General features: G+C 45.8%; 1 protein-coding gene across 4 annotated transcripts; it reads right to left on the bottom strand.

Annotated features, from left to right (window-relative positions):
* Positions 1-45,791: 45,791 nt before the first annotated feature.
* LOC127295073 (uncharacterized) lies at positions 45,792-59,477 on the bottom strand. 4 transcript variants are annotated; one of them, XM_051324983.2, is made up of 18 exons: positions 51,735-52,843; positions 51,532-51,561; positions 50,997-51,132; positions 50,415-50,493; positions 50,232-50,273; positions 50,058-50,120; positions 48,691-48,740; positions 48,585-48,612; positions 48,170-48,244; positions 47,962-48,072; positions 47,806-47,866; positions 47,429-47,545; positions 47,222-47,343; positions 47,066-47,135; positions 46,858-46,899; positions 46,653-46,693; positions 46,410-46,536; positions 45,792-46,222 (listed from the first exon to the last, which is right to left on the bottom strand). In XM_051324983.2, exons 1-18 carry the CDS (start codon positions 52,708-52,710, stop codon positions 46,080-46,082), a joined length of 2,313 nt encoding a protein of 770 aa, XP_051180943.1. In that variant the 5' UTR covers positions 52,711-52,843; the 3' UTR covers positions 45,792-46,079. The 4 variants fall into 4 exon arrangements, with proteins under 4 accessions (XP_051180943.1, XP_051180947.1, XP_051180945.1 ...); XM_051324987.2 differs by lacking the exons at positions 51,532-51,561; positions 51,735-52,843 and adding an exon at positions 58,960-59,477 and having other exon boundaries at positions 50,997-51,136; XM_051324985.2 differs by lacking the exon at positions 48,170-48,244 and having other exon boundaries at positions 51,735-52,846.
* Positions 59,478-72,089: the final 12,612 nt, after the last annotated feature.

Below are 72,089 nucleotides of genomic sequence, written 5' to 3' on the forward strand. Positions count from 1 at the left end.
TGCTAGTAGAGGCTCTGGCCAAGTCGTTACTTGTAACTCCAAGAGGGAGTATTTATGCTCGATAGTGGGTTCATGCCTCCATTAAATCTGGGACAGTGACAGAAAGTTCTAAGGTTGTGGATGTGTTGTTGCCACTAGGGATAAAACAACAATGCTTTGTCTAAGGACATTTGTGTTGATTACATTACGCACCATACTTAATGCAATTGTCTGTTGTTTGCAACTTAATACTGGAAGGGGTGCGGATGCTAACCTGAAGGTGGACTTTTTAGGCATAGATGCATGCTGGATAGCGGTCTATGTAGTTTGTCGTAATGCCCAATTGAATTTCACACTACTCATCATAACATGTATGTGCATTGTCATGCCATCTTTATTTGTCAATTGACCAACTGTAATTTGTTCACCCAACATGCTTATTCTTATCGGAGAGACACCACTAGTGAACTGTGGACCCCGGTCCATTCTTTACATCGAATACAATCTACTGCAATACTCGTTCTTACTGTTCTCTGCAAACATCATCATCCACACTATACATCTAATCCTTTATTACAGCAAGCCGGTGAGATTGACAACCTCACTGTTAAGTTGGGGCAAAGTATTTTGGTTGTGTTGTGCAGGTTCCACGTTGGTGTTGCGCCGCACTACACTCCGCCACCATCAACCTTCAACATGCTTCTTGATTCCTACTGGTTCGATAACCTTGGTTTCTTACTGAGGGAAAACTTGCTGATGTACGCATCACACCTTCCTCTTGGGGTTCCCAATGGGCGCGTGATGTACGCGTATCAAGCTCTTTTTCTGGCGCCGTTGCCGGGGAGATCAAGACACGCTGCAAGGGGAGTCTCCACTTCCAATCTCTTTACTTTGTTTTTGTCTTGCTTTATTTTATTTACTGCTTTATTTGCTTTCTTATATCAAAATACAAAAAAAATAGTTACTTGTTTTACTTTACTTAATTCCATGCATGTTTTTATTTCACTAGTTAGGCTTAATGGAAAACAACAAAAATATTAGAGATCTTTATAGTATTTATCTTGAGTTAGGACATGAGGTGTTTGAAGAGAAAATTAAAAAACCTATGGAACTTTATATGCGTCCTAATGGCAATGTTATTAGTATGAATGCTTTGAACACTATTATTGCTAATGCTATGGAAGAATTTATGCTTGGGGAAGTTGGTTTTGATAAGCATGATATTTTTAGTCCCCCAAGCATGGAGGAGAAAATTTACTTTGATGATACTTTGCCTCCCATTTATGATGATAGTAGCATTTTGGTGCCACCTACTATGGAGGATAAAGTTTATTATGATTATACTATGCCTCCTATATTTGATGATTATGGTGATGAGAATAATAATGATAGCTACTTTGTTGAATTTGCTCCCACTACAATTAATAAGAATGACTATGCTTATGTTGGGAGTAGTAATTATTTTATGCATGAGACTCATGATAAGAATGCTTTATGTGATAGTTATATTGTTGAGTTTGTTCATGATGCTACTGAAAGTTATTATGAGACAGGGAAACATGTTTATATGCATCTTAATAATATTAAGTTTCCCCTCTTTATGTTATTATTGAGTTTGTTCATGATGCTACTGGAAATTATTATGAGAGAGGAAAATATGGTTGTAGAAATTTGTATGGTACTAAAACACCTCTCTATATGCTTAAAATTTTGAAGTTACTCTTGTTTTATCTTCCTATGCTTGTCACTTTGTTCTTCATGAATTTATTTGTGTACAAGATTCTTATGCATAGGAAGTGGGTTAGACTTAAATGTGTTTTGAATTTGCTTCTTGATGCTCCTTTTGCTTCAACTCTTACCTCTTGCGAGAGCATCATTAAAATTGTTGAGCCCATCTTAATGGCTATAAAGAAACCGCTTCTTGGGAGATAACCCATGTTTTTATTTTGCTACTGTTTTGTTGTGTCTTGGAAGTTGTTACTACTGTAGCAACCTCTCCTTATCTTTATTTTATTGCATTGTTGTGCCAAGTAAAGTCTTTGATAGTAAGGTTCATACTAGATTTGGATTACTGCGCAGAAATAGATTTCTTGCTGTCACGAATTTGGGCAGTGTTCTCTGTAGGTAACTCAGAAAAATCTGCCAATTTACGTGAGTGATCCTCAGATATATACGCAACTTTCATTCTATTTGAGCATTTTCATTTGAGCAAGTCTGGTGCCCCAGAAAAATTCTTCTTTACAGACTGTTCTGTTTTTAACAGATTCTGCCTTTTATTTCGCATTGCCTGTTTTGCTATGTTTGATGGATTTCTTTATTCCATTAACTTTCAGTAGCTTTGTGCAATGTCCAGAAGTGTTAAGAATGATTATGTCACCTCTGAACATGTGAATTTTTGATTATGCACTAACCCTCTAATGAGTTTGTTTTGAGTTTGGTGTGGAGGAAGTTTTCAAGGATCAAGAGAGGAGGATGATACAATATGATCAAGGAGAGTGAAAGCTCTAAGCTTGGGGATGCCCCCGTGGTTCATCCCTGCATATTTCAAGAAGACTCAAGCATCTAAGCTTGGGGATGCCCAAGGCATCCCCTTCTTCATCGACAAATTATCAGGTTCCTCTAGTGAAACTATATTTTTATTCTGTCACATCTTATGTGCTTTACTTGGAACATCTGTTTGCTTTTGTTTTTTGTTTTGTTTCAATAAAATTGGATCCTAGCATTCATTGTGTGGGAGAGAGACACGCTCCGCTGTTGCATATGAACACATATGTTCTTAGCGTTATTCTTAATGTTCATGGCGAAGGTTGAGACTGCTTCGTTAATTGTTATATGGTTGAAAACAGAAAATGCTACATGTGGTAAATGGTATAATGTCTTGAATAATTTGATACTTGGCAATTGTTGTGCTCATGTTTAAGCTCTTGCATCATATACTTTGCACCTATTAGTGAAGAAATACTGTAGAGCTTGTTGAAATTTGGTTTGCATGATTGGTCTCTCTAAAGTCTAGATATTTTCTAGTAAGGGTTTGAGCAACAAGGATGACAGTGTAGAGTCTTATAATGCTTGCAATATGTTCTTATGTGAGTTTTGTTGTACCGGTTCATACTTGTGTTTGCTTCAAATAACCTTGCTAGCCTAAGCCTTGTATTGAGAGGGAATACTTCTCGTGGATCCAAATCCTTGAGCCAAAAACTATGCCATTTGTGTCCACCATACCTACCTACTACATGGTATTTCTCTGCCATTCCAAAGTAAATTGCTTGAGTGCTATCTTTAAACAATTCAAAAGTTATTACCTCTTATTTGTGTCAATGTTTTATAGCTCATGAGGAAGTATGTGGTGTTTATCTTTCAATCTTGTTGGGCAACTTTCACAAATGGACTAGTGGCTTCATCCGCTTATCCAATAATTTTGCAAAAAGAGCTGGCAATGGGGTTCCCAGCCCCAATTAATTAACCTTCATAATTTTACAAAAAAAAGACACTCCTCCATGGTATGTGATTGTTGGAAGGCACCCGAGGATTCGGTTAGCCATGGCTTGAGAAAGCAAAGGTGGGGAGGAGTGTCATATAAATAAAACTAAAATAAAAAGAGACTCCTTCATGGTATGAGATTGTTGGCAGGCACCCGAGGATTCGGTTAGCCATGGTTTGTGAAAGCAAAGGTTGGAAGGAGTGTCACCCAAAAATAAAAATAAATTCATGGGAGCCGCTCTTGAAAGTCTGTCTGGCAAGGGGGTTAGAGTGCCCACTACCATTCGTTGACAACAACAAACACCTCTCAAAACTTTACTTTTATGCTCTCTCTCTATGTTTTCAAAATAGAAGCTCTAGCACAAATATAGCAATCCATGCTTCCCTCTGCGAAGGGCCATTCTTCTACTTTTATGTTGAGTCAGTTTACATATTTCCTTCCACCTTAGAAGCAAACACTTGTGTTAACTGTGCATTGATTCTTACATACTTGCATATTTGCATTCATCATATTACTTTATGTTGACAGCTATCCATGAGTGATACGTCTCCGTCGTATCGATAATTTCTTATGTTCCATGCCACATTATTGATGATTCCTACATGTTTTATGCATACTTTATGTCATATTTATACATTTTCCGGCACTAACCTATTAATGAGATGCCGAAGAGCCAGTTGCTGTTTTCAGCTGTTTTTGGTTTCAGAAATCCTAGTAAGGAAATATTCTCGGAATTGGACGAAATCAACGCCCAGGGGCCTATTTTTGCCACGAAGCTTCCAGAAGACCGAAGGAGTCATGAAGTGGGGCCACGAGGTGGTGACACACTAGGGCGGCGCGGCCTGGCCCTTGGCTACGCCGGCATGTCGTGTGGGGCCCTCGTGTGGCCCCCTTACCTATCTCCTCCGCCTACTTATAGCCTTCGTCGCGAGACCCCCAGTACCGAGAGCCACGATACGGAAAACCTTCCAGAGACACCGCCGCCGCCAATCCCATCTCGGGGGATTCAGGAGATCGCCTCCGGCACCCTGCCGGAGAGGGGAATCATCTCCCGGAGGACTCTTCATCGCCATGGTCGCCTCCGGAGTGATGAGTGAGTAGTTCACCCCTGGACTATGGGTCCATAGCAGTAGCTAGATGGTCGTCTTCTCCTAATTGTGCTTCATTGTCGGGTCTTGTGAGCTGCCTAACATGATCAAGATCATCTATCTGTAATGCTACATGTTGTGTTTGTTGGGATCCGATGGATAGAGAATACTATGTTATGTTGATTATCAATTTATATCTATGTGTTGTTTATGATCTTGCATGCTCTCCATTGTTGGTAGAGGCTCTGGCCAAGTTTTTGCTAGTAACTCCAAGAGGGAGTATTTATGCTCGATAGTGGGTTCATGCCTCCATTAAATCTGGGACAGTGACAGAAAGTTCTAAGGTTGTGGATGTGTTGTTGCCACTAGGGATAAAACATCGATGCTATGTCCGAGGATGTAGTTGTTGATTACATTACGCACCATACTTAATGCAATTGTCTGTTGTTTGCAACTTAATACTGGAAGGGGTTCGGATGATAACCTGAAGGTGGACTTTTTAGGCATAGATGCATGCTGGATAGCGGTCTATATACTTTGTCGTAATGCCCAATTAAATCTCACTATACTGATCATATCATGTATGTGCATGGTCATGCCCTCTCTATTTGTCAATTGCCCAACTGTAATTTGTTCACCCAACATGCTTATTCTTATGGGAGAGACACCTCTAGTGAACTGTGGACCCCGGTCCATTCTTTTAATCGAATACAATCTACTGCAATACTTGTTCTACTGTTTTCTGCAAACAATCATCATCCACACTATACATCTAATCCTTTGTTACAGCAAGCCGGTGAGATTGACAACCTCACTGTGACGTTGGGGCAAAGTACTTTGTTGTGTTGTGCAGGTTCCATGTTGGCGCCGGAATCCCTTGTGTTGCGCCGCACTACACTTCGCCGCCATCAACCTTCGACGTGCTTCTTGACTCCTACTGGTTCGATAAACCTTAGTTTCTTACTGAGGGAAAACTTGCCGCTGTACGCATCACACCTTCCTCTTGGGGTTCCCAACGGACGCGTGTTGAACGGAAAGACAATACGTCATCTACGCGCAGCAATGAGATATACATGTTACAAGTTGAAAGCAACCGCTGAAACTTAAATCTTCCTTTGTGTTGCTTCAATGCCTTTACTAAGAATTTATTGCTTTATGAGTTAACTCTTATGCAAGACTTATTGATGCTTGTCTTGAAAGTACTATTCATGAAAAGTCTTTGCTATATGATTCAGTTGTTTAATCATTGTATTTACCATTGCTTTGGATCGCTGCATTCATTACATATGCTTACAAATAGTATGATCAAGATTATGATAGCATGTCACTTAAGAAATTATCTTTGTTATCGTTTACCTACTCGAGGACGAGCAGGAACTAAGCTTGGGGATGCTTGATACGTCTCAAACGTATCTATAATTTCTTATGTTCCATGCTACTTTATTGATGATACTCACATGTTTTATACACACTTTATGTCATATTTATGCATTTTCCGGCACTAACCTATTGACAAGATGCCGAAGAGCCAGTTGCTGTTTTCTGCTGTTTTTGGTTTTAGAAATCCTAGTAAGGAAATATTCTCGGAATTGGACGAAATCAACGCCCAGGGTCTTATTTTTCCACAAAGCTTCTAGAAGTCCGAAAGGGAAACGAAGTGGGGCGACGAGGCGGTGACACGCCAGGGCGGCGCGGCCCAGGCCCTGGCCGCGCGGCCCTAGTGTGTGGGCCCCTCGTGACGCCCCCTGACCTACCCTTCCGCCTACAAATAGCCTTCGTCGAGAAAACCCCAGTACCGAGAGCCACGATACGGAAAACCTTCCAGAGACGCCGCCGCCGCCAATCCCATCTCGGGGGATTCAGGAGATCGCCTCCGGCACCCTGCAGGAGAGGGGAATCATCTCCCGGAGGACTCTTCATCGCCATGATCGCCTCCGGATTGATGTGTGAGTAGTTCACCCCTGGACAATGGGTCCATAGCAGTAGCTAGATGGCCGTCTTCTCCTCATTGTGCTATCATTGTTGGATCTTGTGAGCTGCCTAACATGATCAAGATCATCTATCTGTAATGCTACATGTTGCGTTTGTTGGGATCCGATGAATATAGAATGCTATGTTATGTTGATTATCAATCTATCATATATGTGTTGTTTAAGATCTTTCATGCTCTCCGTTGCTAGTAGAGGCTCTGGCCAAGTCGTTACTTGTAACTCCAAGAGGGAGTATTTATGCTCGATAGTGGGTTCATGCCTCCATTAAATCTAGGACAGTGACAGAAAGTTCTAAGGTTGTGGATGTGCTGTTGCCACTAGGGATAAAACATCAATGCTTTGTCTAAGGACATTTGTGTTGATTACATTACGCACCATACTTAATGCAATTGTCTGTTGTTTGCAATTTAATACTGGAAGGGGTGTGGATGCTAACCTGAAGGTGGACTTTTTAGGCATAGATGCATGCTGGATAGCGGTCTATGTACTTTGTCGTATTGCCCAATTGAATTTCACACTACTCATCATAACATGTATGTGCATTGTCATGCCATCTTTATTTGTCAATTGCCCAACTATAATTTGTTCACCCAACATGCTTATTCTTATCGGAGAGACACCACTAGTGAACTGTGGACCCTGGTCCATTCTTTACATCGAATACAATCTACTGCAATACTCGTTCTTACTGTTCTCTGCAAACATCATCATCCACACTATACATCTAATCCTTTGTTACAGCAAGCCGGTGAGATTGACAACCTCACTGTTAAGTTGGGGCAAAGTATTTTGGTTGTGTTGTGCAGGTTCCACGTTGGCGCCGGAATCCCTGGTGTTGCGCCGCACTACACTCCGCCACCATCAACCTTCAACGTGCTTCTTGACTCCTACTGGTTCGATAACCTTGGTTTCTTACTGAGGGAAAACTTGTTGTTGTACGCATCACACCTTCCTCTTGGGGTTCCCAACGGGTGTGTGCTTGAAGCGTCATCAAGACTGTTTTCTGGCGCCGTTGCCGGGGATCTGAAGAAAAGTTACACCACAGAGATCTCTAAATCCCACGTCAATTGTACGCCAGCAATGCCTTAGTAGCAACACGGAGTTCACGTTGTAAATGATCACGAAGGACCTCATATTCCATCCAAGTAACCTGTGAGGATGGATCCTTTTTGTGCATCACATCAAACTCAGAAGAAGACATGATTAGTAGGTTAGTGCACTAAACAAAATCTTTGGTGGTACTCTCACAACTCACTCAAATCTGATAAGAAAGGTAAATCTTACCGCTCCAAAGTGAATTAGTATTGCTTACCAACTTGGATTGACGGACTAGTTCACGGATGTAGCGAAGCGAATATCAAGGGTATAAGAACAATCACACGACAAAGCAGGATATATGTGGGGTTGTAGGTAGGCTGCCTATTTGCACCAATAACAAGCTCTAGCGCTGACCGTAGACAACCAAAGATACTCACACAAGGCGATAAAAGTGGCAATGCAACTATGTGGATGAAAGGTTGCAATGCACTGGAGAGACACTAGCAAAGCACAACGAAACAGGCACAAGATTGCTACACTACGGGTGCAGAAAAATAAACTAGGCCTTCACTTGATCTTACTAGCAGTTCACACTATTTCTCTTCACTCTTTTCTTTTTTTTTTGATTTTACGACTCTTCTCCATGTAACACGGCCAACAGAAATTGCAAAGCACCGAAAACCTAACGAGCAGCCTGTCGAGCGGTAAAACTTGTCGCTTCTGGGGAAGTTCCTAGTCACTTTATATCGAAAGGTTGTGGCTATGGTTGGGAACAAGCACACTGTACGCTATGTGGACTCAGAGAAACAAAACTGACAACTAGATGATAGCGGAAACACAAACCCTAACAATACTAGATGGAAGAAAAAGATACGCAAAAACAACTACGAAAAGCAACTAAAACTCAAAATTAGTGCAATCTAAAGCTATGGCAAACCCTAACCCTAACTTTTTATGGCTTTTTCTGGATTGGAAACACTCACAACTCAACTATGGGGTGGATTGTGGATGGCTTACCGAGGAAACCAGAGAATCTGATACCAAGATGATAAGGGGTTGCCCGATCTTCTCAGTAAGCGGCGGGTGGTGATGAACACGTGATGAATTGCAGCGGATGGATTCGATGTTATGAGGTAGATAACTTGTATGACGCCGACGAAGTCTCTCGATTGATTCCTGTCGCCAATGCAACAACTCTCAACCCTGCAAGATATTCGCAACTGCACACACTTGCGCACGTACCGCCGACCACGAAGCGGTAGATTGCAATCTTCTAATCCCCAATGGAACAGCAGATCACACAAACTTTCAGTAGCATAAAACTCCAGATCAATGCGAATTGGAGAGTTGGTATCAATAGTTTTGCGTAGCAAACAACTATGAACTAGGGTTTATCTTAAACGTGGTCTAAAGCTAGTTTGGGTGCATCCTGGGCACCTATATAGGGGTTCAGGACGACCTCATGTCGAAAAGATACAAAAATACCCGACCCAGAATAGATCTGGTAGAGACAGACTCGGACTCGACCAGTGTAGGGCCCGGTCGACCGAGTCTGGGATAAGGCCAGCCGGTTTCAACCGGGTCTGGCGCCGGGTGGCAGCCGGGCGAGGCGTCAAGGCTTACTGGATAGTTGCCCGGTTGGCACAAGCGTGGCGTCCGGTTTGGACCGGACGGATCCGGCGTGGAAGCCGGTCAAACCGAAGCTAGGACTGGGTGGACCGGCGGTACGGCCGGTTTGACCGGGCCTGGCGCCGGCCTGAGCTGCATCTTCCCTTCTCGCGCATTCCTCCCGCTCCTCCCTCGCGCGTCCATGTGATGTCTTCATGTCCAGCTCCATGTCCAGCTTCATGTCCATCTTCTGGTCCAGCTGCTCCTCTCCTCCTCGTGCGATGCTTGCTCCCTCTTCATTCCTGATCATACATAAGTAACAGGACTTAGGCAGTATAAAGTTCTCATAAATCAAAGTATCGTTTAGGAACAAGATCACCTATTGTTTAAGTAGCTTCGCACGAGCCCTTGTAATCGGTCCAATCCTAACTTCATTGGACTTGAGCTTCACAGCAGCTTCATCTTCATATTGCAATGACGGAGGTATTAGTGTGGAAGGGATGTCCTCATCAGATCCTCACGGAGACGAGCACTTGGAAATGACGACAATGACTCACATACACGATGAAGCTGACTCGGCATGCCAATTTGCATGCCCAAGACTCCTTGATTCATCGGACTCCTCCGAATACGACCTTGACAAAACTCCTGGACAACGATCTTGACGGGACTTCCTGATAAGGGCTAAACCCAAGGGTGTGCCCGATCTTCACGGATTTCGGTGGAATTCGTGGGGGAGGTGGAAGAACGCGATGAACACGAAGAACGCGGAGCAGAATCATGGGATACAACACACACACACACAAATCGGTTTTCCCTCGTTGGCCCGAACCACCAACTCGATAGAGGTTGCAGGAAAAGACCTTCCGGTAGAAGTCCCGCAAAGAGATCGACGAATCGAATCCCGAGAGATCTAGAAGGGTGACAAGACCGGAAGGTTGATAGAAGTGCAAGCAAAAGACCAAATAGGTAGAAGTGCAAGCAAAAGACCAACAAACGGTAGAAGTCACCAAAGAGATCTTCACGAGTCGATAAGGAGCCCTGGTGGTTACAAGATCCAAGATCTAGGTAGGGTTCCCACAAGGGTGAGCAAAGCTCAGGTTTAATTTCACATCAAGTCTAATCTCAGATCTGAGCCAACAAGGCTATTTATAGTTGGTGGGGCGAAGGGGTAAGTTACACGCTGAAAAGTGTTGTTTGTGCTGAAGTTCGATATGGCGGAAGTTCCGGCCGTCCTGGGCGGAAGTTCCGGTCGTCTGGGGCGGAAGTTCCGGCCGGGCCGGAAGTTCCGGCCAACTTCCGGCCTAGTTCCGGAAATGGCCAATTTCCTTGCAGTATGTTCCCGGGATGTTTTGGCGTGTTTCCAGAACAAGGGCGGAACTTGGGCGGAAGTTCCGGTGGGCGGAAGTTCCGTTCTCTCGGGGCGGAAGTTCTGGCTGGTTCCTTTTTCCTGGGCGCTGGAAGGCATCTGGACGGAAGTTCCGGTCCTGGGGGCGGAAGTTCCGGCTGGGGCGCTGTAGCTCCATTTTCTTCATTTCCAGCTTCCACTTCATTGGCTTGGTCTCCATGGCTAGTATCTTGACCGATGTACCTGATTGAACACAAGGTATTTGCATGAAGTAGCATGCCATCCAAAGAGGTATCAAATGCATACGTGGAAAGGAGCGAATTCACCTTTTGGTGTAGTGCTTGGGCTCGAGCTCGTGTCATTGGGCCACGAGGAGGGCTTGTTGGTCTTGAGGAGGCGGTGTCCAAAGGCCACCCCGTATCATCTCCCCCCTTGGGAAAGAGTCGTCCTCAACTCTATGTGCTCCTCAACTCCATGATAGGGTGAGAGGTCGGACACATTGAATGTGTTACTCACCAAGTACTTGGATGTTGGTATGTCGATGACGTAGGCGTTGTCGTTGATGCGCTTGAGGACCTTGAAAGGACCATCACCTCGGGGCTTGAGCTTGGAATTTCTTTCTTGAGGGAAGCGGTCCTTGCGAAGGTGTATCCATACTAGGTCTCCTTCATTGAAGATCCATGCCTTTTTCTTCATGTTGAGTCTCGTGGCTTGACGAAGAACTTGTTGCCCGATCGTTGCCCTTGTATCTTCATGTAGCTTCCTCATGTATTGGGCTCGCTTGTCGATGTTCATGTTTACTTGCTCATGTAGCGGAAGAGGAAGGAGGCCAATTGCCGTAGGTGGTTCAAACCCGTAGACGACCATGAATGGGCTTCTCATTATTGTAGAGTGCTTGGAGTGGTTGTAGGCAAACTCCGCATGCGGGATGCAATCTTCCCATGACTTCAAATTCTTCTTGACAAGGACTCGGAGTAGCGTGGAGAGGCTTTGGTTCACCACTTCGGTTTGCCCATCGGTTTGTGGGTGCGAGGAGGATGAAAACAAAAGCTTGACGTTGAACTTGGCCATTAGTGTCTTCCAAAGGTGGCTCATGAACTTGACATCTCGGTCCGAAACAATGCTTCTTGGTACACCGTGGAGTCTCACAATTTCCCTAAAAAACAAGGACGCAATATGTGAAGCATCATCCGTTCGGGAGCATGGTATGAAATGAGCCATTTTAGAGAATCGATCAACAACTACAAAAATTGAATCATGACCATATTTGGTTCGAGGCAATCCTAGCACGAAATCCATGCTTATATCGGACCAAGGAGCATAAGGAATAGGCAACGGTGTGTAAAGACCATAGGGATTGGAAGTGGACTTAGCTTGTAAGCATGTTGTACACCGTCGGCAAAGGCGTTCCACGTCGCGGTACATTCTTGGCCAATAATAGTGAGTGGAAAGCATGGCATATGTCTTCTCTCGTCCAAAGTGTCCCATAAGACCACCACCATGCGATTCTTGTAATAGCAAAAGGCGAAGCGAAGACATGGGAATACAAAGTTTGTTGCCCTTGAACAAGAATCCTTGGTGCAAATAAAAATCATCGATGCCCTTATCACTAGAACACTTTCCAAAAATTGGGCGAAAGAAGGTATCGGAGGCATATAAGTCTTTGATTTCATCAAGACCCAAAACATGGATATCCAAATGAGTGAGTAAAAGGGTGAGCTTGCGGGAAAGAGCATCCGCAACTACATTGTCCTTGCCCTTCTTGTATTTGATTACATATGGAAAGGACTCAATGAACTCAACCCATTTTGCATGTCTTTTGTTCAAATTGTGTTGACTTTTCAAATATTTCAAAGACTCATGGTCGGAGTGAATGACGAACTCTTTTGGCCAAAGATAGTGTTGCCAAACTTCAAGAACACGAACCAAGGCATAAAGTTCCTTGTCATATATAGGATAGTTGAGGCGTGCGCCATCCAACTTCTCGCTATAGTATGCCACGGGTTTTCCATTTTGCATAAGAACACCACCAATTCCAAGTCCACTCGCATCACATTCTATCTCAAAAGTTTTGGAAAAATCGGGAAGAATGAGGAGTGGTGCTTCGGTGAGTTTCTTTTTCAATTCATCAAAAGCGTGTTGTTGTGCCTTGCCCCAAACAAACGGAACATTCTTTTTAGTAAGCTCATTCAAAGGGCAAGCAATGGTGCTAAAATCTTTCACAAAGCGTCTATAGAAACCGGCAAGTCCATGAAAACTTCGAACTTGACCAACATTTGTAGGAGTAGGCCAATTGTGGATGGCCTCAACCTTCGAAGAATCAACTTCAATTCCATTGGCGGAAACCACAAATCCAAGAAAAACCAACTTGTTTTGTGCAAAGGTGCACTTGGGAAGATTTGCAAATAGCTTTTCATGGCGCAAGATGCATAAGACTTCTCTCACATGTTGCACATGGTCCTCGAGATTTTTGCTATAAATGAGAATATCATCGAAGTAGACAACCACACTCTTGCCAATGAGAGGTCGCAAGATGTGATTCATGAGACGCATGAAAGTACATGGAGCATTTGAAAGACCAAATGGCATGACAAGCCATTCATAGAGACCAAGTTTGGTCTTAAATGCCGTCTTCCATTCATCACCTATTGCCATGCGGATTTGGTGGTAGCCACTACGCAAATCAATCTTAGAGAAAATCGTGGCACCACTCAATTCATCAAGCATGTCATCTAAACGCGGAATGGGATGGCGGTATCGAACGGTAATGGCATTGATGGGGCGACAATCCATACACATTCGTTGCGTCTCATCCGGTTTAGGAACGAGAATCACGGGAATCGCACAAGGGCTTAAGCTTTCACGTACATACCGTTTTTCGAGGAGATCTTGAATTTGGCGTTGAATCTCCTTTGTGTCTTCGGGGTTGGTGCGGTAGGCGGCGCGGTTTGGTAGTGGAGCGCCGGGTATGAGGTCGATGCGGTGCTCGATGCCTCTAAGCGGTGGTAGTCCATGAGGAAGCTCGTCGGGGAAGATATCTTGGAACTCCTTCAAAAGAGACAACAAAGACGAAGGAAGTGTTGTTAAGTTGTTAGTCTCCGAGGGTGGCCCCTTGCAAATGAGCACATAGTGCAATTTGGTGGATGGGTTGTGGTGCACTTCTCTCATCTCACTCTTGGTAGCTATGAGGACACTCTTCATCTCACTCACATATGGCTTGTGGCGCTCACTTTCTTTTTGGTGGGTCACTCTCTCACCGCTCATCTCACTAATGATAGTAGCTTCCTTAGCCCTCGCTAAAGCCTTTGCATTGTCCGCAATTACTTGGCTAGGAGTCATTGGGCATAGGATGAATGTCTTGTCACCGACCTTGAAGCTATAGGCATTTGTGTAGCCATCATGGTTTGCTCTTTTGTCATATTGCCAAGGGCGACCAAGTAGCATGTGGCACACCGTCATGGGCACGACATCACAATCAACGGTGTCTTCATAGGCTCCAATCTTGAAGGATATTGTGACGGTGTTTTGTATCTTCACATTTCCATTATCACTTAGCCATTGCACATGGTAAGGATGGGGATGTTTCCGTAGCGGAAGGTTGAGCTTGGAACATAGTTCGGTTCTTGCAAGATTGTGGCAACTCCCTCCATCGATGATAACCTTTATTTACTTGCCATTGATTCCGGCTCTTGTTTGGAAGATGTTGCACCTTTGGTCTTCATTGGGGAGTGCATGGGTTGTCAACACTTTGGTCACCACAAGTGATGGGCTTGCGTCATGCACACATAGAACTTGCTCTTGGTCTTCCATGTCATCATCTTCATGATTGGTTGCGGCTTGTACCAAGGCTTCATACTCACCTTCACTCAAGTATTCCACATCTCCATCATCCCGAGTTATCATAACTCTTGTGTTCTTGCATTCAAAGGATTTATGTCCTTGAGCACCACACTTGAAGCAAGTGATGTTAGTAGATCCCGTGGAAGCTTTGGAGGACATAGTTGATTGATCCGGCATGAAGCTTGTTGTCTTGAAGGCACTCTTCGTTTGCTTGGGAGGATCCTTGGAGGCAATAGCACTTGTGTTTTTGATGCTTGAGGAGGTGTTTGTTGCATTTCTTGCGGCGAAGAAGGACTTTGTTTTTGCACTTGCTAAGTCTTCTCGCACTTGGCGCTCGACACTTGTAGCTTGATGAAGCACCTCAACCATGTTTGTGTAAGGCAAGAACTCCACTATCCTCTTGACGGGAATGTTCAATCCATTCAAGAATCTTGCCATTGTTTGCTCTTCTCGCTCATCCACATTGGCACTCATCATGGTCATGTGCATCTCCTTGTAGTACTCCTCAACGGACTTGAAGCTTTGCTTGAGTTGAGTGAGCTTGTTGAAGAGGTCACGTGATGAGGTCTAAGACCCCGTGTGTGGCCCGATCTCGCGGATTGACTTCGAAACCAAGAGGGGAGATGGGAAAACGCGAGGAACACGAAGAACACGACGAACACGAGGAACTCCGAGACTCACGCACGCACACCAACCCGATACACCCGATACTTACCCCCGTGGCTCGATGGACCACGCCAATAGAATCACCCGGAAGAGGCACGCGGCAGAATTCCCGGTGAGAGATTGGTGTTGGAGAAAAGAGATTGGTGAGGGAGAGAGAGTAGCTTGTACTAGAATCTCACTCAACAATATCCAAATCAACAACAAGGATGGCCTTGATTACAGAGGGATGATACCCAAGGGAGACTAAGCTCAAAGGTAGGTTTGAGTTCAAAACAAGTCTAAAGAGGTCTAGGGGCGTCCTGGGGGTATTTATAGTCTTACAAGGCGTCATGGGCCGAAAAGGCACAAGTGAAACGGTTCGGGCCGAAATATATGACTTAAGTCGTGCAGGCCGGTCAGGGAGCCGGTCAGACCGGGCCTGTGACCGGGCAGGCCGGTTCAGACCGGGCCTGGGACCGGGCGGCGACCGGACGAGGCTCCGAGTCCCCTGGATGGCGCCCGGATGGCACGAGCGGAAATCCCGGTTTCGGACCGGGTGGCCCGGTCAGGAGGCCGGTCAGACCGGGCTGTGGACCGGGTGGCCCGGTCAGGAGGCCGGTCAGACCGGGTCCTGGACCGGCTGGCCATCTTCTCTTCCTTGCGCTCTTCGGGCGACTTCCGGTCCAGCTCCAGGTCCATCTTCGCGTCCAGCTGCTCCTCTCCTCCTCTTGACCATGGTGTGTCCTCCTCTTCGTGCTCTTGATGCTCCTTGTACCTAATGACACATAACACGTCGGCATGAGGTAGCAATCCATCCAAAGGGGTACCAAGATCAAGGGTGGTGAGGAGCGAGTTCACCTCATCATGGAGAGCCTTGACTCGGGCTCGTGTCATCGGTCCACTTGGGGGACTTGTTGGTCTTGGTGTAGCGACGTCGGTGACCGGGGCTACATCATCACGCTTGTGGTGGTTGGGCACAAAGCGTTTGTGCATGACTTCTTGCATCTCTTCCCATGTGTCAATGGGCTCTAGATCTTCCTTGTCGCGCTTCTTGTTCGCTTATTCCCACCAAACATTTGCATATCCCTCAAACTCAAGTGATGCCATGGACACCTTCTTTGCTTTGGAGAAGTTGTGTATGCGAAAGATCTTATCAACCTTGAGTACCCAAGATAAGTATGCATCGGGGTCTTCCTCTCCTTAGAACTTGGGCATGGTGAACTTTAGCTTCCCAAAGATTTCTTCCGCATTACGGTCATTGCGTCTAGGAGGTGGTCTTTCTTCACCAAGGTCTTGACGTTGTTGAGGTAGATGTTGTGTACCTTGAGCATCTCTATTGTTGTTGCTATGTTGTTGACGAGGAGGTGGTCTTCCATGACCTTGATCTTGATCATCATAGTTGTGGGAGTGTCGAGGCATCACACTTTCTTCACTTGATGCTTGGTGATGACTTGATTCCTCATTTCTCGCCCTTGGAGGTGCTCTTCTAGCATGAGGTCGATCATCATGATGGCGGCGATTATCTTGACCTTGAGGGCGTTGAGGTTGAACCTAATGACACATAACACGTCGGCATGAGGTAGCAATCCATCCAAAGGGGTACCAAGATCAAGGGTGGTGAGGAGCGAGTTCACCTCATCATGGAGAGCCTTGACTCGGGCTCGTGTCATCGGTCCACTTGGGGGACTTGTTGGTCTTGGTGTAGCGACGTCGGTGACCGGGGCTACATCATCTCCCCCCCCTTGGGAAAGAGTCGTCCTCGACTCTTGCACCTCCTCATCTCCATGATAGGGTGACAAGTCCGAGACGTTGAACGTGTTGCTCACCAAGTACTTGGATGTCGGTATGTCGATGACGTAAGCGTTGTCGTTGATGCGTTTGAGGACCTTGAAGGGGCCATCTCCTCTTGGCTTGAGCTTGGAGTTGCGCTCATGAGGAAACCGTTCCTTCCGGAGGTGGATCCAAACGAGGTCTCCTTCTTCGAATATCCTTGCCTTCTTCTTGGCGTTGATGCGGTTGGCTTGACGAAGAACATGTTCTTGTATGGTTGCCCTTGTCTCTTCATGTAGTTTCTTGACGGCGGCGGTGCGCTTGTCGAAGTCCATGTTGATGCGCTCGTCGAGGGGAAGCGGAAGTATGTCGAGTGCCGTGTAAGGTTCGAAGCCATAGACGACCATGAAGGGGCTCCTTGACGTAGTCTTGTGCTTGGCGCGGTTGTAGGCGAACTCCGCGTGGGGAAGGCACTCCTCCCATGACTTCAAGTTCTTCTTCACGAGGATGCGTAGGAGGGTGGAGAGGCTTCGATTGACCACTTCTGTTAGGCCGTCCGTTTGCGGGTGCGAGGATGATGAGAATAGGAGCTTCACTAAAAACTTTGCCATGAGCGACTTCCAAAGATAACTCATGAACTTGACGTCTCGATCCGACACAATGCTTTGCGGTACTCCATGTAGGCGAACAATTTCCCTGAAAAACAATGAAGCAATGTGTGAAGCATCGTCGCTCTTATGGCAAGGTATGAAATGAGCCATCTTAGAGAATCGATCCACTACAACAAATATGGAATCATGACCATGCTTAGTGCGAGGCAAGCCTAGAACGAAATCCATGCTAATATCGGTCCATGGTGCATAAGGAATAGGCAATGGCATGTAAAGACCATAAGGGTTGGCGGTAGACTTAGCTTGTAAGCATGTCGTGCACCGACGGCAAAGGCGCTCCACATCTCGCTTCATCTTTGGCCAATAGTAGTGGGTTGAGAGCATTGCATATGTCTTGTCACGTCCAAAGTGACCCATAAGACCTCCTCCATGAGACTCTTGCAAAAGCAATTTTCGAAGCGAAGACTCGGGAATGCAAATCTTGTTAGCTTTAAACAAATATCCATCATGCAAATAGAAATCATCCACTCCTCGCTCAACGGAGCACTTCTCAAAAATGGGAGCAAAGAAAGAATCGGAAGGATAGAGTTCTTTGATCTCTTCAAGTCCCAAAACATGAAAATCCAAACGAGTTAGCAAAAGGGTGTTTTTGCGGGAAAGAGCATCCGCCACAACATTGTCCTTGCCCTTCTTGTATTTGATCACATATGGGAAGGACTCAATGAACTCGACCCATTTTGCATGTCGTTTGTTCAAGTTGTGTTGGCTTCTCAAATATTTCAAGGACTCATGGTCGGAATGAATGATAAACTCTTTTGGCCAAAGATAGTGTTGCCAAACTTCAAGAACACGAACCAAAGCGTAGAGCTCCTTGTCATATATAGGATAGTTGAGGCGTGCGCCATCTAACTTCTCACTATAGTATGCCACGGTTTTGCCCTCTTGCATAAGAACACCACCAATACCAAGCCCACTTGCATCACACTCAATCTCAAAAGTTTTTGCAAAATTTGGAAGAACAAGAAGTGGAGCTTCGGTAAGGCGTTTCTTCAACTCATCAAAAGCATTTTGTTGGGCCTTGCCCCAAACAAACGGAACATTCTTCTTGGTAAGCTCATTCAAAGGGCAAGCAATGGTGCTAAAGTCTTTCACAAAGCGGCGGTAAAACCCGGCAAGTCCATGGAAGCTTCGGACTTGGCCAACATTTGTAGGGGTAGGCCAATTATGGATGGCCTCCACCTTGAAAGAATCAACTTCAATCCCATTAGCGGAAACCACGAAACCAAGAAAAACCAATTTGTTTTGAGCAAAGGTGCATTTGGGGAGGTTAGCATAAAGCTTTTCATGGCGCAAGATGCACAAGACCTCTCTCACATGTTGCACATGGTCCTCGAGGTTTTTGCTATAAATAAGAATATCATCGAAGTAGACAACCACGCTCTTGCCAATGAGAGGACGCAAGATGTGATTCACGAGGCGCATGAAAGTAGATGGTGCATTGGAAAGACCGAAAGGCATAACGAGCCATTCATAGAGACCGAGTTTGGTCTTGAATGCCGTTTTCCATTCATCACCAATAGCCATGCAGATTTGATGGTAACCACTACGCAAATCGACTTTAGAGAAAATCGTGGCACCACTAAGTTCATCAAGCATGTCATCTAAACGCGGAATGGGATGGCGGTAACGGACGGTAATGGCATTGATGGGGCGACAATCCATACACATCCGTTGCGTCTCATCCGGTTTAGGCACAAGAATCACGGGAACCGCACAAGGGCTAAGGCTTTCTCGGACGTACCCTTTGGCGAGGAGATCTTGAATTTGGCGGTTGATCTCCTTGGTCTCTTCGGGGTTGGTGCGGTAAGCGGCACGGTTTGGGAGCGGAGCGCCGGGTATGAGGTCGATGCGGTGTTCTATGCCTCGGAGTGGTGGTAGTCCATGAGGGAGCTCGTTGTAGGATAACGTTGCATAGAAAACAAAAATTTTCCTACGGCGAACACGCAATCCAAGCCAAGATGCAATCTAGAAGACGGTAGCAACGAGGGGGTATCGAGTCTCACCCTTGAAGAGATTCCAAAGCCTACAAGATGAGGCTCTTGTTGCTGCGGTAGACGATCACTTGCCGCTTGCAAAAGCGCGTAGAAGATCTTGATCACGATCGGTTCCGGCGCCACGAACGGGCAGCACCTCCGTACTCGGTCACACGTTCGGTTGTTGATGAAGACGACGTCCACCTCCCCGTTCCAGCGGGCAGCGGAAGTAGTAGCTCCTCTTGAATCCGACAGCACGACGGCGTGGTGTCGGTGGCGGTGTAGAAGTCCGGCGGAGCTTCGCTAAGCTACGCGGGCAATATGGAGTGGAGGAGCAAAGCTAGGGTTTGGGAGGGGGTGGCCGGCCACTCAAGGGGGGCGGCCAGCTTATGGTCTTGGGGTGGCCGGCCCCCTCCCTTGGCCCCTCATTATATAGGTGGATCCCAAGTGTTGGTGTCCAAGTCTTCGAATAAGACCCGAAACCAAAACCTTCCATAGGAGGGGGAAACCTAGCCCAACTAGGACTCCCACCCAAAGGTGGGATTCCCACCTCCCATGTGGGGGGTGGCCGGCCCCCTATGGTGGAGTCCACTTGGGACTCCACCCCCACTAGGGCTGGCCGGCCATGGAGGTGGAGTCCCTTGTGGACTCCACCTTCCTTGGTGGTTTCTTCCGGACTTTTCTAGAACCTTCTAGAACCTTCCATAGAACCTTCCGCGACATTTTATTTCACATAAAATGACATCCTATATATGAATCTTATTCTCCGGACCATTCCGGAACTCCTCGTGATGTCCGGGATCTCATCCGGGACTCCGAACAAATATTCGAACTCCATTCCATAATTCAAGTACTACCATTTCAACATCCAACTTTAAGTGTGTCACCCTACGGTTCGAGAACTATGTGGACATGGTTGAGTACTCACTCCGACCAATAACCAATAGCGGGATCTGGAGATCCATAATGGCTCCCACATATTCAACGATGACTTTAGTGATCGAATGAACCATTCACATACATTACCAATTCCCTTTGTCTCGCGATATTTTACTTGTCCGAGGTTTGATCTTCGGTATCACTCTATACCTTGTACAACCTCGTCTCCGGACAAGTACTCTTTACTCGTACCGTGGTATGTGGTCTCTTATGAACTCATTCATATGCTTGCAAGACATTAGACGACATTCCACCGAGAGGGCCCAGAGTATATCTATCCGTCATCGGGATGGACAAATCCCACTGTTGATCCATATGCCTCAACTCATACTTTCTGGATACTTAATCCCACCTTTATAGCCACCCATTTACGCAGTGGTGTTTGGTGTAATCAAAGTACCTTTCCGGTATAAGTGATTTACATGATCTCATGGTCATAAGGACTAGGTAACTATGTATCGAAAGCTTATAGCAAATAACTTAATGACGAGATCTTATGCTACGCTTAATTGGGTGTGTCCATTACATCATTCACACAATGACATAACCTTGTTATTAATAACATCCAATGTTCATGATTATGAAACTAATCATCCATTAATCAACAAGCTAGTTTAAGAGGCATACTAGGGACTTCTTGTTTGTCTACATATCACACATGTACTAATGTTTCGGTTAATACAATTCTAGCATGATATATAAACATTTATCATAAACATAAAGATATAAATAATAACCACTTTATTATTGCCTCTAGGGCATATCTCCTTCAGTCTCCCACTTGCACTAGAGTCAATAATCTAGATTACATTGCAATATACCTAACACCCATGGCATTTTGGTGTTGGTCATGCTTTGCCCTAGGGAGAGCTTTAGACAACGGATCTGCTACATTCAGATCAGTGTGTACTTTGCAAATCTTTACTTCTCCATCTTCGATGTACTCGCGAATCGAGTGGTAACGCAGCTTGATATGCTTCAGCCTCTTGTGTGACCTTGGCTCTTGTGCATTGGCGATGGCACCCATGTTATCACAGTAAATGATTAATGGGTCCAATGCACTAGGAACCACACCGAGCTCTACAATGAACCTCTTCATCCATACCGCTTCTGATGAAGCCTCTGAAGCCGCTATGTACTCTGATTCTGTTGAAGACTTCGCCACCGTGCACTGCTTCGAGCTTGCCCACTTATCGCAGCACCATTCAATATAAACACGTACCCAGATTGTGACTTAGAGTCATCGTGGATCAGTGTTCCAACTTGCATCGGTGTAACTTGTTACAACGAGCTCTTGGTCACCTCCATAACAAAGAAACATATCCTTAGTTCTTTTCAAGTACTTCAGGATATTCTTGACCGCTGTCCAGTGTTCCATTCCTGGATCACTTTGATATCTGCTAGTCAAACTAACAGCATGTGCTATATCCGGTCTTGTACATAGCATGGCATACATAATAGAGCCTACTGCCGAAGCATAGGGGATATTACTCATCCTTTCTCTTTCTTCTGCCGTAGCCGGTCCTTGAGTTTTACTCAATACCTTGCACAGTAACATAGGTAAGAACCCTTTCTTACTTTCGTCCATTCTAAAATTCTTTAGAATCTTGTCCAGATATGTACTCTGTGATAGCCCTATTAGGCGTCTTGATCTATCTATATAAATCTTGATGCCTAATATATATGATGCTTCACCAAGGTCTTTCATTGAAAAACTATTATTCAAATATCCCTTAACACTGCTTAATAGTTCTATATCATTCCCGATCAATAATATGTCATCTACATATAATATCAGGAATGCTACAGAGCTCCCACTCACTTTCTTGTAAATACAGGCCTCTCCATGACACTGTATAAACCCGAAGTCTTTGATCACCTTATCAAAGCGTCGGTTCCAACTTCTTGATGCTTGCTTCAGTCCATAGATTGAACGCTGAAGTTTGCATACTTTGTCAGCATTTTTAGGATCGACAAAACCTTTTGGTTGTACCATATACAACTCTTCCTCAATGTCTCCATTAAGGAACGCCGTTTTGACATCCATCTGCCAAATCTCATAATCGAAAAATGCAGCTATTGCTAACAAAATCCTCACAGATTTTATCTTCGCTACAGGTGAGAAAGTCTCATCGTAGTCAACTCCTTGAATTTGTCGGAAACCCTTTGCGACAAGTCGAGCTTTATAGACAAGTAATATTACCATCGGCCATCTGTTTTTCTCTTGAAGATCCATTTATTCTCGACAGCCTTTCGGCTATCGGGTAAGTCTACCAAAGTCCATACTTTGTTATCATACATGGATCCCATTTCGGATTTCATGGCTTCTTGCCATTTGTTGGAATCTGGGCTCATCATCGCTTCTTCATACGTCGCAGGGTCCTCATCATTGTTATCTACAATCATGACATTCAGACAAGGATCATACCAATCAGGAGTGGCACGTTCCCTTGTTGATCTGCGAGGTTCAGTAGTTTCCTCGTTCGAAGTTTCATGATCATTATCATTAGCTTCCTCTGTTGCCGGTGTAGGCGGTACAGGTACAACTTCCGATACTGCGCTACTCTGATCAACGAGTATAGATTCATCAATCTCATCGAGTTCTACTTTTCTTCCAGTCACTTCTTTAGTGAGAAATTCTTTCTCAAGAAAGGTTCCGTTCTTAGCAACAAAGATTTTGCCTTCGGATCTGTGATAGAAAGTGTACCCTATAGTTTCCTTAGGGTATCCTATGAAGACGCATTTCTCCGCTTTGGGTTCTAGCTTGTCCGGTTGTAACTTCTTTACATAGGCTTCGCAACCCCAAACTTTCAGGAACGACAGCTTAGGTTTCTTATTAAACCATAATTCATACGGTGTCGTTTCTACGGATTTTGATGGTGCTCTATTTAAAGTGAATGCGGCTGTCTCTAATGCATAACTCCAAAATGATAACGGCAAATCAGTAAGAGACATCATACTACGAACCATATCTAAGAGAGTTCGATTACGACGTTCGGACACACCGTTTCGTTGAGGTGTTCCCGGCGGTGTCAATTGTGAAAGTATTCCGCATTTCTTTAAATGCATGCCAAACTCATAACTCAGATATTCACCTCCACGATCAGATCGTAGAAATTTGATCTTCTTGTTACGTTGATTTTCTACTTCACTTTGAAATTCCTTAAACTTCTCGAAAGTTTCGGATTTATGTTTCATGAAATAGATATACCCATATCTACTCAGATCATCTGTGAAGGTTAGAACATAACGATAACCACCGCGCGATGCTACGCTCATTGGTCCACATACATCGGTATGTATGATTTCCAATAAGTCGTGCTCGCTCCATCATACCAGAAAATGGAGTCTTTGTCATTTTTCCCATTAGACATGCTTCGCATCTATCAAGTGACTCAAAGTCAAGTGATTCAAGTAATCCATCGGTATGGAGTTTCTTCATGCGTTTCACTCCAATATGACCAAGACGACGTGCCACATATAAGTAGAATTATCATTAAGTTTAATTCGCTTAGCATCAATGTTATGTATATGCGTATCACTACTATCGAGATCTAATAGAAATAAGCCATTCTTTTGTGGTGCTCGACCATAAAAGATATTATTCATAAAAATAGAACAACCATTATTCTCAGACTTGAATGAATAACCGTCTTGCATTAAACAAGATCCAGATATAATGTTCATGCTCAACGCAGGTACATAATAGCAATTATTTAGGCTTAAAACTAATCCCGAAGGTAGATGTAGAGGAAGTGTGCCGACTGCGATCACATTGACCTTGGATCCGTTTCCAACGCGCATCGTCACTTCATCTTTCAGCTTGTCGTTTATTCTTTAGTTCCTGTTTCGAGTTACAAATATGAGCAACCGAACCAGTATCAAATACCCAGTACTAGAACGAGAACCAGTGAAATGAACATCTATAACATGTATATCAAATATACCTTCTTTCTTCTTCTTGACAAGGCCGCTCTTCAGATCAGCCAGATACTTGGAGCAATTACGCTTCCGGTGTCCCTTCTCCTTGCGTAATAGCACTCAGCATCATGCTTAGGGCCGTTCTTAGGTTTCATAGGAGGCGTGGCAGCTTTCTTGCCACCCTTCTTGAATTTTCCCTTAGACTTGCCCTGTTTCTTGAAACTGGTGGTCTTGTTGACCATCAACACTTGGTGCTCTTTCTTGATCTCAATCTCAGCAGCTTTTAGCATGCCAAAGAGTTCGAGCAACTCCTTGTTCATGTTACGCATATTGTAGTTCATCACAAAGTTCTTGTAACTTGGTGGCGGTGATTGAAGGACACGATTAATCCCGATCTGTTAGGAATCACTATTCCCAAGTCATCGAGTTTCTTCGCATGCCCGGTCATGGCGAGCATGTGCTCACTAACGGAGCTGCCTTCTTCCATCATACAGAAGAAATGTTTCGATGCTTCATAGCATTCCACGGCCGCATGAGTCTCGAATATAGCTTTCAGCTCATTCATCAACTCATGAGGATCATGGTGCTCAAAACGTTTTTGAAGATCGGATTCCAGATCGCACAGATGGCACACTCGAACTTGAGAGTACCGAGTTTTCCGAGTCGCGTAAACAGCTTTTACTTCATCGGATTCATCTTCTGCAGGAGGGTCACCTAGCGGTGCATCAAGCACAAATTGCAGATTTCCGCCAGAGAGGAAGATCCTCACATGACGGAACCAGTCGGTGAAGTTGCTACCGTTGCTCTTAAGTTTCTCTTTTTCTAGGAACTGATTAAAATTGATTGGGGACGCCATCTCTACAACATATATTTGCAATAGTTTAGACTAAGTTTATGACAAATTGAGTTCAAATTTTAATTCAACATAATTAAAAACCTAAGTGAACTCCCACTCAAAACAATATCCCTCGCATTGTCTTAGTGATCACACGAACCAAATCCACCGCACCTAAACCCGATCATCACGAGAAAAGGTGTGATTTCAATGGCGAACACTCAAAGTGTTCATCATATCAACCATATGATTCATGCTCTACCTTTCGGTATCACGTGTTCCGAGACCATGTCTGTACATGCTAGGCTCGTCAAGGCCACCTTAGTATCCGCATGTGCAAAACTGTCTTGCACCCGTCATATGTACTTATTGAATCTATCACACCCGATCATCACGAGGTGCTTCGAAACGACAAGACTTGGCAACGGTGCTACTAAGGATGAACACTTTATTATCTTGAGATTTTAGTGAGGGATCATCTTATAATGCTACCGTCGCGATCTAAGCAAAATAAGATGCATAAAAAGGATTAACATCACATGCAGTTCATATGTGATATGATATGGCCCTTTTGTTCTTGCGCCTTTGATCTTCATCTCCAAAGCACGGATATGATCTCCATCATCGTCGGCGTAGCGTCAAGGTCAATGGCGCCGTCTTCATGATTGTCCTCCATGTAGCAACTATTACAACTACTTTGAAATACTACTCAACATGAAATTTAAAGACAACCATAAGGCTCCTGCCGGTTGCCACAATACAATAATGATCATCTCATACATATTCATCATCACATTATGGCCATATCACATCACCAAACCCTGCAAAAACAAGTTAGACGTCTCTAATTTGGTTTGCATATTTTACGTGGTTTAGGGTTTTCGAGAGAGATCTAATCTACCTACGAACATGAACCACAACGTTGATACTAATGTTGTCAATAGAAGAGTAAATTGAATCTTTACTATAGTAGGAGAGACAGACACCCGCAAAGCCTCTTATGCAATACAAGTTGCATGTCGAACGAGGAACAAGTCTCATGAACGCGGTCATGTAAAGTTAGTCCGAGCCGCTTCATCCCACTATGCCATAAAGATGCAAAGTACTCAAACTAAAGATAACAAGAGCATCAACGCCCACAAACCATTGTGTTCTACTCGTGCAACCATCTATGCATAGACACGGCTCTGATACCACTGTAGGATAACGTTGCATAGAAAACAAAAATTTTCCTACGGCGAACACGCAATCCAAGCCAAGATGCAATCTAGAAGACGGTAGCAACGAGGGGGTATCGAGTCTCACCCTTGAAGAGATTCCAAAGCCTACAAGATGAGGCTCTTGTTGCTGCGGTAGACGATCACTTGCCGCTTGCAAAAGCGCGTAGAAGATCTTGATCACGATCGGTTCCGGCGCCACGAACGGGCAGCACCTCCGTACTCGGTCACACGTTCGGTTGTTGATGAAGACGACGTCCACCTCCCCGTTCCAGCCGGGCAGCGGAAGTAGTAGCTCCTCTTGAATCCGACAACACGACGGCGTGGTGTCGGTGGCGGTGTAGAAGTCCGGCGGAGCTTCGCTAAGCTACGCGGGCAATATGGAGTGGAGGAGCAAAGCTAGGGTTTGGGAGGGGGTGGCCGGCCACTCAAGGGGGGCGGCCAGCTTATGGTCTTGGGGTGGCCGGCCCCCTCCCTTGGCCCCTCATTATATAGGTGGATCCCAAGTGTTGGTGTCCAAGTCTTCGAATAAGACCCGAAACCAAAACCTTCCATAGGAGGGGGAAACCTAGCCCAACTAGGACTCCCACCCAAAGGTGGGATTCCCACCTCCCATGGCGGGGGTGGCCGGCCCCCTATGGTGGAGTCCACTTGGGACTCCACCCCCACTAGGGCTGGCCGGCCATGGAGGTGGAGTCCCTTGTGGACTCCACCTTCCTTGGTGGTTTCTTCCGGACTTTTCTAGAACCTTCTAGAACCTTCCATAGAACCTTCCGCGACATTTTATTTCACATAAAATGACATCCTATATATGAATCTTATTCTCCGGACCATTCCGGAACTCCTCGTGATGTCCGGGATCTCATCCGGGACTCCGAACAAATATTCGAACTCCATTCCATAATTCAAGTACTACCATTTCAACATCCAACTTTAAGTGTGTCACCCTACGGTTCGAGAACTATGTGGACATGGTTGAGTACTCACTCCGACCAATAACCAATAGCGGGATCTGGAGATCCATAATGGCTCCCACATATTCAACGATGACTTTAGTGATCGAATGAACCATTCACATACATTACCAATTCCCTTTGTCTCGCGATATTTTACTTGTCCGAGGTTTGATCTTCGGTATCACTCTATACCTTGTTCAACCTCGTCTCCTGACAAGTACTCTTTACTCGTACCGTGGTATGTGGTCTCTTATGAACTCATTCATATGCTTGCAAGACATTAGACGACATTCCACCGAGAGGGCCCAGAGTATATCTATCCGTCATCGGGATGGACAAATCCCACTGTTGATCCATATGCCTCAACTCATACTTTCTGGATACTTAATCCCACCTTTATAGCCACCCATTTACGCAGTGGTGTTTGGTGTAATCAAAGTACCTTTCCGGTATAAGTGATTTACATGATCTCATGGTCATAAGGACTAGGTAACTATGTATCGAAAGCTTATAGCAAATAACTTAATGACGAGATCTTATGCTACGCTTAATTGGGTGTGTCCATTACATCATTCACACAATGACATAACCTTGTTATTAATAACATCCAATGTTCATGATTATGAAACTAATCATCCATTAATCAACAAGCTAGTTTAAGAGGCATACTAGGGACTTCTTGTTTGTCTACATATCACACATGTACTAATGTTTCGGTTAATACAATTCTAGCATGATATATAAACATTTATCATAAACATAAAGATATAAATAATAACCACTTTATTATTGCCTCTAGGGCATATCTCCTTCACTCGTCGGGGAAGACGTCTTGAAACTCCTTCAAAAGAGACAACAAAGACGAAGGAATGTTGGTTAAGTCGTTAGTCGCCGACGAGGGTCCCTTGCATATGAGCACATAGTGCAATATGGTGGATGGGTTCTCTTGGAGCTCTCTCCACTCACTCTTGGTGGCTAGAAGGACACTCTTGGACTCACTCATGTATGGCTTGTGGCGCTCACTCTCTTTGTGGTGGGTCGCTCCCTCACCTCTCATCTCACTATGGTGGGTGTGGAGTTGTGCCCTCGCTAAAGCCTTCGCATTATCCGCGATGATTTGGCTAGGAGTCATCGGGCGCAACTCGAACTTCTTGTCATTGACCTTGAAGGTGTATGTGTTGGAGAGTCCATCATGTATAGCCTTCTTGTCATATTGCCAAGGGCGGCCAAGCAACATGTGGCACACCGTCATGGGTACCACGTCACACTCGATGGTGTCCTCATAAGGGCCGATCTTGAAGTTGACGGTGACGGTATGTTGTATCTTGACGTTGCCCTTGTCACTCAACCATTGGATATGGTAAGGGTGAGGATGCTTGCGGAGAGTGAGGTGGAGCTTCTCACACAACTCGGTGCTTGCAAGGTTATGGCAACTTCCACCATCTATGATGACCTTGATCGACTTGCCACCAATTCCGGCACGGGTTTGGAAGATGTTGCACCGTTGTTCTTCCATATCATGAGGTTGTGTGGTTAGCACCCTTGTGACCACAAGTGAGGGACTTGGGTCATGCTCACATAAGAGAGGATCTTCTCCACTTTCTTGCTCATAAGCTTCTTCACTTTCCACGGCGGCTTGCACAAGGGCTTCATATTCATCCTCATCAAGAGTCTCGATGTCACCATTCTCCATAGTGATCATAACCTTGGTGTTCTTGCACTCAAACGATTTGTGACCTTGGGTGCCACACTTGAAGCAAGTGACACTAGAGGGTCCCGTGGATGCCTTAGAGGAGGCGGTGGAGGAGACCGTTTGCTTCATGCGACTTTGGATAGTCGGTTTCTTGGATGGTGTAGAGGATGCGTCGGCCTTGGCACTTGTAGCATGAGGAGTTAATGTAGTAGGAGGAGTCGATGTAGCGAGCTTGGAGGAGAAATAGGACTTGGCCTTGGAGTACTTGATGTCCTCAATCACTTGGCGCTCGGCCTTCGATGCTTGGTGGACTAACTCAACCATGTTGGAGTAGGGTTGGAACTCGACAATCCTCTTGATGGGGTAAGTAAGGCCATTGAAGAAACGAGCAATGGTTTGTTCCTCGGACTCTTGGATGTTGGCTCGCATCATAGTGAGCTCCATCTCCTTGTAGAACTCCTCAACGGTCTTGGTGCCTTGCTTCAACTTTTGGAGCTTGTTGAAGAGGTCGGTCATGTAGTGCGTTGGGACAAAGCGAGCATGCATCTCCTTCTTCATATCTTCCCAAGTGTCAATTGGAGGTTCACCCTTCTCTTCTCGAAGAGTGAGTACTTGCTCCCACCAAGTGTTGGCGTAGTCTTCAAACTCGAGTGATGCCATAGCCACTTTCTTGGCACCGGAGTAGTTGTGGATGCGGAAGATCTTGTCCACCTTGAGTGCCCATGAGAGGTAGGCCTCGGCGTCGTCTTCACCTTTGAACTTGGGCATGTTGAACTTGAGTTTGCCATACATGTTCTCTTCATCCTCCAAGTTTCTTCTACGAGGAGGGGCGACTTCATCTCTTGCGGCTAGAGGTGGAATAGGAGGTTTTCTACGGCCAACCATAGCATTGGGTTGGCGTTGGAGGTGCACACTTGCTTCACTTGCTTCACGGTGAGGATGTGGTTGAAGATCTTGTCGCGGTTGAGGACGATGCTCAATGTTGGGTCTCTCATCTTGATCATGGTGTATCTCTCCTCGTCCACGTTGGTCATGGCGAGGGTGGCGACGGAGATCTCGCCGAGGTTGATCTTGAGGACCTTGGTCTTGGGGATGGCCATCACGCCCATGGTGGACATGGCGATCCTGATGTAGCCCCGGTCACCGACGTCGCTACATCAAGACCAACAAGTGCAACCCCGCCTATTGGCAACGCTACACCATGGCCAAAGAGTCCCCCAAGTGGACCTTCAACCCTCACCCACGCTACACGCGACAAGGTGAACTCCTTCCTCTCGATACTTGACCTCGCCAACACCTTGGATGGAATGCTACCTCATGTTGGCATGTCATATGTCATTAGGTACAAGGGTCATCAAGAACCGGAGAGAAGGAACACCCATGGTGCAAGGAAGCAAGGGAAGGGAAGAGGAGCCATTCATCATGGTGCAAGGAAGAAGAGAAGAAGAAGAAGAAGAAGAAGAAGGAAAGAGGAGAAGAAGGCTGGCCGGCCCAGAACCCGGTTGGACCGGCCCCACGACCGGACTGTCCGGTTGCCGCCCGGTCGACCGGCCCCAGGACCGGACCACCCGGTCGCAGGCCCGGTCTGACCGGCCCCAAACCGGATCCGACGGGAATGACCCCCCAAGCTGCCTAAGTTATCCACTTGCGTACCTTTTCGGCCCAAGCTGGCTTGTACCTCTATATAAGCACCTAGGACCCCTCCTTTACCCCTTAGACAAGATGATAGCTTAAACATGGATATGAGCTTTGTCTCCCTAGGGTTTCATCCCTCTGTAATCAAGGCAACCCTTGTTGTTGATCTAGATCTGTGAGTGAGATTCTAGTGCGAGCACTCTCTCTCTCTCTCCGATCTCCTTCTCCAACACCGGTCTCTCTCCTCGGAATTCTACCGCGGTCTCTTCCGTAGGAGATTCTATCGGCGTGGTCCATCGAGCCACGGGGGTAAGTCTCGGTTGTATCGGGTTGGTGTGCGTGCGTGAGTTCATCGTGTTCTTCGTGTTCATCGTGTTCTTCGCGTTCTCCCTCTCTCCCTCCTTTGGATTTCGGGTCAACCGCAAGATCGGGCCACACACGGGGTCTTAGACCTCATCATATGGTATCAGCAGCCTTTGGTTTCCGCGGATTTGACCCCCCACCCATCCAATTTCGTCTCTAAAATTTTTCCCCAAAAAAAAAAAAAAAAAAATCCCCAAAAATAGCCCTAATTTGCCTCTTGACCGATCTGCGATTTCGTTGCGTTTTGAGTGGTTTTAGTGCATGGATTTGATGTTGGAGTGATTGATCTATGTTTTCCCCCATTTTTCCCCATCAATTTCTTCCAATTTGGTGCGAATTTGAGCGATTCCAGTCCTTTTCCTGTCTAAAGCTGTGAAGAACAGTTTCTTCTCCGAGCCGCCCCGCAGCAACAACAGCCGCCAGCCCATCTCGCCCCGCTCCCAGCTGCCTGGCCCGCCGCCCGCCTCTGGCCCCGAACCGCGCCAGCAGCCGCCGGCCCTGCTTACCTTCCGCGACGCCCGCTCGAGCTGGCCGCGCCACAGCACGCTCCTCCGGCCGCTGCAGCCCTCCACGGCCAAGGCCAGGCCGCCCCGCTGCTCCTCACGCGCGCCGCCTTGGCCCACCACACGCCCGCCCTGCCCACGCCGTCTGCTCAGCTCGCCCGCGCCCGTACCGCCTCCACGCACGCGCGGGCACCGCCCAGGCCGCGCGCCTTCTTCCGCTGGCCCAACACGGGCCGCATCCAGCTCGCCACAACGCGCGCCCGCGCGCCCGCCCCACCCGCCGGCCTCGCTCACCATCTGCTCGCTCACCACCAGCCCACCCCGCACGATCGCGCCGCCACCAGATCGCCTTGCCGGTCAACCGGATTTCTGACCGGGCCGTCCGGTCTGCAACCGGGGCTCAGACCGGTGCCATCCGGACCAAGTCCAGGGGCCCATCCGGTTCCAGATCCGGTTCTGGACCGGGCCGGCCGGTCCCAGGTCCGGTTTGACCGGGTTCTGGACCGGGTTTGACCCAGTTTTCGCCCATTTTGACTCCACTTTTTGCTCCAAATTTTGACAACTTTCCGGCGCCCGTTTGATCCCAAACTTTCACAGTTATCCCCTTTCATCTTGACTCTAATTTTGACACCTTTTCCGAAATTTTTGGAGCCCAACTTCCGACCGCTCGTTTTGACCCAACTTTTCGGGCATTGACTTAATTTGCTCGGTTTCCGATTTGGAGTGCATCGGTTGTCTATTCCGCTTCCGCGCCTACATCAACACCGCGACGACACCGTTGGCACCCCGGTTTCCGGCGCAACGTCGCCACCATCATCGACACCCCTTCGTCATCGCAAGTTGTGTGTTCCGACACCGCCTAACATCTAGGTATAACTTGCACCCCACCTTGTAACCCCTCTTCTTTTGCGATCTATCCTACGAGCATTGCTTATCGAGTGTTGCGAGACATTGCACGTGGCCCCGATTGTGAGGTGTGTGTGTCGTGTGGAGTAAAGCTTCTAAGCAAAACTCGTGTGGCAAGATAGCAAAAGCGAGCTAACGCTAACATAGTGCGAGAAAAAGCCGCCAAAATACAAAAAGAGCACAAGTGTGCATCGTGCCATCATACATACCAAAGTGTACAAAGCGCCACCATAGATACAAAAGAGTGCAAGTGCCACCAAATACAAAAGAGGGAAAAGCTTTTAAGCAAAAGAGAGAAAAGAGAAGAGAGGCCGCGTGCAAATCTTGTTGTCTCTTCGTTGCAACCAAAGCTTTGATCTCTTCTTGTGTTAGTGTGACATCGAGCACCCTTGCTTAAGGGCTTCATACACTTTTCCGCTCACTTTTTGGTTGCACTAACCCCGTTCATCTCGTGTGTGTGTTCCATATCTTTTCCGTGTTTCTAGTGATCATCGCTTTGACATTTGATTTCGTTGGACTTCACCCACTCTTAACAACAAACTTGATTTCGGATTTCGTCTTTTGGCTTTCCACCACACTCACCTACCACCATATTTGCTAGCTTTTGCGTGTGTTTTTGTGTGAGTGCCCGATACAATTGATTTTGACCTCGGCTTTTTGGATCGCCCCGATCTTATCATACCACGGTAAGATATCGAGGTAGTCTTCTTCCACTAACATACACCATATAGATACCATCGTGCTAACATGTATAGCGACGGAGACGACACGGAGGAGTACATGGAGTACTTCGAGGAGGACACCTCCTCAAGCACCGCGGATGTGGAGGAACATGTGGAGCTCGACACCGACTCTAGCTCCACAAGCATCATCGGCATGTCCGACATCGAGGAGCTCGACAACGACCATGGCTCCCCAAGCATCACCGACATGACCGACATCGAGGAGCTCTACATCGACAATGGCTCCTCATGCATGGACGACATGGTGGAGCACCACCTCGAGGACGACATGGACGACATGGTGGAGCACCACCCCGAGGACGACATCGACGAGCTCTACATCGATACTAGCTCACCACTCATGGACGACATGGTGAAGCAACGCCACGACTTCGACATCGACACCATGGCGGAGCCTCGCCTAGTCTCCACACGGAGCAAAGACGATGCGCCCTCGCATCCATACTTGGCCAAGGGAGCTACATATGAAGATGGAGGACCTCCACGATGGCGCCATCATATGGTTCACCAAGAGCGTCCTCAACATGAGCGTCATCGACACACTACTCCGAGCTCCACAAGGCACCACCATGAGCGTGCTTATGCACAAGATAGTCGACCTCAACTACACCATATGGAGCATCAAGAGCGTCCCCAACATGATCGTCATCGACACTCTTCTCCAAGCTCCACAAGAAGCCGCAAGCAACATGCCAAGTCGCATGAGCCATCATCTAGGCATGGCGAGGACCGTCATCGACTCACACCATCACATGATCGTCGTCGACCATCACCAACTCATGGACCCCATCGACATACGTCGCCACATGATCACCGCCGACACAAGCTACTCCATGAGCGCCATCGACACACATCTTCCACGGATCTTCGACGACACCACTCAAGCCATGGTGAGGATGCCCGAAGACGAGAGCCTCGACATGGAGACGAGAACCACCATCATATGGTGACTACCACTCCAAGGATGGCAAGTGCACATCGCGCATACCTTCCTCATACGGCGACTTCCACCTCTAGTGCCACCACCACAATGGCATCTACCTCGTCACGTGCCTATGGACTCCGATGCTACAAGTGCAAGCAACATGGCCACCCTCCACGGGAATGTCCCAATCTCCTATGTGAGGTGTGCAAGGCCAAGGGTCATGAGGCATGGCAATGCACAAAGCCAAGCGCCAAGACACTCTTCTTCGACAAGCTCCAAGCTCAAGCCACCAAGAAGCCTTCGACGCCAACACTTCAAGATGAAGATCGACAAGGCCAACACAAGGATGATGTGGATCCGAGCATAGCTCTCCACGACACTACGGCGCCACCGATGGAGGATGACTTGGGAGGAGATGGAGTTGAGCATGGTGAGTATGGGATTCTCCCTTCACCTATGGAGGCGCATGGAGTTGAGATGGTTGAGCATGGGAATCTCCCTTCAACCAAGGAGGCGCATGGAGATGAGAAAGTCGAGCCTACTCCCATATGCTTGATTGATGAGTTAGTACCAAACCCATGTGAGCATGAGAGCCACCTAGCCCACTTGAGCGAGAGTGATAGTGAGTTGAGTGACTACCACTCCACATGTGAGTTTGAGTGCTTCCAATTGGAGGACATGAGTGATACACCGAGTGAGTTGAGAGAGGTAGATGATAGGTCCATGGAGGACATCGCATTTGCTAACACATTAACCTCTCCCTCTTTGGTGTCTCCTTATGTTGCACTAGGTTCCGAGGAGGACGAGTTCCCGATCATGGAGACGATGTACATGGTGCATGAAGATGACGATATCTCACCATGCTTGCTCCAAGATGGACAAGTCGACCACATGGATCCTCCTACTTCCACCACACCTACTTCACATGAGTCGGACGACATAGGTAACAACATAGGTGTTGGTGATGCCATGATCCCACTAGTGGACATGATGACTTTTGAATGCATGCATGATCTTGATGACACATTTGCTACATCATATGCTACTTTCATGTTCCCATGTGATACTTTGCTTGACAACAATGTTGACCATGTGGAATTGAGTGCTTGTGATACCATGACCATGCCATGCTATGAGAGCTTCATTTTTCCCACCATTGCTTGCAATATGTTGCCTACTTGCTCTTTTCCATGTATTGCTTGCAATGATAATGACAAGGATGACATTAGCTTCCGCATGCTTTGCCCCAAATGTTTGCACTACACCATGATCCTTGCATCCAAGATTGTGAACAATTGCTCTTTCCTATGCTTGGTATGCAAGAATGCTTATTTCATTGTCCATGAGATGGCCCCCATAGCCTTCTCACCTTTTGATGATCATGAGTTGCCATATGCCATGAATGCACCTTCTTGCCATATGCACCATCGCCATGCATTTCATTCTATTTTGCTTGACACTCATGGTGATGTGCACAAGTCTTGGAACATCATGATGGATGATGTGTTCCTCTACCATGCACATACGCTCTTTGTTTTGCTCATTCCATGTGTAGGTACCCGACCATCAACTTCCACCGCCACGGAGCATGAGTTGACGAAACGCGCAATTGAGAGCTACCCCAACAAGGACCTAGCCCGCGGGAATCACACCAAAGGGTATGTTCCCAAACGCCTTCGCCCTCGTGTGTTTCCGACTTGTCTTGTCGAGTTTCCGGTTTGGTCCAACTCCTCGTCGCCCCTTTTGCCTCTTATGCAACTTATCTTGAAACATCTTGTTGGCACAATGATTGTTGTATGTCTTGATGCTTTCATCATACACTCCGAGATTCTCAAGGACCATGTCATACATGTGAGAGATACCTTATGCATCTTGTGCCACATGTCACACAAAAAGTTGCCCTTCTTTGGATTTTTCATTTCATCTTTGGCATTTGCATTGGATTCTTTGACACTTGAGGATACCCATACTAGGCTCACGCCAACCATACTTTCCCAAGCTAGAAGTTTCCACCGCTTTGCCATTGCACATAACAATTTTGACCCAAATTTTGCCGCCGACACTTGCCTTTTGTTTGTTCCATTTGCTTGGGACAAGGCCACACCACACATTCTTCACACCATACAACTCTTACATACACAAACTTTTGACCTTCCACATTTTGGATACAAACACACTCTTTTGGTTCCCATTTTTGCCTATTGCCTCTTGGAGAAACGACTTGATGCTTCGTATTTGATTGAGAGCCTCTTGTTCGCCTCTTGGAGAACTATTTGCAACTCGTTTTTCCCCAAGTTCTTCTTCGACCGCGACTTTATCCCTCTACCACAACATGGGAGAATCGTCATGGACTACACCGTCGATGAGATGGAACAAGAGTCGAGGACGACTCTTTCCCAAGGGGGGGGAGATGATGTAGCCCCGGTCACCGACGTCGCTACATCAAGACCAACAAGTGCAACCCCGCCTATTGGCGACGCTACACCATGGCCAAAGAGTCCCCCAAGTGGACCTTCAACCCTCACCCACGCTACACGCGACAAGGTGAACTCCTTCCTCTCGATACTTGACCTCGCCAACACCTTGGATGGAATGCTACCTCATGTTGGCATGTCATATGTCATTAGGTACAAGGGTCATCAAGAACCGGAGAGAAGGAACACCCATGGTGCAAGGAAGCAAGGGAAGGGAAGAGGAGCCATTCATCATGGTGCAAGGAAGAAGAGAAGAAGAAGAAGAAGAAGAAGAAGAAGAAGAAGAAGAAGGAAAGAGGAGAAGAAGGCTGGCCGGCCCAGAACCCGGTTGGACCGGCCCCACGACCGGACTGTCCGGTTGCCGCCCGGTCGACCGGCCCCAGGACCGGACCACCCGGTCGCAGGCCCGGTCTGACCGGCCCCAAACCGGATCCGACGGGAATGACCCCCCAAGCTGCCTAAGTTATCCACTTGCGTACCTTTTCGGCCCAAGCTGGCTTGTACCTCTATATAAGCACCTAGGACCCCTCCTTTACCCCTTAGACAAGATGATAGCTTAAACATGGATATGAGCTTTGTCTCCCTAGGGTTTCATCCCTCTGTAATCAAGGCAACCCTTGTTGTTGATCTAGATCTGTGAGTGAGATTCTAGTGCGAGCACTCTCTCTCTCTCTCCGATCTCCTTCTCCAACACCGGTCTCTCTCCTCGGAATTCTACCGCGGTCTCTTCCGTAGGAGATTCTATCGGCGTGGTCCATCGAGCCACGGGGGTAAGTCTCGGTTGTATCGGGTTGGTGTGCGTGCGTGAGTTCATCGTGTTCTTCGTGTTCATCGTGTTCTTCGCGTTCTCCCTCTCTCCCTCCTTTGGATTTCGGGTCAACCGCAAGATCGGGCCACACACGGGGTCTTAGACCTCATCAGATCCGCTTGGTGATGATCTTGTTGTAGGACTTGGTCTTGTGGAGGACGCTCATGTGGACGAGCATGGCGATGTATTTCTCCACGCCTAGAGTTGGAGCGGGAGTCTTCATGACGAGCATGTGGGCGATGAGGTCGATGATGGTCTTCACGCCTTGAGGAAGAGCTTGGGGACGAAAGGCCACCATGAGAGTAATAGTCTTGTGACGAGCTTGATGAAGAGGAAGTAGAGCGGTGTCGACGATGACGACCCAAGTTGGTGATGGCGCGCTCGAGGCTATCCATGCGTCGCTCCATGTTGGCATCATTGGCCGCCATTTGGCCATTCAAGTTGTCCGTAGCTTCACGAAGAAGAGCCAAATCTTGGTTCACGGTGGAGAAGTTGTGAGCCACCTCATCGTATTGCTCATCGATGCGGGTCTCGAAGAGGGAGAGTTGCTCCTTGAACTCTTGTCGTTGCGTCCATAGGTTGTGTTGAGTAGCCAACCTCTCGGTGTTGCGGAGGATCTCTTCATCCCTATTGGTATCTCCGTTCCTATCCATGATGCAAAGACAAGAACTATGTTGTGTATGTTAGTGGAAGGAGACTACCTCGCACTCTTACCAAGGTAAGATAGTATTGAGGCAATCCACCAAACCGAAAGCAAGATCAAGTGTATCGGGAACACACGCAAAACCACACGCAAAAGCTAGCAAATATGGTGTTAGGCGAGTGTTGTGGAAAGCCAAAAGACAAATCCAAGATCGAGTTTGTTGTTAAAAGTGGGTAAGGACCAAAAATCCAAATGTCAATGTGAAGATCACTATAAACACGGAAAAAGTTGTGGAACACACACACGAGATAAGCGGGGTTAGTGCAACCAAAAGTGAGCGGAAAAGTGTATGTATAAGTGCTCGGTGTCACACTAACACAAGGAGAGTCAAAGCTTTGGTTGGAAAGGAAGAGACAACAAGATTCACACGCGGCCTCTCTTCTCCTATCTCTCTTTGCTTAAAAGCTTTTTCTCTTTTGTATATGGTGGCACTTGCACTCGTTTGTATCTTTGGTGGCACTTGGACACTTTTGTATGTATGGGCATATGGATGTATGGATGTATGAATGTATGGTGCTACTCGCACTCTTTTTGTGTTTTTGGGGCTTTTTGACGCACTATGTTAGCGTTAGCCTCGCTTTTGCTATCTTGCCACACGAGTGTTTGCTTGGATGCCTTACTCAACGCGACACACACACCTCACAATGCGGGGCCACGTGCAATGTCTCGCAACACTTGACAAGCAATGCTCGATAGGATAGATCGCAAAAGGAAGAGGGGTTACAAGGTGAAAGCTGCAAGTTATACCTGCGATGGTGGTGGTGGTGGTGGTGGTGGTGGTGGTGGTGGAGATCGCCGGAAGTCGAGGTCGAAGGAGGGGCGCTGCTGCGCCCGGTCTGGGGCCCGGTTGGACCGGCTGCTGGACCGGCCTGGCCGGTTGCACGGCCGGTCGACCGGATGCTGGGCTGGCCCGGCCGGTCTGTAGCCCGGTTGACCGGCTGCTCAACCGGATTTCGCGGGCTGAAGCTTTCTCTCTCCTGTTCTTCCCCAAACCAAAACCAAATCGACCAAATCGAAGGGAAACGATGGAATTGGAGGCTAAAAGTTGGGGAAATAGTAGATCAAGCACAACAACACCAGATCCACGGACCAAAACCACTCAAAACGCAACCAAATCACAGATCGGTCAAGAGGTAATTTAGGGCTATTTTTTGGAAAAATTTCTAGGAACGAAATCGGGTGGGTGGGAGTTCAAATCCGCGGTAACCAAGAGCTGCTGATACCATATGATGAGGTCTAAGATCCCGTGTGTGGCCCGATCTCGCGGATTGACTTCGAAACCAAGAGGGGAGATGGGAAAACGCGAGGAACACGAAGAACACGACGAACACGAGGAACTCCGAGACTCACGCACGCACACCAACCCGATACACCCAATACTTACCCCCGTGGCTCGATGGACCACGCCAATAGAATCACCCGGAAGAGGCACGCGGCAGAATTCCCGGTGAGAGATTGGTGTTGGAGAAAAGAGATTGGTGAGGGAGAGAGGGTAGCTTGTACTAGAATCTCACTCAACAATATCCAAATCAACAACAAGGATGGCCTTGATTACAGAGGGATGATACCCAAGGGAGACTAAGCTCAAAGGTAGGTTTGAGTTCAAAACAAGTCTAAAGAGGTCTAGGGGCGTCCTGGGGGTATTTATAGTCTTACAAGGCGTCATGGGCCGAAAAGGCACAAGTGAAACGGTTCGGGCCGAAATATATGACTTAAGTCGTGCAGGCCGGTCAGGGAGCCGGTCAGACCGGGCCTGTGACCGGGCAGGCCGGTTCAGACCGGGCCTGGGACCGGGCGGCGACCGGACGAGGCTCCGAGTCCCCTGGATGGCGCTCGGATGGCACGAGCGGAAATCCCGGTTTCGGACCGGGTGGCCCGGTCAGGAGGCCGGTCAGACCGGGCTGTGGACCGGGTGGCCCGGTCAGGAGGCCGGTCAGACCGGGTCCTGGACCGGCTGGCCATCTTCTCTTCCTTGCGCTCTTCGGGCGACTTCCGGTCCAGCTCCAGGTCCATCTTCGCGTCCAGCTGCTCCTCTCCTCCTCTTGACCATGGTGTGTCCTCCTCTTCGTGCTCTTGATGCTCCTTGTACCTAATGACACATAACACGTCGGCATGAGGTAGCAATCCATCCAAAGGGGTACCAAGATCAAGGGTGGTGAGGAGCGAGTTCACCTCATCATGGAGAGCCTTGACTCGGGCTCGTGTCATCGGTCCACTTGGGGGACTTGTTGGTCTTGGTGTAGCGACGTCGGTGACCGGGGCTACATCATCACGCTTGTGGTGGTTGGGCACAAAGCGTTTGTGCATGACTTCTTGCATCTCTTCCCATGTGTCAATGGGCTCTAGATCTTCCTTGTCGCGCTTCTTGTTCGCTTATTCCCACCAAACATTTGCATATCCCTCAAACTCAAGTGATGCCATGGACACCTTCTTTGCTTTGGAGAAGTTGTGTATGCGAAAGATCTTATCAACCTTGAGTACCCAAGATAAGTATGCATCGGGGTCTTCCTCTCCTTAGAACTTGGGCATGGTGAACTTTAGCTTCCCAAAGATTTCTTCCGCATTACGGTCATTGCGTCTAGGAGGTGGTCTTTCTTCACCAAGGTCTTGACGTTGTTGAGGTAGATGTTGTGTACCTTGAGCATCTCTATTGTTGTTGCTATGTTGTTGACGAGGAGGTGGTCTTCCATGACCTTGATCTTGATCATCATAGTTGTGGGAGTGTCGAGGCATCACACTTTCTTCACTTGATGCTTGGTGATGACTTGATTCCTCATTTCTCGCCCTTGGAGGTGCTCTTCTAGCATGAGGTCGATCATCATGATGGCGGCGATTATCTTGACCTTGAGGGCGTTGAGGTTGAACAACATTGATGATTTGGTGCTCTTGATGCGCTTGCCTTTCTTCTTCTTCATGAAGGTGTTGCCTTCTAGCTTGAGCTTCTTGTACTTGTCGTTGTCGTTCTTGTTCTTCAAGTGCTTGTTGTTCATTGCGGATACGCTCTTGTTCCCTTGCACGAACTAGCTCTTGATCATGTCGAAGGCGTTCTTGTTCTTGTTGGAATTGAGCATGGAGATTCTCTTGTTGAAGGCGCTCTTCTTCAAGGCGTTGACGTTCTTGGACAAGTCGAAGTCGAGCTTGCTCCGCTTCTTGAGCTTGTTGGTGAAGCACTTGAGCATCCACATTATGGTGGCGTCGGTCTTCATTGGAATCATGGTGAGACAGTGTAGCAGCTCTTGACCTTGAACTTTGAGAGCGCGAAGACCTTGAGTGGTGTCTTCTATTTTCTTGACGGTTGAGTGTATGTAGGATGTTGTCCAACTCCGTCTTCATTTCTCTTGTTTCTTGACCTTGTAAAGCGAGTGTTGCTTTCAACTCTTCGCCTTGAGCTTCCATCTTCTCATTGAGGTCTTGAACTTGGTTATTGAGGTCTATCCTTTGCACTTGAGCTCTTTCTTCATAGCGTTCGACGGTCTCATCAATCCTTGCCGTGAGGTCATGGATACTCTTGTTGACGGCTTGAGTAGCTATCCAATGTTGGTGACGCGTCATCGGCAGTTGGTTCCCTTCTCCACTAGACATGGTTACAACTAAAACAAGAACTATGTGGTGGGTGGTTAGGAAAGACTACCAAAAGTGTCAAAACTTGCAAACCAAAATCGAAAAGGTGTTTCAAGTTGGAGGACAACCGATATGTATGCACACACACAAAACAAAAACTCTATATGGTGTTAGGTATGGATGTGGAAAGCCAAATGGAAGAACCAAACGAAAAGTCTATTGTCAAAAGTGGGTAAGATCCAAAAGTCAGAAGTCAAAAGCGGTGATCACAAAAGGCATACACAAGGTGGAACACACACGTGGGACAAAATGGGGTTAGCACGACTTGGAAAATGAGCAAGAACAAAATTGGTCCTAACGAAGATTACTAGCTCGGTGTCACGCCAACGCAAGAGAGACCGTGGCTTGGTTGCAAAATTGAGAAGCAACAATATTTGCGCAAGACGTCTCTCTTCTCTTTTCTCTCTTTTGCTTATAAGCTTTGGACTCTTTTGTGTATAGGTGTCACTCACACTCTCTTTTTTTGTATTTTTTCTTTCTTTTTCTCACTATGTAAGGATACTACTATGTATGTAAGTATGTCACACTTCTTTTGCTTATCTTTTCACACGAGCTTGCTTCGTAGCTTTGCTCAACACACGCACACCCTCACGGTCGGGACGCTTGCGCAATGCTTCGCAACACTAGAAAGCCACTCTCGATAGGAAAGGTACGCAAAAGAGGCTAGGGCTACAAGTTAAGAGGCAAGTTATACCACTTGATGATGGTGGCCGACGACCTTGAACTTGCTATGGTGGTGGGGGTGTCAAATGAACCGCTTGGATCCTCGGGGTGCCGTCGTCGTTGTCGATGTTGCGGAAGCTTTGTGGTGGCTGAAATGGCACTCAAACCGAAGTCCAAACACAAGGGGTTAGTGCCAAAACGAAAAACGAAGGTTGCTGTCAAAATTTCGGTTGGCCGGAACTAGAAGCTGTGGGAAGGTGGGGGAATTGCAGATCAACACCAAAGACAAGTTTCTATTGGAGCAAAACCACCAAAAACTCAACAAATCGCGAGATCCAACCAAGGCCAATTTGGGGCTATTTTTTTGGGATTTTCGAAAATTTTATCAAGAAAATTTTTGGGGGTGTGGGGGTCGAATCCGTGGCAACCAAGGAGCTTCTGATACCATATGATAAGGGCTAAACCCAAGGGTGTGCCCGATCTTCACGGATTTGGGTGGAATTCGTGGGGGAGGTGGAAGAACGCGATGAACATGAAGAACGCGGAGGGGAATCGTGGGATACAACACACACACACACACAAATCGGTTTCCCCTCGTTGGCCTGAACCACAACCTCGATAGAGGTTGCAGGAAAAGACCTTCCGGTAGAAGTCCCGCAAAGAGATCGACGAATCGAATCCCAAGAGATTTAGAAGGGTGAAAAGACCGGAAGGTTGATAGAAGTGCAAGCAAAAGACCAAATAGGTAGAAGTGCAAGCAAAAGACCAACAAACGGTAGAAGTCACCAAAGAGATCTTCACGAGTCGATAAGGAGCCCTGGTGGTTACAAGATCCAAGACTAGGTAGGGTTCCCACAAGGGTGAGCAAAGCTCAGGTTTAATTTCACATCAAGTCTAATCTCAGATCTGAGCCAACAAGGCTATTTATAGTTGGTGGGAGAAGGGGTAAGTTACACGCTAAAAAGTGTTGTTTGTGCTGGAGTTCGATATGGCGGAAGTTCCGGCCGTCCTGGGCGGAAGTTCCGGTCAGGGGCGGAAGTTCCGGTCGTCTGGGGCGGAAGTTCCGGCCAACTTCCGGCCTAGTTCCGAAAATGGCCAATTTCCTTGCAGTATGTTCCCGGGATGTTTTGGCGAGTTTCCGGAACAAGGGCGGAACTTGGGCGGAAGTTCCGGTGGGCGGAAGTTCCGGTCTCTCGGGGCGGAAGTTCCGGCTGGTTCCTTTTTCCTGGGCGCTGGAAGGCATCTGGGCGGCATCTGGACGGAAGTTCCGGTCCTGGGGGGGTGGAAGTTCCGGCTGGGGCGCTGTAGCTCCATTTTCTTCATTTCCAGCTTCCTCTTCATTGGCTTGGTCTCCATGGCTTGTATCTTGACCGATGTACCTGATTGAACACAAGGTATTTGCATGAAGTAGCATGCCATCCAAAGAGGTATCAAATGCATACGTGGAAAGGAGCGAATTCACCTCTTGGTGTAGTGCTTGGGCTCGAGCTCGTGTCATTGGGCCACGAGGAGGGCTTGTCGGTCTTGAGGAGGCGGTGTCCAAAGGCCACCCCGTATCACTTCCGGTACCGCACCTCGGCACCGCCTCTCCCATCAACGATCATCCACCTCCACCACCTTGCCGATGATGTCACCCCGCTGTCTCCTCTGTGTCGCTCCGCCGAACAACGATCGCCCGCCCCGAGGCGCTACTACGGGTCGCCTCCCCGGGGCAAGCGTGGCTCAATTATTCGAGCTCACTCTGATACCAATTGTTGGGATTCGCCCATGGACCGATTACATGAAACTAGACGAACACACGCGAAGACAAAACTTTATCGCCAAGGTTGCGTGTCGCGCCCTCTAAACTATTCTCTTTATTTTTTCTGATTTTCTCAACTGAACTCACGGTACAATCTTACGACTGACCCGGCCATGTATATATACACGCTAGAAGTCTTCCTGAGACGTGCGTGAGACCCTCCACGCGCCGCCGCCCCTCCACCCTCCCAGCGCCGGCGCCCGCTCTCCCTGCGTCGCCGCCCCTCCACCTCCACCACCGACCCCTCCCAACCCCTCTCCTCCCTCCCCACCCGACCTTCGCCCCAGGCCGTCTCGCGCGAGGCGGCTCCGGGAGACGACCCAAACCATAGAAGAAGGCGGTCTATCTCCTTCCACCTGGCCGTTGTCGCCGTCGGGGTCGGCGGTGGCGGCCGCGCCCAGTTGCCAAAGGCAAGGGCGGTGGTGGTGCGCCCATGGACTCCCCATCGCACGGAGGCGGGGTCTTTCAGGGGCGGCGACGGTGGACGGCGGGTCTGGTGGCGGTGGCCTTCGGCTACATCACCAGGATCATGGCGGGGGACGTGGTGGTGTGGCGGAACTCGGCGGGGATAAAGGGTGGCAGCGGGATCGCGCGGCGGTGGCAAGGTACATGGTCGCGCGGCGGCAATGAGGCTCGGCTAGGCTTTCTGGCGGGTAGCAGCCGGCTGTCTCCGCGTCATGGGCGTGCATAGCCGCTATCCCGACGGCTGCTGGCCTCCAGCGGCCTGGTTGGAGGAGGAAGATGGACCACGGTTCCCAGCCATGGCGGCGGCGTGGGGCCGACCGTTCCAGCTTTCATGGTGGTGGTACTAGTGTTCTTCTTTCGCGAAGATGAAGACGTTCGGGATGCCGATCTTTCTTCATCTAGCCGGAGTGATGAGTTCCGGAAGGCTTCGACAGTGAATGAAACAGTGCATCTTTTGCCTAGAGTTCACACGATCGGGTGGTATTCGGTCGTGCGCACCCATGCTTTATACCGACCGTTTGGTTCCGGAGGGAGCGGCGTGAAGCTCTGTTCTTTGTTGACATCAAGAGATTTTTGGTTCATGGTGAAGTCAGAAGCGGAGAATATCATGAAGGCGGGATTGGGGGATTAGCTAAAGAAGGTTCAAGTCTCCGCGATGTCGAGGAACTTGCTTCGTGTTCTGGGATTCGTAGCAGTGGTATGAAAGTGGGGGCGGCAGCACATGTGAAGTTCAGAGTCCTACCTTTCAGGGTGAAAACTCAAGGTCTGGCTTCAGGGTGAAAACCTAAGATCTTTTATCGGACGACAACGGCGCTGGTGCACTGTTCCCTTCTTGGAGGCGTCGCTTTTGGAAAGTTTGTATTTTATGTGGTCTTGGTGGTGGATGTATTGTTGTTGCTAGGCCTGGGATACTGTAGCAGGATTTTTATTTCGTAGTTTTTTTTTCTCTTTTTTGGCTATGTGCATCCGTACTGCCATTAGGGTGTTGCGTTGTTGCAGAGGCTAGGTGTAATTGGTATCTTTTGATATTAATTTATTCCTTTTATCAAAAAAAAAAAAATACACGGCCAACAAGCCACGACTCGAGTCCTAAACTGACTCTTGAATTTTAATACGACTAGGGCAGATTATTTCTAACAGTCACACGATGGCAGAGTTAGCATTCTGCTAATTCGGCCAGATTGACAATAAGCAGCAAAAAGAATCTTGATTTATACAAAAATGACAGCAGATGTGATGGGTAATATGTGCAGTGACTATTCCAGCTATCTGTTAGGCCAGCTGATTGCTGAAAGTACATCACTATGTTTAATCACCATTTTTTTTCAGTGAACTGTTCAGGAGTTGGAACTCTGAACTCCAAACCAAAACCAAAAACATATTTCTAATGTCCTGTGGTTTCTGTAGAGTACACAGGTGCCACTGAGATGAATGGGAGCGATCCATGGTGACCGCTGGTTGAGAATTTTGAGTCTCCTAGGTCAGATCATCCTCGGCATCTGAAAATTCACCCTTGGCATCAGATAATTCACCTTTGGCCGCGTTCACCTCCTGGCGGGAGAATTCCCACAGTAGTTGTTCGATTCCAAGCTTCCTCAGCTCATGTGTACCTTGCTCAACTGTAACAAAATGTATTTCAAGAGTGGGAAAAACGGAATGCACATTGGAAGAAATGTATGGCTTAATTATGCTAAGTCATGTATTCACATTTGGAACGGCGCAATTTGTGCCAGTCTGCATGTTTTGTACCAAATGAACAAACAAAATTTGCTTAAGTCGGCAATGTATAACCAGTTAAGCACATACCATCTACAGCATCATGTGAAGTTGGTTGCTGCTCATGTCGATCGATCCACATCTGCAACCGTTCCTCCGCGATATCTTCTTCGACATTATGGGTTTTAGCCCTTCTCCAGAAATAGATGAGCCAAGCCTGAGTAATACCAAAGCGAAGGGTCACCTCAATGGGATAAGAAATACATCATATACTTATGAATAAAAAAATATGCCTTATATTATTAAACGGAGGGTACATAATTCAATAGATACCTGCTTGAACAATACATCTTCCTCTTCCTCCTTGCTTAGGTCTGCAAAACCAGAATTAAGTTAGGCAAATGATAAGAAAATTGTGAAATGTACCATATGAAAATAATAACATAGCTTTGTGCAATCGGTAACTACTGAAAAAATAGTAAAATCATGTAGCTAACTATATCTAGACAGAAGAAAATAAAGATAAAGATGATTGTACCAAATGCTTCAATGAATTTTTCATCACCGGATGATTTAATATCTGCAATAAAAAAATAGACATGTGTTAGCCTCTCTGATGAGCACCGAAGAAATTAAGATAAACTAATGCACAATAATTAAAGAATTAAACCTAAAATATTTATAATTAAAATTTAAGTAATTACATAGTCAATAACAAGAAGAAAAATCAACTGCAACTAAGAGACCTGGATCTGATAGCTCCGCGACATTAGGACGATGGAGTTGAGCAAGAGCAATAAGCACAGCATCCTCAACCTTATAATAAGGAACAAACAGTGTCAGAGTTCGGAACAGCGAACACGAAATAGGAATATCGGCTTCCAATGAAATAACATAAGCACCTTTAAAAGGGCAAGCTCTTTAAGTCCTTTATCAACAGCAAGCATTGTTTCTATGTTGCCTTCTCCTGCCGTGACATTCAAATCATGAACAAGCATGTCTGTTTCTTCCAAACCAGTATTCCCTGTTACAGTTTTACAGAATATAACAGGGAACAGTTAGATATTTAATACTTCAAAGTTTGAACAGTCAGAAGATCGATAACTTGCCGCTATGATGAGATCCATTCTTAGCTCTACGTCCAGCAGATGTCACATACTCAAGGGGAAGAGGAGCAAACGAAGACCAGTATTCATATTTTGACATAGAGATGTCTGGATAGATGCCTGAAGAATTACAAGATTCAACTTTGAATTTGCAGAAATAGATTGGAAAGTTAAAAATTGGGAGTGAAGTTACTGTTTTCTGATGAGAGTTAAGAAACACAGAAAAGAGCACCAAAATTATGTGAACACTCGTATTTCAAATCCCCGTATGTCACTTTACCAGCATTGAATTTAAGGAACTAATTGCATAGAGAATATCCCTCCTTCGGAATCTTTGTCTTTATTCAACAATAATTGGTAAGGCCCTAACGATAACTTACCATATTGAACTGCCAAGCCCCAGTAACGGGCAAGCCAACATCTCTTCATAACAACTTCTTCCTACACATCACGCACTTTAAATTAGTATGTTCACAAAAAAACATGGATCTCTCTGCAAGTTTGCATCTTTTGATTGAAAGGCAAAGGAAAGTAACCATTTCTTCTTTGCTCAGAATCATCCTGTGTGTCATTGTGCGCAAGGCTTTCATTTCAGATTCGGCTTCATTGAGTTTCCGCTCAGCAACTGATGCCTTTTCACTTGCAGACTAGAAGAGAGAACAATAATTGACCAAATATCTTTGTTAAAAAAACAAATTGACAAAAATTGGTACTACTTTTGTTAGTAGGTTTATTATACTTTACCTGGAGTTGTTGTTTTAGAGTGGCGATTTCCTCACTTTTATCATTCTTGGATATAAGCGCTTTCCTTATTTCTTGCTGTTTTTATTTTATGAAATCACATGTATCAATATCATGTTCATGCATAACATCCAGCAGGCAAACAGTAGCAATATGACTAACAAAAATAGTGTATTTCTATGCTCCAACTGAAGTGCATGCAGGTGCGTATACATGTACATTGCATTAATGTAGCGAAAATTACCATGTCAGTTTGTCCAGTGAAAATATGACCGTGGTGCACTATTCATCACAGTTGGACTATCGATGCCAATGTTATTTAACAACTTCCCAAAAATACCAATGGACTATTCAGTAGAAAAAACATGTAACTATGCAAAACCCCATTCAAATAAACTATGCAAAGCAAAGACTGTACCTCCTTTCTCACTAGCATCTCCTCTCTCCTGCATTAAAGTCAGAAATCGTCAAAAATGTGGCAGGTGAGCTAACATGCAAGAGGACCCAATTATACTCATGGTTACCTTTTCATAAGCTTGACTTCCATAGATAACCCATCACCAAGATTAGCAACCTGAACATATTAACAAAAAAAACTGTGATCGATATGACATGTGATTGTCATTATCTACTTGCACTGGTAATATTAGTTTATTACTTTTCATACACCAAGTCAGCTAACCAGTTCCACGACCAAATGAACCCCTTGAAATGTACATATGAAGTTAAGTTTAATCTTGAAAAAGATGAAACAAACCAAGCTTAAGGGTGAGAAGCACTAAGTTTATTCATACTAGGATGTAGCCCATCCCATGGCCAAGACTCCCTCAAGACCAACAAGTCCCCCAAGTGGACCAAATGACTCGAGCTAAAGCCAAAGCTCTCCAACAAGAGGTGAACTCCCTCCTATCTACATGTGACTTTGATACCCCATTGGATGGTATACTTTATTCTGATACCCTATGTGTCATCAGGTACAACCCTCAAGGACTACCACCATGGCATGGAGCCAAGGATCCGAGACCGGAAGTATGGACAAAAGAGAAGATGATCTGAAACTCTAGGAGCCGGTACTACCACCCCCGAGCCCGGTACTACCGGTCATGGTCGTCGCGACGCCTCCGGACGCCTCCCAGGAAGACCCTGGAGCGGTACTATTGCCTGAGCTACTGTCCGACATCGGCAGCGGTACTACCGCCCCAGGTAGTAGCCAGGTACCGCCTGAGGGTGGCAAGCACGCAGAACATGGATAGGTACCTCAACCGGTACGAAGTCAACGCCAATATAGCCTAAGCAGTACTGCCACCAGCTACCTTTTCGTTGCTGGCCAATATAAGGACCCCTGCCCCCATTTGTAAACCCTAGAATTGATGATGAATTAGGTCTGGCCTACGCCTCTACCTCCTATGTGGGAAAACCCCCTCATAACTAATACTTGTGAGTTGTATCAAGGCTCATCCCTATCAAAGATCTTTCCTCTTTGGTGAACTTTACCTTGGTTGATCTCTTGTTTGCAATTCTACCTTTTGGGTCTTTCGCTTGTAACTCTATCAACTTTTGGTCTCTTTACCATTCTAGGATTCTAACTTTGGTTTGGCAATCTCCTTTTGGGATTTTTACCGAAAGGTCTCGTCTCGCAAACTCTATCTAGTTAGTGTTTCTGACAATGAGAACAACTGGAATTGCGTGTGTGCTTTGTATCCGATCCTCTTTCCGTGTTTTTCGTGTTCATCCACCTCACCCACGAATTCCCCCACTTTGAGGTAAATCCGCGAGATCGGGCCACCCCACATGGTTTAGCCCACATCACTATATAATCATATATGTACAGAATTAGAAAATATAATCTTGGTAGGGTCATGGTGCATGTAAGAATAAGTAAACAACTTACTTGCTTCTCAAGCTCCTTTGTTCGTGCATCAGATTGTCTGAATTTCTCTTCTGCGAGTCCAAGCTAAATTTGGGAAAACAACTGTATTATCACTAGTGCCGTACACAAGGAAGACACTTCCTCTTCACCTATTTCATTGAATTGATCACAGCACATGCAAGAGTTGTAACACACCTTTTCCAAAAGATTCACATTTTCATCTTTGAGCATCTCAACCTGAAAAAGAGAAGTAACCACAATCTGATGTAAGCCTCATTCGGATTAAGTTACTCTGTTATTATTCACGAACATTTCATTATATAAACAATAGTGTCCAACTCATAGTGTGAGCTGAAAACAACGAAGTTGAGGGAGAACCTCTTCTGTTAGTGTTGAACTGTCATGTGAGTCCCTTGATCTTGCGGACTGCGCAAAAGTAGGATCTGGATAGATTGTCCTACAAAGTATTCCAATATAAATTTATTAACCTTGATTACAGCAATATGTTGTCAATTTATATATACAAGTATACTTGACTATAACTTTGTTACAGATGAACGATCTTGACATAGTGAACATTATTCTGACAATAACAGCCATATGTAATTATTCCGACAATAGCAACAATATGTAAGAGTACTTTGGGTGAGGCATGTTGTGTAACATTTCAATGCAATAAAAGAGATGCAGGGGCTGTGGTGGTCACAACAACATAAATTCGACGCACACAGTATGCTCGTGCTTAAAACATCAAAGATACATAAACATGTACTATTTTTCGAGCCAATTTGGTAGACAATATGGTGGTATCAGATAACGTTTTTACAGTGTCACATTTTACTCTCCCGTACAAGGTTGCTACAATCAATACCGCAAATAAATTAGTAGAAGAAGAAAATAAATTGTAAGACACTAAAATGCCAAGAAAATAAAATTATCTCAAAAAATATATTCACTTACCTTCTTTCCCTAGGTGTCCCATTGGGCACCTCCACAGCTTGTAGAGGCCTCACATTAGCCCCAACAGGTGGTGCAAAACTCGACCTTCCTGCTGATTGTGGGCGGTTTGCTGCACCTGTGTCCACACCGTTCCGACCTAACTAGGTAAACAAGGAAAAATATAATAAGTCAGCCATTTCATAGAACTGAAAACAGGAAAAAACACCATTCTTCATTTCTTCAATTATGGTAACCATATTATCATGCACATGCATCAACACTTAATATATTTTGAAGACATTAGAAACTCAGACCAACTTTGTTACTGATTTTCTTTTTCACCATTCAGCATGAAGCACAACAAGCTTTAATTGTACCAACAAGAAGCATCAAATAGCGCAACACCATGAAAATATAACTGACTAACTACAGTACCTGTTATCGAGAACCAAAAACATTAGGCAATGAACAGTATATCTGCACAGCAATCCGTTAACCAGACACCACTTAGATTCCAATGCACTTTGTCCACTTTTAACAATAAATGTTCCATTACCTGATGGTGCCGCACTAGAATAAAATCGCCCTAGTTGTTTTGTTTTATGAAGGAAATGGAAAATATGTTAGTTTCAGAACCAGCAGACGGAGCAGAAGTGCAGAACACATTTTAACCAAATTTGAGCAGAATGATTCATACTAGATTCTAATCCGAAGAAATTGCTTAGATTAACGAAAGAAAGCTATAATCGTTGACATTACTTATGGCCGGCGAGTTGCTCCTGCTGCGGCTTCCGGTGACTATTGCCTCCAGCGGCTTTGGCAACGCATGGTTGACATTACTTATGGCCGGTGAGTTGCTCCTGCTGTGGCTTCCGGTGACTGTTGCCTCCAGCGGCTTTGGCAATGCATCGTTGACATTAATTATGGCCGGTGAGTTGCTCCTGCTACTGCCTCCGGTGACTACTGCCTCCAGCGGCTTTGGAGGCGCCATCGCCTCCTCCCCTCCATCCTCGCTCCCTTGGCTGCTAGGCCAGCTCTCCACTTGGGCCTCCACCTCCACCGCCGTCTCAGCTACATTCGCATTTACAACGTCCTCCGCACTGCTCCCCCGCCTTGACCGTCGGCTCGATGGCCTCGCAGCTAGCGCCTCCTTCTCCGGTGTCGCTTCCACGCGCCTATTCGCGCTAGAACTCCGTCCTCCGCGGGCCAGCTGCTGCAGTGGTGTCACCTCCTCCACCGCCGACGGAACGACGGGCTTCACCTCGGCGACCCGCGCGGGAGGCGCGCTGACGCGGGCGCTCTCCCTCCGCATGCCCCGCGGGTCTCTCAGATGCACCGGGGCATCCACCTCTTCCTCCTCGCCGCGTGATCCTCCGTGCGCACTATCAGGTCGCGCCCTCCAAGGGCCGCCGCGCCGCGATCGCGCGTCGTCCACGTGGCCGATGTCCTCGGTTACGCTTCCCTCACGCCGCAAGCGCGCGGGGAGCTCGTCCCTTTCGCCCGCGCCGCGTTGCCGCGGGGCCGCCGGAGGCGTCGCGTTTCGGCGGTAGCGCTGGAGGGTGGGGAGCGGGGCTTCGAGGATGATGCTGAACTCGCCGGCGGCGCCCGCGTGGGCGAGCATCACCTCCTCCATGCGCGCCATCGCCTCCCGAGCCGCTGCTGCGCGCCGGGGATCCGACGCTGCAGCGGGGGGTCCTGGCCTCCTCGCAGGGCCGCCGCGCCGGGCCGCGTCCATTGGCGTTAGTTTGGTCGACGCTGCAGCTTTGACTTTAGTTTGACCTTTTCTCTCCCGTCTGTCTCGCGTCTGGGTTGGAGGCTTGGAGCCGAAGGGGAAGCTGGAATTTTGCAGGAAGGCGTGCGACTCATTTGCACTTCACTTTGAGTAAATTTCGAAGCAAGCCTCCACGAAAGCCTACAACTACTTTCTTTATCTCTACTACTTTGAAGTACTTCCTACGTCCATTAATAGATGTCGGAAGGTTCGTCTAAATTCAGATGTATCTATGTACTAAAAAGTGTCTAGATACATTCGAATTTAGGTAAACTTTGAACATCTAAAAATAGACAGAGATAATAATAATAATACTTAAAAAGAACGAACGCGTTCCCCCTTCTCCCCCAGTTTGGTCGTCCCTTCGTCGCCCACCCGCCTGGGCCAGGCATCAACATGGGCCGCCCGACTGGTGGCCCACCTGAAGCGACCAGAATTCTTGTCGTCGCCCGACCTGATTTTCCGTTCGCGCGAATGAGAGGATGTAGGGTTCCGTCGCCACTGTCTCCACCCCTTGCTCCGGCCGTCCCTGGCGATCAGGCGAGAAGGAGCTTGTCCCGGTCCAGTAGAGATGCGAGGCCAGCCTCATCCGCGCTCTAATGCACGCACTCAAGGACCCCCACCCCCGCCCCCATCCTTCTCATTCGGGTTGCCATGCCCAGCGCCACTTCCTCCTCCAACGCCATACATCGACTCCATGATCGAGTACGCTGCAATCCACGCGCCTCTAGATCCCACAATCCCTGGCCTGTAGCGGCCGACATGGATCCCAAGCCCCTACCCAATGTTCGTGTTTTCTCTTCTTTTTTATGTAGTACATAATATCTCGATTTGGTTATCTAATTTATGTGTGGATGGTGCAGACCAACTAACGGCCACGCTGCGGAGGGAAGTGGTTGACTCCAAGGATGACATGAGGATGTGTGAGTCCTGCCGATTCTACATGCATTACGTGGGTATGCTGTTGTAACTGTAAGTTGCCACTGTGACTGGGAGGCGCCTCCCTGCACCAGCACCTCATCGCCGACGTGCTCGAGGACCTCCCCTCCACCTCAAGGCCCCCTATTGTTTGAAACTTGCTATTTGTTTTGTGTACTAGCACTGATGCATTCATCACCATGGTGGGCTCCCTCGTGTGCTTTTGTCTCCCTTGTCGTGATTTTATTAGGATTCCAAGATTTTCCTTGATGACCTCTGGTTTCTTGTTCTTCTGCGTATTACACTGACCGGTACTAGATTTTGAGGCTTTCTTAATTCTCGTGTTTGGCCTAAATGATTGGAGATTTACATCACGACTTGAACAGAAGCACCAAGCGGGAATATTTGGCTATGGATATTTGAAGCTGCACACTCCCATTGGCTGAAACTTATAGGTAGGCAATGGTTGCTCATCTGTTGTGTACTTGTGTTGTACATTCGCAGTAACGACTAAACGTGGAGGACCGATATCCCAGTTGTTAGATCATTGTTTGTCCAGATACAACTCTATGAAAGAGTTACTTTACCCATATGTTGTTTTGACGAAATGTGAGATCATTATGTTCGCAATTCTCGAGTTGCATATGTTCACGTTCATGCCTGAATCATGTTAAAGGGCATACAGTCAGTTCTGATATTGCAGACAAATCGTATTTCAATATCTTTTCTTTAATTCGAACAAAACCAATTCGGGACTATGCAGCTATTGGTCCACTGTTTGGAGATTATTGAACTTGTCATAGTATTGAGCACGATGGTAACCAATGCTTGTACATCCTTGATGGAGTATTTAGGTCTATCCAACTATCAATCATGTGTTGGATCTCTGCAGATGGCTTGGTGGTAATAGACTAAAGACAAAAATTGACCTAGATACTTTTGAAGTAATCCACGTCTCTGGGAGATTCTAAAGGACCTACCCATGAATCAAGTCTACAGATTGTCCTTAGGTACAAATGTCGACCTAGGGATGATGACCTAGGGATGGTAGAGGTGGTGAAGATTAAGAAGCTCATGCCCAAGCTGAGCTTCGTGCTACGTAATAACTATTTTGTGCTTTAACATATACTACTCATGCGGTGGAGTAGGATGACGGTGGGGAAAGTTATTGGCATGTTGGAAAGTGTCGTCAACATTTACCTCCTCCAAGTAATATGTGTATACAGATGTGGACCTCAGGATACTATGAGGCATACATAGTGGGAGCATTAAGATGTGGACCTTAGTTTGTAGATTTGAGATTGGATTTCTCTTACATTGCCTACTCCAGGAAGTAGTAGGTGTTTGAAGTGTTGTGGCTGCCTTAAAAAAAATCATTGTATTTGTACGATTGTGTAGTTGAGCTTGTGACAAAGTGTTTCGTACACAGATTTTGGACTAAGCAAACACACAATTTTGTCAATCACATAAGTGTAAAACCCTCAATTGTGTGACATAGATTTTTGTCTTTTGATCTTGCTCAATTGTATATAGTTAGAGATATCAATTTTGCGAAAAGAAATAAGCAATTGCGTCTTGTTCCGATTTGCCTACGAGGCTTTAAAAAATACGCGAACAAGGTCTGGTGTTTTGTTCCACAAATATTTAACTTCTTGCATGCGATCTGATAGGTATTTTTCTGTTCTCAAATGTACTACATGATTTTATTTATAGAAAACCAAACTAGCATATTCTTGTGTAATTGTTTTAGAGGGGAGAAAATGAAACTTGATCCACATAAGAACATCGACGTCAAGAGAAACCATGCAGAAAGAGAGAAGGATGATAGCGATCGTAGCCAGGTAGAAAAGCAAATGTTCAGCATGATATACTTGAAAATCAAGTTCCACTGAGATCACTCTTAATGTGTGTTTGCCATATATAGCAATAATTTTATGGTTTTTCTAGATAATTTTTGATTACCCGTGACGATGGATGGGCATTTAACTATTTGAATACAACCACCGTTTTTTCAACTCCATGCCAAACCAAACAGCACAACCTGAAGAAACACTTTTCAGAATCCATGGTTAAGTTTTGTAACTTTTTTAGAATTGTTTACCCGTGCGTTGGCATTTATATAAAATATAAAGGTCGTGAAAACATTTTATTGTTGATAATTATATTGTGCATATCTACATAACATGTTAGGATATTGTCTTTTCTTTCACTTTGCGAAGTGGTGCTGATGTTGAAATGATGTTTCATAAGATATCTTTTCATGTTGAAATGGTGATTAATAAGATATCTTTTGCTCCACATACCATGGGGAAATTTATGTACATTATAATATAACTGATTTGTTTTAAATTTCTTAGTGAGTTGTAAATTATATATGTTCATTGAGAAATAATATTTTAGTACCCGTGACAACGCACGGGCATTCGTACTAGTTTTTTCTTTATTTATAAATGTAGGTGAAAAGAGCTGGATGAACTATCAGCGTAGCCGCGTAGGCACGTTTGTTAACGGGACGACCTGCTCAGTGTATTTCCACTTGGTCAAATAAGATATTTGTATGCTTAGCCCTACCCCACCCCTAATAATTTTTTTGAAAACAATAGTAAACAAATTCAAAAAATCTGAAATTTTATACAATGAACATGAACAAATGTTCTAACAGCACACCAAAAATCTCCAAGAGATGACGTACTTAGTGGTTTGTGCAAAATACTGTCGTATGTGAAAAAAGACAATTATTTGCACGTACCATTAAGTATGTTTTTTTTGCTTTTTTGAATTTGTTTGCTATTTTTTCGATTTTTTAATTCAACCAGGAGCATATGAGTTCGGGTTCAGAACTGGGTTTTTTTCTTAAATTTGACTTCAAAATTATTTGTTTGAAGAAGATCGAATGGATTCAGACAAGGTCGCCCCCTCTCTCCCGCTACGGTAGAGGGAGTAGAGATTGTTGAAGCCTCCCGAGATTCCACCAAGTTCTCCAGGGGATCAGGGATTTCTCACCCTCCGGCGGCCACTGCGACAGCGGGAGGACCAGGCCCAACTGCCCGACGCATAGTGTCTGGGATGTTCGCGGAGACGCAAACCTGGTCCAAATATGCGTCCAGTTTGCATCTCGGCGAACACGCCGAGTGACCACCGAAACTCATGTAGGACCAGCGCGTCAGTGGCAGGGACGCCGCTAACATTCCCGCTAGTGGCCATTCCCAGCGCGAAAAATCAAAGTATACCGGCGCCAATAGTCCAGGCCATAGCCATGGACGTCCTCGTCGCCATAGCCACCATGGATTCCGAGGGACCCCTCGCAGCCGCCGCCCCGGACTCCCCATAGCCACCACCATAGCTCCAATGGAGGCCGCATCACCGGCCGAATCAAAGTGTGCCACCAAGCCGAGAAGCTAAGCCGAAAGCGGCAAAGAAGGTGTTGTCCAAGGAGGAGAAAGGCGTCGAGACCGCGAAGCGTCACGGCCGGCGCAAGAATCTGAAGGAGAGGAATGCAGTGGCCGCCACCGCCCATCACGTGGAGGACAATGCCCACATCGCGTGGCTGATGCAGCTAAAAGCCGGCGCGCAAGTAGGCCTCCATACGAGCCTAGCGGAGACAATGCTCCTAGTCAAGCAAGAGAGAATCGTCGGCGTCGCTCCCCCGACCTCGTCGGTGAGCTCGGTAAGTTTCCAGCTGCATCCTGGAACGCATGCACCCTCGCAGGTCCACACGGCATCGTGGTTCGCCTCCGACGCCGGTGCACTTCTACGGGTCGCCGGTTCCCGACTTAAACCGGACGCCGAGGAGCGGTGACTCGTGCCCAAGCGCGACAGAGAAGACGCATCAGGTCCCACAGGAGACGCCTTATCTGTTGCATCATTGTCAAGCACCATGGCCTCTTTTTGGATTATATTTGTTGTTCTGGCCATGTTGTGCCCCTTTTTAGACTCCATTTTGTATCGTTACCATGTGAAAAATGTGACGAACTTATTTGAGACCTTAATTTGAGCCAATATGATGGCCATTTCTTCGCGTAATTTGATTGTTTCAGCTGTTTTTGGATATTTCTGAAAAATAAATGATCCACCCAAAATACGTCGGGTCGCTGGAGCCATCCAACACAAAATGCATGGCCATTTTCGCGTTAGCAAGTCGATACAAACGGATACGCGCGGATATTTTAAACGTCCGAAATTAGTTGGCATGTTGGAGATGCCCTTGTTGCTTGTCCCCGCGTTGGGTTGCGTCATTTCCCCAGCTTTGGTCGGCGGATCATTGCCTCTTAAACAAAGCTAAAAGGTCAGAGTGTAAGAGGACAGGCATTAATTAGGCGGGTTGACTATGAACGCACACGCAGAGGCCGTCCACCAAACCACCTAGGGATTCCCACTAATTAGCTTTTCGATTCCCTAAGCTAGTTGCTAAGTCCTGGCTAATTATATTTTCCGGTATACTGCCGCCGGTGTAGATCAAGCTCCAATTTCGCCGGCCAAAATGCAATCGTTCAGCAGGGATCGAGTTGCCTATCCTCTCACCCCTCACATAGTAGGAGTGAGTCGAGTAACCAGTAACTGTTTCCATTTCTTGGTCAATATAAATACGAGCCTTTTGTGCGAAAAGTCTCTTTGGCATATGAGCTCCAGTGATCCTAGTATTTAAAAAACATATTTCTATAATTTTAAAAAATCAGAAATTAAATGCATACATATTTATAAACATTCTGAAAGTATGCTGTAAATTTCGGATGAAAATATTTTGTATTTTGAGCCATACGAAAATGACAAATTTCTGACAAAAATCTAAAGTTTCCATCCCTACAAATTTGTTATTTTTCCTGAGCTCAAAATACAAGGCAATTTTTACCAAAAATTTACACGAGTATTCTGAACATATGTATGTATTTGTGAAATAAAATTTATAATTTTCTGAAACACGTAACTATAATTTTTAAATATTACAAAAATCAGGAGCAATGGCACCAAATCTGCTCGACTGCTCTCCCTTTTGTGTCATTCTTTCGACAAAGACGGCACATACTTAGACTACAAATTTCAAGTGCACGCAGCACGCTAACACGGTTCGAGTGATCGAGCTGCCTACAACTCTGTCATAAGGAAGATCCCGAGCGCACAAGACAAGCATGTGTTTAAATTTCGCTTATTTTCCTTTAGCGAAGAAATTGGTTACATTCCGCGTAGTACTGTACTATTACCACCAAATTAACTCGATAAAATTGAAACACATGCTAGTATTACGATACTGTACCATGGCTGGAAAAGATATTGAAGTGATTAGCAGTAAACGCATACCTTGGGCAACGCGAAACCGAAGTACTTGTCCTTGACGACGCCGCCGGCGCTCCGGCCGCCGTACCCGTGCAAGGGGCTGCGGCCACCGTCGTGCCGCCCGTTAGTAGCTCCGCCGGCCACCTGATCTCCGACGTCGTCTCCGTACCCGTTCTCGTAGTCGTCCTCCTCCGCGGCGGCGACCCGCGTGCCCGGGCGCGCCATGACATGCGCCAGCGCGGCCGCGGCTCGAGCCTTGGACCGCGCGGCCAGCGGGTGCACTGGCGACGGCTCGGGATGAACGAGGGGGTGTGCCGGGGACGCTGGAGCGGAGTAGATCCCCGCCCCCGAGCGCCGGCGGCCGTACGTCGGGCTCCCTGTCCGCCGCCAGTCCATCACTACCTGCCGCGTGCGTCGGCTTACGGAAGGGAGAGTGTCTTTTGTGTGTACGAGAAACGGAGAGAATACTCGAAGAGAAGTATGGTTAAGCATAAGAGAGATGTGAAGTATGGTAGCGTCAGATCTGGAAAGCATAAACAAGTCCAAGCCTCAAAGGCGTATAACAGTGGCCTTGCTCAAGCGTTTGCCAAGGCAACCCAGATTTTCCGGTAAACGACGCTATGGACAGACAAAGTGATAGGGATTTGGTGCACATGGCAGCAGTGCTCCCTCCATTTTTAGATTTTTAATTTTTTTATTAAAATCTTACATTCTGTTTGTTCAAAAATTATGACGCTAAAAATGGGAAAACCCTGACCTTCCCTCGGGGGAATAGCGTTCTGATCCCCCACCTCCTCCGCACTCTACGCGTCCACGCGGGACGGAAGAAACCGGGCAGCACATGGTGGGGCCCACCCCATCCCTTCTCCTCTTCCACCGATGGCTCTCCTCCACTCGTGCCCTGCCCACCAAGGCTCCAACGCTCGCCGCCGCCGCTGCAAGTCGCTGCTGCTGGTCCGCCGCCGCGCTGCTACTCCTCCGCCGAGCTGCTGCTCCTCGCTCCCGCGCTGCCGCGCGCTTACTGGTTCCTGCCGCCGGCGAAGACCACGCGCACCTCATGCCCCTGCCGCCGGCGACGACCATGCTCCTGCCCCTGCCGCCGGCCACGATCAAGCGCGCCTCCAGGTGGTCCACACCGTCGAACTCCGCCCGGCGCTTCGCTCCCGCTCCCCCAATCGCCTCCTGGTCCCTGCCGCCAGCGACGACCTCGCGAGATCCGTCGCGCCAAAGCCATGCCGCTGGCGACGACCTCACGAGTCCTTGCCTAGGGTGGTGCTGCTGCGAGCGTCCCTGCTACAAAAGGTCGATGTTGCCGCTACATAGACCGCTATCCAGCATGCATCTATGCCTAAAAAGTCCACCTTCAGGTTAGCATCCGCACCCCTTCCAGTATTAAGTTGCAAATAACAGACAATTGCATTAAGTATGGTGCGTAATGTAATCAACACAAATATCCTTAGACAAAGCATTAATGTTTTATCCCTAGTGGCAACAGCACATCCACAACCTTAGAACTTTCTCACATCCTTGCAGTTAAATGGAGGCATGAACCCACTATCGAGCATAAATACTCCCTCTTGGAGTTACAAGTATCAACTTGGCCAGAGCCTCTACTAGCAACGGGGAGCATGCAAAATCTTAAACAACACATATATGATAGATTGATAATCAACATAACATAGTATTCCATATTCATCGGATCCCAACAAACGCAACATGTAGCATTACAAATAGATGATCTTGATCATGATAGGCAGCTCACAAGATCCAACAATGATAACACATGAGGAGAAGACGACCATCTAGCTACTGCTATGGACCCATAGTCCAGGGGTGAACTACTCACACATCAATCCGGAGGCGATCATGGCGATGAAGAGTCCTCCGGGAGATGATTCCCCTCTCCGGCAGGGTGCCGGAGGCGATCTCCTGAATCCCCCGAGATGGGATTGGCGGCGGCGGCGTCTCTGGAAGGTTTTTCGTATCGTGGCTCTCGGTCCTGGGGTATTCGCGACGAAGGCTTTAAGTAGGCGGAAGGGTAGGTTTAGGGGCGTCACGAGGGGCCCACACAACAGGGCGGCGCGGGCCCCTCCTTGGCCGCGCCGCCTTAGTGTGGCGCCACCTCGTGGCCCCACTTCGTATCTCCTTCGGTCTTCTGGAAGCTTCGTGGAAAAATAAGACCCTGGGCGTTGATTCCGTCCAATTCCGAGAATATTTCCTTTGTAGGATTCTTGAAACCAAAAACAGCAGAAAACAACAACTGGCTCTTCGGCATCTTGTCAATAGGTTAGTGCCGGAAAATGCATAAATATGACATAAAGTGTGTATAAAACATGTGAGTATCATCATAAAAGTAGCATGGAACATAAGAAATTATAGATACGTTTGAGACGTATCAAGCATCCCCAAGCTTAGTTCCTACTCGTCCCCGAGTAGGTAAACGATAACAAAGATAATTTCTGAAGTGACATGCTATCATAATCTTGATCAATACTATTGTAAAGCATATGTAATGAATGAAGTGATTCGAAGCAATGGTAAAGACAATGATTAAACAACTGAATCATATAGCAAAGACTTTTCATGATTAGTACTTTCAAGACAAGCATCAATAAGACTTGCATAGGAGTTAACTCATAAAGCAATAGATTCATAGTAGAAAGTTTTGAAGCAACACAAAGGAAGATATAAGTTTCAGCAGTTGCTTTCAACTTCAACATGTTTATCTCATGGATAATTGTCAACACAGAGTAATATGATGAATGCAAATAAGCAAGTATGTAGGAATCAATGCACAGTTAACACAACTGTTTGCTTCTAAGATGGAAAGAAGTAGGTAAACTGACTCAACATAAAAGTAAAAGAATGGCCTTTCGCAGAGGGAAGCATGGATTGCTATATTTGTGCTACAGCTTTTATTTTGAAAACATAGAAACAATTTTGTCAACGGTAGTAATAAAGCATATGTGTTATGCATAAGATATCTTATAAGTTGCAAGCCTCATGCATAGTATACCAATAGTGCCCGCACCTTGTCCTAATTAGCTTGGATTTACATGGATTATCATTGCATAGCATATGTTTTAACCAAGTGTAACAAAGGGGTACCTCTATGCCGCCTGTACAAAGGTCTAAGGAGAAAGCTCGCATTGGATTTCTCGCTTTTGATTATTCTCAACTTAGACATCCATACCGGGACAATATAGACAACAGATAATGGACTCCTCTTTAATGCATAAGCATTCAACAACAGATAATATTCTCATAAGAGATTGAGGATTGATGTCTGAACTGAAACTTCCACCATGGATCATGGCTTTAGATAGCGGCCCAATGTTCTTCTCTAACAATATGCATACTCAAACCATTTTATCATGATAAATCACCCTTACTTCAGACAAGATGAACATGCATAGCAACTCACATGATATTCAACAAAGGTGAAATAGTTGATGGCGTCCCCAGGAACATGGTTACCACTCAACAAGCAACTTATTAAGAAATAAGATACATAAGTACATATTCAATACCACAATAGTTTTTAAGCTATTTTTCCCATGAGCTATATATTGCAAAGACAAAGAATGGAATTTTAAAGGTAGCACTCAAGCAATTTACTTTGGAATGGCAGTAAAATACCATGTAGTAGGTAGGTATGGTGGACGCAAATGGCATAGTTTTTGGCTCAAGGATTTGGATGCACGAGAAGTAATCCCTCTCAATACAAGGCTTAGGCTAGCAAGGTTGTTTGAAACAAACACAAGTATGAACCGGTACAGCAAAACTTACATAAGAACATATTGCAAGCATTATAAGACTCTACACTGTCTTCCTTGTTGTTCAAACCCTCACCAGAAAATATCTAGACTTTAGAGAGACCAATCATGCAAACCAAATTTCAACAAGCTCTACGGTATTTCTTCATTAATAGGTGCAAAGTACATGATGCAAGAGCTTAAACATGATCTATTTGAGCACAACAATTGCCAAGTATCAAATTATTCAAGACATTACACCAATTACCACATGTAGCATTTTCTGTTTTCAACCATATAACAATTAACGAAGCAGTTTCAACCTTCGCCATGAACATTAAGAATAAAGCTAAGAACATATGTGTTCATATGCAACAGCGGAGCGTGTCTCTCTCCCACACAAGGAATGCTAGGATCCAATTTTATTCAAACAAACAAAAACAAGAACATAAAGATGCTCCAAGTAAAGCACATAAGATGTGATGGAATAAAAATATAGTTTCACTAGAGGTGACCTGATAATTTGTCGATGAAGAAGGGGATGCCTTGGGCATCCCCAAGCATAGATGCTTGAGTCTTCTTGAAATATGCAGGGATGAACCACGGGGGCATCCCCAAGCTTAGAGTTTTCACTCTCCTTGATCATATTGTATCATCCTCCTCCTTGATCCTTGAAAACTTCGTCCACACCAAACTCAAAACAAACTCATTAGAGGGTTAGTGCATAATCAAAAATTCACATATTCAGAGGTGAAATAATCATTCTTAATACTTCTGGACATTGCACAAAGCTACTGAAAGTTAATGGACAAAGAAATCCATCAAACATAGCAAAACAGGCAATACGAAATAAAAGGCAGAATCTGTCAAAACAGAACAGTCTGTAAAGACGAATTTTTCTAGGGCACTGAACTGGCTCAGATGAAAATGCTCAGATTGAATGAAAGTTGCGTACATATCTGAGGATCAATCACGTAAATTGGCAGATTTTTCTGAGTTACCTACAGAGAATCCTACTCAAATTCGTGACAGCAAGTCAAATATAAAACAAAAGTGCAGAAGTAAAATGATGGGTTGTCTCCCATAAGCGCTTTTCTTTAACGCCTTTCAGCTAGGCGCAGAAAGTGTGTATCAAGTATTATCAAGAGACCAAGCATCAACAGAGGGGTTTGGAGTTTTCTCAACTATGCATTGTATCTTATCTATGTAAGTTTCAGAGGCTCCATTTTCATTACTCTTAGGCTTGCTATTCTCATCAAACAAATTTTCAGAAACAATCCAATCAAAATTCTTTTCTAGTGCATCGCACATTCCTAAGAGCTTGCAAGGTATTGATGTTTTAATATCCCCTTCATAATTAACTTTATTAGTGTACTTTTGTCTATCTTCTTCCATATTTTCAAGGGTACTAGCAAAGTTGGTATAAGAGCCAAGCATCTTATATTTATTAAAGACTTTTCTAGTTTCTCTTGCTACATCATCAAATTCTTTAAGAAGGGTTTCTAAGACAAAATCTTTCTTTTCCCCTTCCAGTATTAAGTTGCAAACAGCGGACAATTGCATTAAGTATGGTGCGTAATGTAATCAACACAAATATCCTTAGACAAAGCATTGATGTTTTATCCCTAGTGGCAACAGCACATCCACAACCTTAGAACTTTCTGTCACTGTCCCAGATTAAATGGAGGCATGAACCCACTATCGAGCATAAATACTCCCTCTTGGAGTTACAAGTATCAACTTGGCCAGAGCCTCTACTAGCAATGGAGAGCATGCAAGATCTTAAACAACACATATATGATAGATTGATAATCAACATAACATAGTATTCCATATTCATCGGATCCCAACAAACGCAACATGTAGCATTACAAATAGATGATCTTGATCATGATAGGCAACTCACAAGATCCAACAATGATAGCACATGAGGAGAAGACGACCATCTAGCTACTGCTATGGACCCATAGTCCAGGGGTGAACTACTCACACATCAATTCGGAGGCGATCATGGCGATGAAGAGTCCTCCGGGAGATGATTCCCCTCTCCGGCAGGGTGCCGGAGGCGATCTCCTGAATCCCCCGAGATGGGATTGGCGACGGCGGCGTCTCTGGAAGGTTTTCCGTATCGTGCCTCTCGGTCCTAGGGTATTCGCGACGAAGGCTTTAAGTAGGCGGAAGGGTAGGTTTAGGGGCGTCACGAGGGGCCCACACAACAGGGCGGCGCGGGCCCCTCCTTGGCCGCGCCGCCTTAGTGTGGCGCCACCTCGTGGCCCCACTTCGTATCTCCTTCGGTCTTCTGGAAGCTTCATGGAAAAATAAGACCCTGGGCGTTGATTCCGTCCAATTCCGAGAATATTTCCTTTGTAGGATTTCTGAAACCAAAAACAACAGAAAACAACAACTGGCTCTTCGGTATCTTGTCAATAGGTTAGTGCCGGAAAATGCATAAATATGACATAAAGTGTGTATAAAACATGTGAGTATCATCATAAAAGTAGCATGGAACATAAGAAATTATAGATACGTTTGAGACGTATCAGTGCTCCTTGACTCCTACTGGTTCGATAACCTTGGTTTCTTACTGAGGGAAAACTTGCTGTTGTACGCATCACACCTTCCTCTTGGGGTTCCCAACGGGCGGGTGCTTTACGCGTCAACAAGCTCTTTTTCTGGCGCCGTTGCAGGGGAGATCAAGACACGCTGCAAGGGGAGTCTTCCACTTCCAATCTCTTTACTTTGTTTTTGTCTTGCTTTACTTTATTTTATTTACTGCTTTTTTGCTTTCTTATATCAAAATACAAAAAAACTAGTTACTTGCATTTACTTTATTTATTTCAGCATGTTTCCTCCTAAGTTCACTCTGAAAGATATACCGGTAGGACGAGGGTCTATCAATGGAAGAGATAATATAGAAGCATTTTTCACTCATGTTAGTATGGATGAAGATTTTGAAGATACACCCTTGGTAAAAGCTATTACTACTTATGAAAGTGCTACTGCCTGTTTAGTACACATGTTGGAAACTAGATTTGTTAATCTCAATCCTATAATTCAACATATGTTTCTTACACTCTCTGATATGGAAATGGGAGAAAAGAGAAATTTTGTTTTAGATGTCCTTCTTAGAGAATTTGGTGATATAGCTAAAGAAACTAGAAAAGTTTTTAGTAAGGATAAGAGGCTTGGGTTGTTCACCGACTTTGCAAAAACACTTGAAAAGATGGACATGGATAGAATAAAGTACACTAATAATGTTAATGATGGGGGAGAGATTAAAGTACCGATACCTAGTAAGCTCCTAGGAATGCATGAAGCTCTAGAAAATAACTATGATTGGCTTGTTCCTGAAAATTTGTTTGATGAGAATAGTAAGCCTAAAAGCAACGAAAGAGGAGTTACTTATATAGATAAGATACAATGCATAGTTGAGAAAACTCCAAACCCCGATGTCGATGCTTTATCTCTTGATAATACTTGATTCACACTTTCTGCGCCTAGCTGAAAGGCGTTAAAGAAAAACGCTTATGGGAGACAACCCATTATTTTACTAAAACACTTTTGTTTTATATTTGAGTCTTGGAAGTTGTTACTACTGTAGCAACCTCTCCTTATCTTTATTTTATTGCATTTTTGTGCCAAGTAAAGTCTTTGATAGTAAAGATGATACTAGATTTGGATTACTGCGCAGAAACAGATTTCTTGCTGTCACGAATTTGAGTAGGATTCTCTGTAGGTAACACAGAAAAATCTGCCAATTTACGTGCGTGATCCTCAGATATGTACGTGATACGCGTACAGCACGCATCCGTTGGGAACCCCAAGAGGAAGGTGTGATGCGTACAGTGGCAAGTTTTCCCTCAGTATGAAACCAAGGTTTATCGAACCAGTAGGAGTCAAGAAGCACGTTGAAGGTTGATGGCGGCGAGATGTAGTGCGGCGCAACACCAGGGATTCCGGCGCCAACGTGGAACCTGCACAACACAAACCAAGTACTTTGCCCCAACGAAACAGTGAGGTTGTCAATCTCACCGGCTTGCTGTAACAAAGGATTAGATGTATAGTGTGGATGATAATTGTTTGCAGAGAACAGTAGAACAATTGCAGTAGATTGTATTTCAGTATAAAGAATGGATCGGGGTCCACAGTTCACTAGAGGTGTCTCTCCCATAAGATAAATAGCATGTTGGGTGAAAAAATTACAGTTGGGCAATTGACAAATAGAGAGGGCATGACCATGCACATACATATTATGATGAGTATTGTGAGATTTAATTGGGCATTACGACAAAGTACATAGACCGCTATCCCGCATGCATCTATGCCTAAAAAGTCCACCTTCAGGTTATCATCCGAACCCCCTCCAGTATTAAGTTGCTAACAACAGACAATTGCATTAAGTATTGCGCGTAATGTAATCAATAACTACATCCTCGGACATAGCATCAATGTTTTATCCCTAGTGGCAACAGCACATCCATAACCTTAGAGGTTTCTGTCACTCCCCCAGATTCACGGAGACATGAACCCACTATCGAGCATAAATACTCCCTCTTGGAGTTAAGAGTAAAAACTTGGCCAGAGCCTCTACTAATAACGGAGAGCATGCAAGATCATAAACAACACATAGGCATAAATTGATAATCAACATAACATAGTATTCTCTATTCATCGGATCCCAACAAACACAACATATAGCATTACAGATAGATGATCTTGATCATGTTAGGCAGCTCACAAGATCCGACAATGAAGCATAATGAGGAGAAGACAACCATCTAGCTACTGCTATGGACCCATAGTCCAGGGGTGAACTACTCACTCATCACTCCGGAGGCGACCATGGCGGCGTAGAGTCCTCCGGGAGATGAATCCCCTCTCCGGCAGGGTGCCGGAGGCGATCTCCTGAATCCCCCGAGATGGGATTGGCGGCGGCGGCGTCTCTGGAAGGTTTTCCGTATCGTGGCTCTCGGTCCTGGGGGTTTCGCGACGAAGGCTATTTCTAGGCGGAAGGGCATGTCAGGGGGCGTCACGAGGGGCCCAGGAGACAGGTCGGCGCGGCCAAGACCTGGGCCGTGCCGCCCTACCTCCTGGCTGCCTCGTGGCCCCACTTTGTTGACTCTTCGGTCTTCTGGAAGCTTCGTGTGAAAATAGGCCCCTAGGCGTTGATTTCGTCCAATTCCGAGAATATTTCCTTACTAGGATTTCTGAAACCAAAAACAGCAAAAAACAGCAACTGGCTCTTCGGCATCTTGTTAATAGGTTAGTTCCAGAAAATGCATAAATATGACATAAAGTATGCATAAAACATGTAGATATCATCAATAATGTGGCATGGAACATAAGAAATTATCGATACGTCGGAGACGTATCAGCATCCCCAAGCTTAGTTTCTGCTCGTCCCGAGCAGGTAAACGATAACAAAGATAATTTCTGGAGTGACATGCCATCATAACCTTGATCATACTATTGTAAAGCATATGTAGTGAATGCAGCGATCAAAACAATGTAAATGACATGAGTAAACAAATGAATCATATAGCAAAGACTTTTCATGAATAGTACTTTAAGACAAGCATCAATAAGTCTTGCATAAGAGTTAACTCATAAAGCAATAATTTCAAAGTAAAGGCATTGAAGCAACACAAAGGAAGATTAAGTTTCAGCGGTTGCTTTCAACTTATAACATGTATATCTCATGGATATTGTCAACATAGAGTAATATAACAAGTGCAATATGCAAGTATGTAGGAATCAATGCACAGTTCACACAAGTGTTTGCTTCTTGAGGTGGAGAGAGATAGGTGAACTGACTCAACATAAAAGTAAAAGAATGGTCCTTCAAAGAGGAAAGCATCGATTGCTATATTTGTGCTAGAGCTTTGATTTTGAAAACATATAGAGATCATAAAAGTAAAATTTTGAGAGGTGTTTGTTGTTGTGAACGAATGGTAGTGGGCACTCTAACCCCCTTGCCAGACAAACCTTCAAAGAGCGGCTCCCATTTTATTTTATTTTTGTGTGGCACTCCTTCCAACCTTTCTTTCACAAACCATGGCTAACCGAATCCTTCGGGTGCCTGCCAACAATCTCATACCATGAAGGAGTGCCTTTTTATTTTAGTTTTATTATGATGACACTCCTCCCCACCTTTGCTTTCTCAAGCCATGGCTAACCGAATCCTTCGGGTGCCGTCCAACAATCACATACCATGGAGGAGTGTCTATTTTTATTAATTAATTTGGGACTGGGAATCCCATTGCCAGCTCTTTTTGCAAAATTATTGGATAAGCGGATGAAGCCACTAGTCCATTGGTGAAAGTTGCCCAACAAGATTGAAAGATAAACACCACATACTTCCTCATGAGCTATAAAACATTGACACAAATCAGAGGTAATAAATTTTGAATTGTTTAAAGGTAGCACTCAAGCAATTTACTTTGGAATGGCGGAGAAATACCATGTAGTAGGTAGGTATGGTGGACACAAATGGCATAGTGGTTGGCTCAAGTGTTTGGATGCATGAGAAGTATTCCCTCTCGATACAAGGTTTAGGCTAGCAAGGCTATTTGAAACAAACACAAGGATGAAGCGGTGCAGCAAAACTCACATAAAAGACATATTGTTAACATTATAAGACTCTACACCGTCTTCCTTGTTGTTCAAACTCAATACTAGAAATTATCTAGACCTTAGAGAGACCAAATATGCAAACCAAATTTTAGCATGCTCTATGTATTTCTTCATTAATGGGTGCAAAGTATATGATGTAAGAGCTTAAACATGAGCACAACAATTGCCAAGTATCACATTATCCAAGACATTATAGCAAATTACTACATGTATCATTTTCCAATTCCAACCATATAACAATTTAACGAAGAAGAAACTTCGCCATGAATATTATGAGTAAAGCCTAAGGACATATTTGTCCATATGCAACAGCGGAGCGTGTCTCTCTCCCACACAAAGAATGCTAGGATCCATTTTATTCAAACAAATCAAAAACAAAAACAAACCGACGCTCCAAGCAAAGCACATAAGATGTGATGGAATAAAAATATAGTTTCAGGGGAGGAACCTGATAATGTTGTCGATGAAGAAGGGGATGCCTTGGGCATCCCCAAGCTTAGACGCTTGAGTCTTCTTGATATATGCAGGGGTGAACCACCGGGGCATCCCCAAGCTTAGAGCTTTCACTCTCCTTGATCATGTTGTATCATCTCCCTCTCTTGATCCTTGAAAACTTCCTCCACACCAAACTCAAAACAACTCATTAGAGGGTTAGTGCATAATCAAAATTTACATGTTCAGAGGTGACATAATCATTCTTAACACTTCTGGACATTGCACAAAGCTACTGAAAGTCAATGGAATCGAAAAATCCATCGAACATATCAAAACAGGCAATGCGAAATAAAAGGCAGAATCTGTCAAAACAGAACAGTTCGTAATGACGAATTTTATTGAGGCACCAGACTTGCTCAAATGAAAATTCTCAAATTGAATGAAAGTTGCGTACATATCTGAGGATCACTCACGTAAATTGGCATAATTTTCTGAGTTACCTACAGAGAATTTTGCCCAGATTCGTGACAGCAAAGAAATCTGTTTCTGCGCAATAATCCAAATCTAGTATGAACCTTACTATCAACGACTTTACTTGGCACAACAATGCACAAAACTAAGATAAGGAGAGGTTGCTACAGTAGTAAACAACTTCCAAGACACAAAATAAAAATAAAGGTACTGTAGTAAAAACATGGGTTGTCTCCCATAAGCGCTTTTCTTTAACGCCTTTCAGCTAGGCGCAGAAAGTGTGTATCAAGTGTTATCAAGAGACGAAGTGTCAACATCATTTTCAAAATTTATCCCATTAGGTGTCTTAGATGCTCCCTTATCTATAGTGGTTTTAAGAGCTTTATCAATTTTAGGCCTATAATAGCTTTTTGGTTTAGGCCCCTTAGAGACATACATGAACTTTTGCTCCTTACCCACATAAGCTTTCTCTCTAAATTTTATAGATGAAAATGTTGAACCCAATGTTCCCATAGCCTCTTTAAGTTCACTAATCCTTTGGGTTTGATTATCATGAATAGCACAAGATTCCAAAATGGCAATTTTCGCATTAATTCCACCTAGAGATTTATCAAGTTTATCAGTGCTATCAAGTAATGCTCACAAAGTAGTATCAATACTTGGAAGGTTTTGTTCTATGGTTTCCAACTTTTTCATGACATCTTCAAGAGAGGTTTCAATTTTAACTTCATTAACAGGTGGTATTCCAAATAAACTCTCAATAATGCAACTAGCTTCTAAGGAAGGAGTACTTAGGAAGTTACCTCCCGCGAGACAATCAAGAACATACCTATTCCAGCTAGAGATACCAACATAAAAATTCCTAAGTAAAATAGTGGTGGAGTGTTTCTTAGTGCACCTATTATGGGCATTACTAATTCTATACCAAGCATCTCTTAAACATTCTCCCCCTTGTTGCTTAAACGAACGAACTTCAACTTCAGGATTACTCATTTTAGCAATAGTAAATAAAGCAAACTAGATAAAGTAAATGCAAGTAACTAATTTTTTTGTGTTTTTGATATAGAGTGCAAACAAGATAGCAAATAAAGTAAAACTAGCAACTAATTTTTTTGTATTTTGATATAATGCAGCAAACAAAGTAGTAAATGAAATAAAGCAAGACAAAAACAAAGTAAAGAGATTGGGATGTGGAGACTCCCCTTGCAGCGTGTCTTGATCTCCCCGGCAACGGCGCCAGAAAAAGAGCTTGATACGCGTACAGCACGCGTCCGTTGGGAACCCCAAGAGGAAGGTGTGATGCGTACAGTGGCAAGTTTTCCCTCAGTATGAAACCAAGGTTTATCAAACCAGTAGGAGTCAAGAAGCACGTTGAAGGTTGATGGCGGCGAGATGTAGTGCGGCGCAACACCAGGGATTCCGGCGCCAACGTGGAACCTGCACAACACAAACCAAGTACTTTGCCCCAACGAAACAGTGAGGTTGTCAATCTCACCGGCTTGCTGTAACAAAGGATTAGATGTATAGTGTGGATGATAATTGTTTGCAGAGAACAGTAGAACAATTGCAGTAGATTGTATTTCAGTATAAAGAATGGGCCGGGGTCCACAGTTCACTAGAGGTGTCTCTCCCATAAGATAAATAGCATGTTGGGTGAACAAATTACAGTTGGGCAATTGACAAATAGAGAGGGCATGACCATGCACATACATATTATGATGAGTATTGTGAGATTTAATTGGGCATTACGACAAAGTACATAGACCGCTATCCAGCATGCATCTATGCCTAAAAAGTCCACCTTCAGGTTATCATCCGAACCCCCTCCAGTATTAAGTTGCTAACAACAGACAATTGCAT

Source organism: Lolium perenne, chromosome 4 (genome assembly GCF_019359855.2).
Source record: "Lolium perenne isolate Kyuss_39 chromosome 4, Kyuss_2.0, whole genome shotgun sequence".
NCBI classification, from domain to species: Eukaryota; Viridiplantae; Streptophyta; class Magnoliopsida; order Poales; family Poaceae; genus Lolium; species Lolium perenne.

Coding starts and splice junctions, on each gene's coding strand:
- LOC127295073 (XM_051324983.2), bottom strand. CDS start 52,710: ATGGACGCGGCCCGGCGCGGCGGCCCTGCGAGGAGGCCAGGACCCCCC. Junction 48,073..48,169: donor CTCTAAAACAACAACTCCAG/GTAAAGTATAAT, acceptor TCTCTCTTCTAG/TCTGCAAGTGAAAAGGCATC. Junction 47,867..47,961: donor TTCTGAGCAAAGAAGAAATG/GTTACTTTCCTT, acceptor CGTGATGTGTAG/GAAGAAGTTGTTATGAAGAG.